Source organism: Zingiber officinale, chromosome 2B (genome assembly GCF_018446385.1).
Source record: "Zingiber officinale cultivar Zhangliang chromosome 2B, Zo_v1.1, whole genome shotgun sequence".
Taxonomy (NCBI): Eukaryota; Viridiplantae; Streptophyta; class Magnoliopsida; order Zingiberales; family Zingiberaceae; genus Zingiber; species Zingiber officinale.
The window spans coordinates 26,466,784-26,538,872 of NC_055989.1; the positions used below are offsets into that span (position 1 = coordinate 26,466,784).

Sequence of the window (72,089 nt, forward strand, 5' to 3'; positions counted from 1 at the left end):
ATCAACTTGACATAAAAAATGCATTCTTGAATGGTGAACTTAAAGAGGAAGTCTATATGAGTCAGCCCCTAGGATTTGAAAAAAAACTAGGAAATCAAACTGTTTGCAAACTCAACAAGTCTATCTATGGTTTGAAACAGTCTCCACGTGCTTGATTTGACATATTTTCTAAGGTTATCAAGAAACTTGGATATATACAGGGACAAGCTGATCATACGCTCTTTTTTAAACATTATGACGAAGGAAAAATCATTATTCTTATAGTGTATATTGATGATATCATAATTACGTGAAACGACAACAAGGAAATGAAGAATATTAAGATCATGATGGCAAAGGATTTTGAAGTTAAAGATCTCATAGAACAGAAATACTTTTTGGAAATGGAAATTGCTAGGAGCAAAAAAAGGTATATCTGTTTCTCAAAGAAAGCACATTTTAGATCTGTTAGAAGAAACCGGAATGCTGGGGTGCAAGCCAAGCAATACACCACTTGAGCAAGGAAATAAAGAAAGAATATTTAAGGGAGATTTAGTGGACAAAGAAAGGTATTGATGTCTTGTTGGGAAACTCATTTATCTCTCACACACTTATCTTGATATTGCTTTTCCTGTGAGTCTAGTAAGCCAATATATGCATTCACCATGTCGAGGTCATCTCAATGCACTCTATAGAATTCTGAGATATTTGAAACAAACTCCTTGGAGAGGGTTTTTTTTTGCAAAGACAGATGATCGAAGCATGAGTGCTTACACTGATGCTTGGGCTAGATCAATCAAAGATCAAAAGTCTACCTCCGGATATTGTACGTTAGTTTGGGAGAATTTAATAACATGGTGGAGCAAAAAACAGTCAGTTGTGGCAAGAAGCAGTGCAGAAGCAGAATATCGAGCTATGCTCATGGAGTGTGTGAACTAATTTAGATTAACAGAGTTATGAAAGAGCTGAAAATAATAAATCAACCATTAGAATAGCTCGTAATTCTATTCGTCATGATAAAACCAAACATGTTGAAGTTGATAGACATTTCATTAAGGAAAAATTGGAAGAAAGTAGTCTCAATGTTGAATACATCCATACTTCTCATCTGTTGGCTGACTTACTCACAAAAGGACTATCGGAACGAACCCCTGAATTTCTTATCAACAAGCTTGGCCTTATCAACATTTACTGTCAAGCTTGAGGGGGAGTGTAGATTTACTTAGTGAATTAATTATCATCAATTAAAATCAATTAGTATCAATCTATTTGATCTGATAGGATTTTAATTGATTGACAAAATATTTTAGTTTTGTATATTTTGTAGGATAATATGTCTTCCATGATTTGTTGGGATTGATAGACCCATTGTATCTATAAAAGTGTATTCTACTCTTTATTGAAATTAAAAAGAATTATTATTGGTCTCGAACTTTCTACAATATCGAAGATTGGTTAGGAAGTTGAATTACCTTATAATGACTCGTCCAGATATTGTATATTCGGTTAGTATTGTCAGTCAATTTATGTCATCTCTAACCGTTCATCATTAGTCAATTTATGTCATCTCTAACCGTTCATCATTAGGTACCGTTAAAGAAAATTTTGTGTTACATAAAGGGAGCACCCAGATGGGGTATAGTATATGCAAATCATGGGCACACTCATATTATCATGGGCACACTCATATTGAATGTTTTTCAGATGGAGATTAGGCATATTTAAAATGGATAGAAGATCTACTTCAGTTATTATATCTTTGTTGAAGGAAATTTAGTCTCATGGAAAAGTAAGAAGCAAAATGTTATGTCACAATCTAGTGCAAAGTCAAAATATAGAACTATGGCACAAACTGTACGAGATATCATGGATATATCAACTCTTAACTGAAGTAGAACTTAAAATTTCAATCTAGCAAACCTGTGGTGTGATAACCAAACTGCTCATCATCATATTGCATCGAATCCTGTGTTTCATGAACGAACTAAGCATATTGAAATTAATTGTCATTTTGTTTATGAGAAAATTCAACAAAACTTGATTTCTACAAGACATGTGAAGATCGGAGAACAACTAGGGGGCAAGTTGATTATTTATGTAACAAGTTGGGTTTGATTAATATCTATGCTCCAACTTGAGAAGAGTATTATCTGTATATATTAGTTAATATATATATGTTAATTAGCTAATTACCAATTAGCATAATTATAGTTTCCTAAGATTCCTATTTTGTATATAAATATGTCTCACTCTTAAAGATTATTTATTTTTATATCAAATAACAAGGCAAATATGAAAATTTTGGAGAAGTGAACTTTAGGCAAGTGGAAGTTCTAGTAGTGAGGTTGGGCAAGAGGAAGTCGTAAGGTTGGGCAATAGGTGAAGTAAGATATGAGGAGTCTTTAGGCAAAGAGAAGTTTTAGTACGTTAATCAATATACTAGGTATAGTTAAAGTCTTAACTCAATGAGTCAAGGTTGACTCATGGACGAATTAGTTAAATAATGTATTCATGATTTTATGAATAAAATGTTTCGTAGCTCAACTGGTCTTATAAGCTGGAGATCAAAAGTTTAAATCCCAAGTATGCAGAATATTTTTTTTAATGTTATAGGTGTTTCAACCTCAAGACCACCCTGCTTTGGTGGGAGCTAGAGATGTCAGACAGGTCGGACCACCAAAAAGCTTATCATCTGGCGAGCTGGGGCTGGCCTGGGCGGGTCAGGGTGGGCCTGGGCGGGCCGGCCAACCAGCAAAACAGTCTAACAGGTTGGGAAATCCTCAACCCAACCCAAGATGGGTTACAGGTTAGGTGGGCCCACGAGCCCATCAATAAATTAAAAAATATAGAAAATGTTGGAATTTTTAAGTTTGGGTTGCAGATTAGAGGGTTGGCCCACGAACCCATTAAATTTTCCACTTTAATTTTAAATTTGGATTTTTTTTTCTTCTCAGCCCGCTGGCCCACCTAAGCCCGCCTAAACCGCAACCAACACGAGTTAGCCGTTTAGACCCACTTTTAAATGGGTTGATAAAATCTCAATCCAACCCGCTTAAATTGTTTGGCCGAATTGACGGCTCTAACGAGAGCTTCGTGCACCGAGTTTCTATTTTTTAATGTTTTAAGCTCTATGAGTGATCATAAAACTTTCTAATCAACCAAAAAACACCAAAATTGGCAGAACAAGTCGAGATTCAGCCCAAGTGACCAAACAAACATACTAGGTGACCCCATGGACTTTTCAGTCGATTGAAAAACCTAGTTAGTAGCAGAAATAGTCCAAATCTAGATAAGTTGATCTCAACAAACTAGAAAGGGATTATAGTTGACCAAAAAACTTTTATAAAGTATTTTCGAGTAGAGCACTTCACATAACACAATATTCTCTACTATATCAAAAGCTCCTGTAGTTGTCTTGCTCACATGGTCCAGGAGGTTCAGGGACAAGTGTTGCGTGAATTTAGGACTTCTAGATAGAAGTCATCGTCTTAATAACATTTGTTCATTATATTGTTCTTTTTTTTATCTATTGTATTTGTTTATTGGTGCTAGACAAGACTTGTAAGGGGTTGCTCCATCTCTAAAGGATTTAAAAAAAAAATAAAGAAAAGTAGTGAACTCACGCAAAAAAGTAGGCTTTAGAGTATAAATATAGGGTTCCGAACTAAGTAAAAACTTAGTGTGTTTTCTTCTATGTTTGTTTGTTATAATTTATATATATTTGTTGCATACTAACAATTCAAGCAAGCACGTTCAACCAAGAGCGATTCACTCCCTTCTAGAGCACCCTATAGATCCTACATCTAAGATGGTTCATATGTATAGTTATGTAGGATCGATGACGTGCTAGGGGGGGGGGGTGAATAGCACTCATGCCTTTTTTATTCGTTTCGGAACACTCGATCGCGTAAGAGTTCGTGCAACAGAATAAAGAACAAGTAAAACAAACATCAAGTTGACACCTTTGATTTTACTTGATTCGGAGCAACAACTTCTACTCCAGGGCCCGTGATCGTTGATCGCTTACATTGGGCAATCCACTATCAATTCATAAAAATTTTACAGATATGCAAATACACATATTAAAAACAATGAAAAGAAACTGTGTTACCAACAATAAAAGAGTAACTAGAAGTTCGTCGATTGTTGAAGCAACAGTTGCACATTGTTGAAGCGCTTTGGTGCAGCGCACAGGAGCGTAAGTAGTTCTGAATTCAGTTGTCCTCGAAGTGCTGGCTGAGACCTCTTTTTATAGCCACCTCAGACCTGATCCAGATCCACTGATCTTAGGATCAAGTTTGATCCGACTCTAATCGGTCGACTGATCCCCGGATCGGTCGACCGATCCGACCCGAATCGACCCGGCTTCTCGTCCAGGTTCTGCTGCTCGGATAGGAGTCTTCGTTCGGTCGACCGATCCCGTTGTTCGATCAACCGATCCCCAACTTATCTGGTCCGATTATCTCGGCTCGACCACGTCAACGTCTATCCACTATTCGATCGACTGAACCTCAGGTTCGGTCGACTGATCGTTGGTCAAACCCGATCAGCTCGCTGGAAATATGATACTTTTGTTTGAGGGTTCGATCGACCGATCCGGACATTCGGTCGACCGATCAAGGTCAAATCTAACCCTGCAAAAAGCGTTAGTCTCCTACAAAACAGAGTTAGACAAATAGCAAATAAAACAATATGAAAGAATAACTTTTGACAGCCTCCGGACTATCCGGTTCTAACTTTCATATTTCTTCCGGGAACTCTAGGTCGAACCGACGCCTATGCCTACTGTTCCTCAATAGGGAATGCGTCCTCACCTACTTCTCTCAGGAGAAGTTACCTGTTGCCAAACCAGTCCTCCATACCAATTGGACTTTTGCTCAGTGCCCGAGACCTCAGGTCTTCATGCTAAACGTTCGCTCTACGACCCGTCCAGACTTTCACCTGATCCATGACCAGCATTTTTACCTAGAGTCCCCGACTCTAGGATTTCGCCCAAAGTGCTCAACTCGCCAAGACTTTCCACCTAGGGTTACCACCCCCTAAAACCTAGGGTTACCACCCCTAGGACATAGGGTTAGCTCCCTCTAGAGTTTTCCATCTGCCTAGTATCCAAAACTTTTGCCTAAGAACACTTAGGACTTTCCTGCAAGTTCCATCACACTTGTTAGATAACAAGACAGCTTAACTTTAAACTCTTTGTCATTATTAAAACACAGGTTCAATCGTCTAGTGCTTCCCGCACCAACAATCTCCCCCTATGGCAACACAATTCAAAGTTAAGTAAAACATAACAATATTTACTGTAATATAATGGAAAGGAATTTAAGCATTAGCATAAGAATTTAAGCATGAGCAGTACAATAATTTTGACATATTTAAAAAACTCCCCTTATGCTCATGTTTTATGTTTAACTCTTAACTTTAACTTTTCTCTCCCCCTTTGCCATATATCAAAAAAGGGTACTAAGTTAGAGAGAAAAAGAATCTTTAAATCTGAAAGGCTAGTTTTTTAATTTTTTATACTATCCTGAAGGGTAGCACTTACTTGGCTTAAAAATCATTTATCTTTTAAACAAAATAGCTAAATACCTTGCTTTGAAAAGGATGTATTTGAAAAATACTTAACTCAATACTTAGCTTTGAAAAGATTTTCTTAAGAAAACTTAGCTCAATACTTAGCTTTTAAAAGATTTTCTTTAAAAAAACTTAGCTCAATACTTAGTTTTTAAAAGAATTTTAACAAAAACTTAGTTAAGTACTTAGCTTTAAAATTTTTTATAAAAACTTAGTTAAGCACTTAGCTTAAAAAGATTTTGATAAAACTTAGTTAAAAAAAAACTTAGCTAAATTTAAGTTTTGAAAAGAATTCCTTATAATAATACTTAGCTAAAAATGATTTCTTTGAAAAATACTTAACTAAGTTAAAAACACTATATCAATTACTTTGCTTTTTGAAAAGATTTTTAAAGCACTTAGTTAAAAATACTTTTTCAAAAACTTAGGTTTCCAATTAGAAATATTTGAACTTTCTTTTTCAAATAAAGTTTTAAAGTTGTTTTTCAAAAATAGTTAAACTTTATTTTTCAAAAATAGTTAAGCCAAAAAAAATTGAACTTCGTTTTTGAAAAATACTTTGATTTGAAATCTTGAAAACGAATACTATTACTTCGAGAAAACATTTAAGAAAAATTAATGTCACTCCTCCTTTAAGAAAAATAGTTAAGAAATCTTAAACTTCCTTTTATTCCCCCTTAATTAATGCAAAAAAATGAATGCTTTAAGTTTTAGGGTCCTAGAGTCCAAATATGAGAGTTCAAAGTTAAAACACAAGTTTAAAGTAAAAGTAATTATTTAGTTTCCTAATTTTCCATCTCACTCATTCTATGTTATCAAGCATGTTCAACTTATGAGTTTGTGTGAGATGGGATTAAGTTAATTTTGAAGTTAATTTTATCTAGTACTTTGAAAAATATTTATGATATTGAAGAATATTTAAGTTTGAGTTTAAATTTGGATTTCAAAAATATCAAATTTTGAATTTAAATTTGGGTTCAAAATATTGAATTTTGAATTTCAAGTTTGAATTTAAATTTGGGTTTAAAATATTGAATTTTGAGTTTTAAGAATTAATTAGATTTGAACATTTGAGAATAATTAAAATTTTGAAGATTAATTAACATTTGAAAATAATTAAGATTTTAAAAATTAATTATGATTTGAAAATAGTTATAATTTTGAAATTAATTATGATTTAAAATTAATTATAGTTTTGAAATTAATTATGATTTAAAATTAATTAATTAGAATTACTTTTAATTGAATAGAGCTTAATTAATTTAAATTTGGTTAACTACTTTTTTATTTTAAACCTACGTTCATCTCACCCTTTTCTAGATTTTCAAATAAGAAACCTTAATAGTTTTATGAGATGGTTAATTTAATCTTCACTTCAGATTAAAATCTAAGGATTGATCTACATTTGAGTTAGACTAAGGTTTAACAGTTAGTTAAGTAAAAATTCAATAATTGACTTCCAGACTATGGCGAGGCACAAGGCCTTCTTGGATATTGGATCATCAACCACTTCTAAACAAAGTCTTTTAAAGAAATTAAATATTTAATTTCCTTTCTGAAAATCCTAAGTCTAACAAGTCAAGTGTGAATCAAGCCTAAGTCCTTATCTATCCTTTCTAGATTAAGCAATTAGTAATCATGAATGACATTTATCAATTAATTACTTATATGCATATTCATGGTAATTATGCATGGATCAAACAAATCAAGCATTTATTAGTTAAGTTAACAAGTTACAATTTTAAGTTAACTTTTATGTTGAATTTTGAGTTTATTGATTAATTTAGTGTTTATTTATTGGTTTTATAATTAAAAGACACTAATTATAACTTGGATTGTAGAGTTTAAGTTCACCTTAGACCTGTAATCCAAGTCTAGATTTTGCTATTTGGTTAAATTATTAATAATCTTTTCTAATTTATTAATTTTATCTTTTAAATTATTATTTTGTTTTTCTAATTTTCTAAGAGTTAATTTCTTATTTTTATTAAATAATTTTGAATGAACTTTATTCATTGCATTATTAGCATGCATGTGTTGCAAAAATTGGTTAGGGTACTGACATGTGTTGCAATCAGGATTAGTTAGGGTACTGACATGTGTTGCAAAAATTAGATTTTCATATAATGTAAATTTACTAACATTGATTTCTCCCCCTTGGATACTTGGATCTTCTTTCTGGACATTGACTTTTGTAGTGACTCCTCTATTTGCACTTCAAGCATTCAATGTGCTCCTTCCCTTTCCGAACTCTTATCATTGATTTCTCCGTCTTCTCCGATTGTGTCATCCGAATCTTACGTACAACACTGGTTTCTATGGTACCCTCTCTCTCTCTACACTTACAACAAGTTATGTGATATTCAACATTTGAATTTACAATTTTACCTTTTGGATCCATGATAGGATTCTCCCCCTTGACTATTGCTTCTCGAATTCAGACTCAGATTCAGCTATCTTTTCCTTGGCCATTAGTGCTATGAAATTGGTCTGATTCAATTCTTCGGAGTCTGGTTTGGAGGCTGACTCTGGGGATTCATATTCATATTCGAACTCAGGTTTTACTTGGTCTTCTGACTCTGACAGAATCTCATGAAGCTCAATCAATTTTTCCCAAAGCTCCTTACCACTATTGAACTTTCCAACTTGACCCAGCTCTTTATTTGTTAGTCCGCTTAGGAGAGCATATGTTGCTTTTGCATCGGCTTCGATCCTTCTCCTTGTTTGTGCATCCCACTTGTCGCAGGCAATGGGCACACCTTCTTCGGTGGGGAGTCTGAATATGGTCTGGATCATGGTCCATATCTCCGCCTGGGTCCTTAGTTGGTGTTTTATTTGATCTTTTCAGTATCCGAAATTCTTGCTGGACAGGAGTGGTGGGCGTATGGTGCTGTAGTCTTCTTGGTAAGCCATTTAAAAGAGCCCTTGCACAACAAAACAAAAAACTTGTCCAAGACTAGGTCTTGGCTTAGTAATGCGAGAGAGAAAATAAAAAAAAATATATATTTCACTAATTTTGAGAAAAAATAATAAAAAATTATTATTACAAATTTTGTTAAATGCGATATTTCGTCAACACTAACCAATGGTGAAAAAAATGAAAATGACCCCTTTTAAAAAAAAAAAATTGGAGGGAAAATGAAAGGCGTAAGAATATTTTTTACACAAAAACGATATATATTTTACTTTCAAAAGGATGCCCCCTACTCGATTGGTGATTTCACCAATTCAAAATGGCCTAGCTCTGATACCAATTATAGGATTGATGACGTGCTAGAGGGGGGTGAATAACACTCGTGGCTTTTCCACTCGTTTCGGAAAACTCGATCGCGTAAGAGTTCGTGCAGTGGAATAAAGAACAAGTAAAAAACACAAAGTTGACACCTTTGGTTTTACTTGGTTCGGAGCTTGTGACGACTCCTACTCCAAGGCCCGTGATCGTTGATCGCTTACATTGAGCAATCCACTATCAATTCGTAAAGGTTTTATAGATATGCAAGTACACGTATTAAAAACAATGAAAAGAAATTGTGTTACCAACTAACTAGAAGTTCGTCGATTGTTGGAGCAACAGGTTGCATGTTGTCGAAGCACTTTGGAGCATCACACAAGAGCGTAAGTAGTTCTGAATTCGGTTGTCCTCGAAGTGTTGGTTGAGACCCTTTTTATAGCCACCTCAGACCTGATCCAAATCCACTAATCTCGGGATCAGGTTTGACTCGACTCTGATCGGTCGACTAATCCCCGGATCGGTCGACCGATCCTGCCCAAATCGGCTCGGCTTCTCGTCCAAGTTCTGCTGCTCAGATAGAAGTCTTCGTTCGGTCGACCGATCCCGCCGTTCGATCGACCCCAACTTATCTGGTCCGATTAACTCGATTCGACCACATCAACGCCTATCCATTGTTCGGTCGACTGAACCCTAGGTACGGTCGACCAATCCCTTGGTTGAACCCGATCAGCACCCGATCAGCTCGCTAGAAATCTGATCCTTTTGTCTAAGGGTTCAGTCGACCGATCCAGACATTTGGTCCACCGATCAAGGCCGAATCTAACCCTGCAAAAAGTCTTAGCCTCCTGCAAAATAGAGTTAGACAAATAATAAATAAAGCAATATGAAAGAATAACTTTTGGCAACCTCCAGACTATCCGGTTCTGACTTTCGAATTTTCTCCGGAAACCCTAGGTTGAACCGACGTCTATTGTTTCCTCAACGAGGAACGCGTCCTCACCTACTCCTCTCAGGAGAAGTCAACGAGGAACACATCCTAGGGTTACCTCCCCCTAGGACCTAGGGTTACCTCCCCCTAGGATTTTTCATCTGCTTAGTATCCACTAGAACTTTTGCCTAAGAACACTTAGAACTTTCCTGCAAACTCCATCACACTTGTCAGATAGAAGATAACTTAACTTTGAACTCTTTGGCATTATCAAAACACGGGTTTGATCGTCTGGTGCTTCTCACACCAACAAGTTAGACTACTAATAAATACTCCAATATACAAAACTATGACAAATATGGACATTAAACGAGGAAGAGGAAGACTAAAAAAGATTTGATTAGCAACGATAAAATAATATAATTTATTTAAATATAAATAATAATAAAATAGGAGATAGAGTTCAATGATATAGGAGGATCTATATACCCAACCCCACCTAGTAGATAAGATTTAGTTGTTGTTGTGTATATATATATAATTTCTTAATGTGATCCTTGGCTTAGATTCAATAGGGATGTAAACGAGCCAAACCAAACCAATCTTAGTTGTGTTCAAGTTTGTTTATTTACTGATCGAGTTTGTTCAAGCTAGTTTATTAAAAACCTTTTCGAGCTCAAGCCGAACTCCAGCTTGTTCATGAACATTGTTCAATCTTTTAATCGAGCTCAACCTTCAATATTGTTAATTCTTATAATTTACATTAAATTTTTACCTATTCATGAAATTTATACTATTGTTTTATTTTTTTTTAACATATTATGAATGCTAGATTTGGAAAGATATGACGACTAGGATTTTACAAATGATCCTTATCAAGGGATGTTAAAGGCGTTTGGTTAGAATTTAATTAATCTGCAATCACACTCAATCTAGAGTGAAGAGAGTGACATAAGAGGAGCTAAGGAGTTCCAATAGTGCCAAGCCTGAGTGAAACTCTATGAGTAAATTAAGCATGTACACTTCATGGAGAACTTGGAATTTTCATAATATTTGCATTGAACCATATGGCACAATGCTTTTGAGTATGCTGGCATCTTAACATCAGACATACGTAGACATAGCTCTATCTCAGAAAAGGTGGAGAATTAATGATCATTCCTAATGAATTAAGTTTGGTGAAGAGGGATGCCTTCGAGCTGAGAATCAGAAGAGAAGTTAGCCCCATCCTCTCTCCCTAAAATGAGTATTCAAGGATGAATAGTTGATCTCCTGCCCATAAGAACAATGAAAGAAATGTGATTGTGACACTTAACACCATTTAAGAAGTAAGCAAAATTTTTGTCCCTTATCTTTAGCGCACTTGATTTTAGGATACTGATTCTAAAGCATCGCTTTAGCAACATAAATTTGATTCATCCCTGCTAGAAAAGTATGTCAATCTTGGCCAACTTCAAGGAGAGGAAAGCTTCGTTCCGGCAGACATAAGGTCATTCAAAAGAGGATTCCCATGGTCATATCAGTGACCGTAAGTCCGTGAAGTTGGATTCCCATAATTGCAAAGAATAAAGGAGCTGGATTTTCTTATCCAACCCAACGTGAGAAAATAAAACTCAAAGCAACCAAGCCCAAGTTTTCTAGGAATATTTTTCTTCAACCGAGATTGTGAGGCATATGGAAAAAGAAGCAAATGTCAATGATCTAAGAAAGATTTGAGATAGAGTGACTCCAACATGATTTAGATTAATCTAATCAAGCTATCACATTATTTAGATAAATCTGATGAAGCTATGCATGAGATAAGTTACTTGAGATAGAGTGATTATAGTTGAATTGACCGCCAGAAAGTGGGAGACCCATCTAAGAAGAAGAAGCGATCCTCTCCTACTGCCAATACACTAAGATTTCCTCCATCCGTAGAGTACAATGTAAAATCTCTAACAATGATCCCAGCATGACCTGTAGAATACCGAGAGAATACAATTAAATTAACTCCATCACCACAATGACTAGGTTCAAAGACATTTGTAATCAATACATAATAAAACTATCTCGAAGCAGTGGTCAAAAAGAACGACTCCCTGATGAACTTCCATAAGTTTCCAGTGAGAACCACAAAACCAATTTCGAAACCCTTAGGGGCACCCAAAGACTCTAATACAACCCACAAATAGCAGTCAGGAAAGACAATAAGCTAAGCCATTGCTTTGCCAATGATCATTTGCAGTCACTCTATCACGATGATGCTTCTTGATAAAATCCACAAGCAATTAACGAGAGAGACAACCAAACCCCACACCAATTAAAGAAGTCTACTTTGACAAGGCATGAAAAACTAGAGAAATTCTCACCTAGCTCAGGCTTTTGGAGCTTCAACGTTAGGAGCGATAAGCTAAGCCGTTGCTTTGCCATCTGCAGTGTCAAATTTGAGGACCAAGCAAAATGTTGTTCGCCTTATCGTGGGGCGAGGTTGAAGAACCCAAACCAACTACCATTTTTCCAGGAGCCCCCGTAACTTATAGAACTTTGTAGAGCATCCCTCAAGAGAGAGGATGGAACATTCAGAAATGACTCACTCTCTCCCATGCAACGACTAGAGCCAACATAAAGACCTCGTGGGTCATCTGAGATCATATGGGACGGAAATTACTACAATGAGGTCATCAGGTCGAAACTCAATGGCAGCGGGGGAATAAATCCCTTATCCCTGTATCTCACCCGGTCCGTCCCATATTAGTTCGGGTGCTACGATTTACCTCCCTCATAATGGTCGTGGGTCCGGTCGGTGGGGGCCCTGGGGGCGAGGACTTCATCTTTTTGCTGCAACTAGAGCCAACATAAAATCCAATGGATCATAGAATATTATAATTATGAAATAATAATAATAATAATAATAATAATAATAATAATTTTTAAATATTATACAAAAGATAAATACATTCGTCCTAGCGTCTCCGTTAAATTATACCAGGATCAATACAGAAGAAGGTATTCAAATATTATCATACGCTAGAGTGAGATTTATGAAGTACTGGGTCATTACCATCTATTTAATTGTGTTGTTAGTAGTTGGATTTTAACTAATTAGCAAAGATTAGTTGAGAACAAATTCTATTTATTATCCGCTAACTAATTATTTAATTTTGAAAAATAAGATGGCCCTCGACCATTTAGAAATTTTTGTGGCTCCTTGAAATTAATTCTATTTCACTTCAAATTAATTTTTCCAACTCTTTGTATAAATTAAATTATATTTATATAAATTCAAATTTAAATTTAACTAACTCTTAATCAATTTTTAATTTGGTTCTTAAATTTCAATTATGTAAATTGGTTCTTAATTTCATGATTACTCTATCTGATTTAATTGAATAAATTAATAGTTATTTATTCCAATTAGACTCTCCATCAACCAGAATGATTCTTTCTTAATTATCTATTAATTAGGATAATTAACTCTTAATTATTCACTAATCCTCTCTCAACCTATATGCATTACATGTCGAGAACCTTGTGTATTTGACTCTATAAACTTTTAAATATACTGGTAGTGTGTCTAGGTGATCAAATTCTTTGAATAATGAACAAAAATTTTCTTTTTGCAGTTTAGATATATAATTATTGATTGATCTCTAGCAAGGTGTCAAGACTATGCATTTCAGAATTGGTAGTTTTCACAAAAACCTTTTAACAACACAATTATCATATAAAATAGTCCTTTGATCATGTTATATCATGATGTCCGCTTAAGAGTTGGATTAGTGTTTGGTCTAGCTAGTAGGACATGTCTAAGTATTCATTTGATGCAATCATGGCCCACTAGAAGGATCATCAACTAGAGAACCCTTCTCAATTGATTTCCACAATGCAAAATATTAAAACTTGATCGAGATGATTATCTCATTGGTTTCGGATTCTCGCAGGATCAAGAAGAAGTCTACAAGAATCTTCTTCGTAGTTCCTCGCTCCAAACGTCCTCGGGATCCGATGGTGATGTCCCGTGAAAGAAGTCTTGTACTCGTATGATCAAGAGAGAAAAGAAGAAAAGTGAGAGTCTTGCTCTCCTCAAGAGAGAAAACTCTCTTCCTTTTATACACATGGGAGTGGTGTGGTTTGTCTCTTTCCAAATGTTACTTTGGCAACCTTTGGTCACAGGTTACTTTGACAACCTTTGGTGTGGGCAATGACCACCCATATTAACATATCCCACTTGCCCACATATGACACAATAAAAGGTCAGTTGCTCACTAAGAGCAATTCATCTCTCAACATTTGCTTCTCAATTTAACATACGGCGAATGGAGTGAGCGACCTTATAAGAGTCGGTACAACAAATGAGTAGTGATTTATTAAGTTATCACCAAAACTAATAGATCACAATACTCTAAAGGAATCCTATGGTACCCTAGATATCTTCAATATTCATCAATTTTGACATCTCGGATCTCTTAAAACTAGCGACGTCAAGACTCGAACGTTTTGTGCTCACGACTTTATCGCCACTAAGTCAACATAGTCCCTCGAGGTATGAGCCATAAAACACGGTGCAATATTTAGATGGCTTTCTTGAGTTCTCAAATTAATTCAATTAGTCTTGACCGCTTTCTTAGTCATGTCCCGCTGGACTGTATCAGCCATAGCCTTAAGTTGCATGCTAAAGTAGAGACATCAAGCTTCCTTTTTCTGACATAGATCTCAAGTCCTAAGGGTGCAGATAGATCAAAAAAATATGATCCAAGAGCTCACACAATGATGAATAGAGATCTCATTCATCATTCTCTTCAATGGTCGTTTTACGCACATGTGGTATGATCACATGCTACGGTGTTCTTCCATCATTATGGGCGTATCACTTACAACATAAAAAAACACCATACAGTTCTTAGTCTAGTCACTCCCACTGCGGCTAACCCGAGTCTCATAACGTCTTATCATGAAACTCGCAACTGGCTTAATAAAGGCTTCACGGAATTGATTCTCATATCCTATGATCGATCCAGAGAAATCTCATCTTAATTCAGTTTAAGGTGACAATAAAACAAAAATATCTTGATTTCTCTCATAGCACCATAGATATAAATTATCTCGCTCGCTCTCATAGCGCCATAGATAAAAAAAATTGTCTCATCTTGCTCACTTTCTTCGTGCTAAGGTGAATGACCTGTGTGAGGGGGGTCCATTCAGAGCCTAGTGACACTTTTCTAGATGTGTAAAGTATTCCAACCATAGACATGCATAAGGAAGAAAAACATTATTGCCTAATTGTTAATAAATATTGTGTTACAATTTACACAATCTCATATTTCTAATATGGGTTACAAATTCCTCCCTCGAGATTTGTTTAGTTAGTGGATCAGCCAACATATGACCTATTGAAATGTGTCGAAGAACCACCAACTCCTTTGCAACTAAATCCCGAATATAGTGATAATTAATATCAATGTGTTTGGTTCGTTCATGGTATTTAGGGTCCTTAGCATAGGCTAAGGTCGATGTGCTATCAACATACAGAATCATCACCTCCTTTGTCAATTGCGTCATGGACAATCACTGTAGGAAACTCTGCAACCAAACAACCTCTTGACATGTAGCACAACAAGCCACATATTCTGATTCCATGGTGGATAAAGCAATGCATGTTTGTTTCTTGCTACTCCAAGAAATGACTCCACCACCTAACATATATAAGCACATAACCTGAGGTGGATTTGCATTCATCTTTGTCACCAGCCTAATCAGCATCGATGTAACCTCTCAATCTTAAGCCACCTCCTTTGTAACATAAGACAAGATTTGAAGTACCACGAAAATATTGAAAAATCCTTTTAACTGCTTTCCAGTGAATGAGATCGGGATTACTTTGATAACGACTAACAAGACCCATCGCAAAACTAATGTCTAGCTGTGCATATAATATGACATACATTAGACTTCCAATTGCAACAGTATAGGACACTTTAGACATTTCATTCTTTTCTTATCAGTTTGAAAAAAGGAGGAGAAGAAAAATATAAGGTTGAGATCACAACTTGAGTCATGGGTGATTTAAGACAAAAGAGTAGTGGGCGAAGAGAATCTTTAAAATTGGTTTTTTATTCCCTAGTTGATATGAAATTCACAGTAAACAGGAGGCATATTTGTTTCTATCAACGTGTGTCCGAGTAAATTTCAATTGGTTGAGCAAGTGAAGTCCACAATTCTACCCCTTCCAACACATGAGCACAGAGGCACTAAAAAACTCATTAATCAATTTTTTGAATTTAAAATGTACTTGAGTGTTGATTTTCCCTTTCATCTTAAAGGTATTGACTTAATCCTTCAAAGATCCCTCTTAGAAAACTTGAGTTGCAGGGAGATGATCTTATGAAATTTGCTAAGCTATTTCTCTACAAGTCCTTATCAATCTTTGTACTTGCCCGGCCACCTTGCCATTAATTCTTAGTAGCAAGGGGCACAAAATTAAGGCAAATGTGGATTTTAAAACAGTAGTCATATGCTCATGGTTTTGCCATTTACAAATTTTTTATTACTTTTCATCTTTATTCCGTAGAACTTTGATTACTTTTTCTCGCCTAAGGGTTATGGGCTATAGTGCAGGATATTTAGTTATTATCTGTGATATTTATAGTTCAATTTTTAGTTATAATATATTTATAGAGATTTTTTTATGTGCCTAATGAAAAGATGTTAAAATTTTAAACTATCTATTATAAAAAAATTTAATTTATTCTAATAATTAATGAAAAATTTTTATATCGAATTGAGAATTCTAAATTTAATCTAACCTGATTAATAATTTTTTATTTTTTATACTTTATCTCTAAATGTGAAAACAAAATTAACACGTTGAGCTTTTTCTTGCACTACCGTCACAGTCTCAGTCATCATGGATTGTGTAAATTGCTTCTCGCACCCCCCTCTAACACACTCCTCTCTCCCGTCCCAACATACAATCTAACTACATTTACACTTACACCCTTTCATGCTTTTAATCTTTTTCTTTTTTTTTAATCGTTTTGTTTTTACCTCTAGCAAAAAGCACCTCTCCTGGCAGAAAGGGCGAGGGTCCGACGATCAAGATTGAACTGGGAACCACTTACTCGTGCTTAGGAGTGTGGCACCACTCCGTCTTGCGTCGCTTTTACCGACATCGAGTGGCTCATCGGCGATGCAGCCAAGAACCAGGTCGCCATGAACCCTACTAACACGGTTTTTGGTAAGTGGAAGATTTCCCTCGATCTTGTTCCGACGATTTTTTTCGCTCTCAATTTTGGATGAACGTAGTGCTTTAATCCTCGAATTTGAACAGTTTGCAAGATATGAATTTCTTCCGTTTTGGTTTTCCCCGATTGCTACTTGCCGAATCAGAACAAAATTTTATTCAAATATTAGCTTTCGGAATCGGATGCATTTTGTTCTTCAGATACACTTCTGATCTCTCTGTCTTCAGAATTGTTGTTCTCTTCAATGTGTTTAGTTTAGTACAAAATTTTATTCTGCATACCTTGGGCTTGTATTATCGATATGTTTTGGCTTGTAAGTGATTGAAAACATAATATTTTGATTCAGTTTTGTATCCTCAGATGCTAAACGCTTACCGTAATCCCTTTGTTTAAAGTGACATCAAGCTATGGCCATTCAAAGTGACAAGCCCATGATCGTCGTCCAGTACAAGGGTGAGGAGAAGCAGTTTGTCACCGAGGAGATCTCCTCCTTGGTGCTCACCAAGATGAAGGAGATTGCGGAAGCCTATTTCGGAACCACAGTGAAGAATGTTGTCATCACCGTCCCTGCCTATTTCAACGGTAGCAGGTAATCAAGGACGCCGGAGTTATTGCCGACCTCAACGTGATGTGAATCATTAACGAGCCCACGGCTGCGGCCATCGCCTATGGTCTCTACAAGAAGGGGAGCAGCTTCGGCGAGAAGAACGTGCTGATCTTTGATCTAGAGGCGGAACCTTTGATGTCTCTCTTCTCACCACCGAAGAGGGCATCTTTGAGGTGAAGGCGACCGCCGGCAACACGCACCTCGACGGTGAGGACTTAGACAACAGGATGATGAATCACTTCGTTCAAGAGAAAATATACGAAAGAAGGAAAATGTCAAGGGTATAAACATAAACTTTGAGATGGGGCCGAAAAGAGGATGTGCCAAAGGGGGTGCGAAAAGCACCTCTCTTATATCCTCCCCGCATTTGGGGGGCGATTTCCGACATGGCCCCGCCTCGTCATTGATTACCTTACCCTGTTCCCCTCCCCTCCCTTTAATAAATCTAGTACACTTGGAGTAGATGAAAATAGATCTAGCACATTTGGAGTAGACTGAGATGAGGGCGGAGATGACAAAGGGAGTAGAGTGGGGGCAATCTCAAATTTATATTCATTAATCTCAAATAGATTTTATTTTCCTCTAAAAAATCTATCTCTAATTTATGTAAATTTAAAATATTTTTTTCCCAATTCTTTATTTAATTTTAAATATTTTTTTTTACAAAAATTATAGGATTTTAAATTCTGTTTGTAATTCATATTTATTTTTAAAATTTTATTTATAATTTTGTCTTAAATTCATTTCAAATTCCTTATATATATATATATATTAAATATTATATTTTATTAAAATAAAATAGATTAATAATTCTCTAACAAATTCATTTCTAATTTACTTAAATATGAAAGAGATTATAATTCTGTCTCACAGATATATTTCTAAAGTGATCATATTTTCTTACCGTGTTAACTCAATATCCTCATATTTCTAAGGAATACAGTTTGCATTGGATAAGTTAGCTATGACGACTCGGTCTCAATCACTCATATCTTCTCTTATTCCACCTCAGTTGTCGATATTATCGTTGGCTTAGTCTTAGTGGTCGACATCATCTCAGACTTGGCCTCATCCACCGACATCATCCACGACTCGACCTCCATCACCGACCTCAGCTTAGATACAGCTTCAGTCTACCGAAAAACGTGGACAATGGCCACGAACATTCTAAGAGACGTGGGCAACGCTATGAACATGGACAAAGGTTGCAAATATTCGATTATGAACATGGATAATGGTTGCAAATATTATGGAGAACGTGTACATTTATAACCTTTTGAAAGGTCGCCCACTCCAACTACATCAGGCACGCACGAAAAAATAATAACCGGTAATTTCCCAACTATATAAGAATAACCGGTAATTTTTAAAAATGCAAATCCAATATCTGAGATGGTCCAAACGGAGCATGTAATGTTGTGATTACTTAAAAGGTGTACATCTTTTCCATGTTATTCTTTTGATTAATTTTTTTTTATTATTTCCTCTCTCATTTATATATGTCTCTTATCCTTTTTCTTACCTCTTAAATTATATTAAATATTCTATAGCAATATCACATGGCAGTATTAGTTTCAAAAGACTAGTATCATAATAATATTAATTTCTAGAGACAGGTACCATGACAATATTGGTTTGTTAAATTATGCATTTTTAAAAAAGATAAAACCTTCTTATCACCATTGTTAATTACTTTAAGCTAATATTTTTAGGCATATATAAATTTTGTAGAACTTGAGAACATATTGAAATGAATCTGATCAGAGTTTTCTAAGTCCATCAATGAATTTTTACCTAGAAAAATCAGAATTTAAAAAATTTACAATAAGATAAAAGCTTTGAGTGTGGAGAAAGTAGAGATGCAATGAAATCATGGTTCTGAGTCTTTTAAAAAAAGTTATAATTACATACCAAGTTGCACGGACATTGGTGCTAGTATTACCAAAACCAACACCAATTTGGTGCTAGTGTTATGAAACTAGAGATCCAAAGGTTCTCTCCTTTTTTGCTTCCCGACCTTCCTAGCTGTGCTTAAAATGATTTTAAAATTTTGAAACAATGTGGTGCTGATTTTAAAAGATCAACACCAATGTAGTGCCGATCATTGTAAACCAACATCAGGTTTATGAGAAAAACACAACATTATCATGCTAGTTTCATAATACTAGCACCACAGTCGTGCTGGTTTTGTAAAGTAACACCACAGTGGTGCTAATATTCCGATACCAACTTCAATATTTGTTCAACTTGACATGCAATCATAATTTTTTATAAGAGACTCAAAACCATGATTTCATAGCATCTCTACCTTCTCCACACTGAGAGCTTTCATCTCACTATAATTTTTTAGAATTCTCATTCCCTAGGTCAATTAATGAGTTTTGGTCAAAACTCATTGATAGACTTAGAGAGTTCCGATTAGACTCATTCCAAGTGCTTTAGTTTCTGAAGTTCCCCAGAATTTTTATATGCCCAAAAATATCAATTTGAAGTAATTAACAGTAGTGATCAGAAGATTTTCAAAGTTTATAATTTTAAGACAATTTGCACATACTTATAACTTATCTCGTAGAGATGTCATAATTATACATAGACATCATAAATATCTTCACTATATTACCTTCTTCCATTACCTGATATCTTTTCAAAAATTCAAATCCTCTAGGTCTATCAATGAATTTCGGTCAAAATCCATTAGTGGATCTAGATAACTCTAATTGAATCCATTCCAATTCCTATAGATTTCTATAATACTATGGAGTCCAATTATGTCCTTATTTATTATTATTTAAAATAATACATAGCTTAACATATCAATACTTCCGTGATGTAGATCTTTAAAAATTATCATCGCAGTGCTGGTGTAGATTTTAAGTCATAGTGCTGGTTTATGATTTTTTTAAATTAACATTATTGTCAGTATGCATGTATAGGAGAGAGAAATATTTAATATAATTTAAGAGGAAAAAAAGGAGGAGAGAAATAGGTAAATGAGAAAGAAAATAGATGAACAATATTAATTTTGTCATAGCGGTAAAATGAAAAAGATATATGCCTTTCAGATAATCACAACATTGGAGGTGTCTCTTGGCCATCTCAAATATTGAATATGCCTTTGAAAAATTTCTGAAGAATAAATATAGATTTTGATATTATTGTGCTGTTGCCCACAAGGAAAAACATATTATAAGTCTTATGTTTATATAATACTTTATGGAGAATCATATCCAAATCCATGATTCCATAATCTCCACGGTCTAAACTTTGCTTGTAACACTTTTTTATTAATTGTTCCAATTTTTTTTTCGTTAAAATGCATGCAGTCGGTGATGTCGTGGTTGAGCTTGGAAACGACAGCTTTGATACAAAAGTGAGAAATAAAAAAAAAAAAAACACAGGCATTAGGGTTCATAAAGTGGAGTTGTAAAACAAACTATCACTTTTTATATATGATCTAAATAAAATGGACGTAGTTTCAGATACATTAAGATCTAAACTAGGATCAGTTTCTAAGTTTTTTTTATGATGTGTTTTTGTTATATCATGAACAATGATATTAATTCTTTTGCTGCCATTAAAAATTAATATTAATGGATATCCATTAATCTAACTAGTCAATATATGTGTTTCTAGGATGATAATAATCTTCTGATAAGGAATTTAGAATTTTTTAATAATTAATATATTATAAAAATTATATAGATAAAATGATTATAATTCTCATGATAGTAAAAGGACATACATTAATCCCAAGCACGTAACATGACCGACCACACAATCATTTATAGAGAGGTAATCATAGATGATGGATCATTGTATATGGGAGGATAGGAATCTGGTAAATATTTCACTATTAGAAATTAACTTCTAGATCTTTTGATGATAACATCTCATACGAATGATTATCATTCTCATTATCTCAATGAATTAAGGGATCAATTACTATAAATTTTATTTATATCAACAGTCTTATAGGTACCTATATATGTTCAAAAGTCAAGATCAGACAACCCTAAGCTTGTCTAAAATATTTTTATAATATTATATTATGTCTATTGTGCTAACGCTATGATGTAGGAAAATAAAGTTGGAGTTAAGGCATTCCAGACACTCAAAAAGGATCCAGACGCTTGAAAATTAGGGCCACCAGCAAGGATCCAGGAACTCAGAATGGCCCGAATCTAGCCATGCAAGCAGTTGAGTTGGCACACCCTGGTTGGTTGGCACACGTCAGACTCTAGGTACCAAGAAGGGATCCAGGCTCCCGTAAATACATAGAAGCTGTTAGATCGTAGAGCTCGCTAGAGGGAGGAGGGGTGGTGAATAGCGATCGAAAATTCGTTATCGAGTTAGAGTAAGCAGCGAAAATACGAATGACAATGTTAACACAAATTATTTTTACTTGGTTCGGAGTCTTCGTTGACTCCTACTCCAAGGTTCGTACTCATCGAGTGCTTTCGTTCGACAATCACTAATAATTCGCAAGATGTTATAAATGTAAGTACAGGAATAATCAAAGCAATACCGATAACAGAGAAAAGAAAATCGAGCATAGGGTGTCGGAGAAGCTTTGTAGCGTCGCAGGAGCAAAACTCAATGGAGCAATCGTAGAGGCAGTTCTTGTTGTGATGCTCCATGGACGCCTTCTTTTATAGGCATGCTTTGGGCGCCCGGATCCCTTCCAGGCACCCGGACCGAGGTCTGGCCAATTAGCGTGCTTCAAATTTACTACGAGATAGATTTTGCCTTCCGGGCACCCAGACCACCATTCTCCAGAAGTTCCTTTTCTTGCAAGAAAATGTTAGTCCAAAGCAAAATAAAGATTAAACTACCCTACAAAACAAAAGTTAGCACAATTATAGTAAAGGAGTAGTAGTTAGATTCCGTCTCACTGAGATCATAATCTAGTCACGATCTCAACTTAGATTCTTAAAATGGTTCTAAGTTGGATCGACGCATACTGTTCCCTCGAAGGGGAATGCATCCTCACCAAGTCACTTCCCTCCAGTGATTTACCTTAACTTACCTGACAGACATTCGATCAGTCCGTCGACCTGTCTGGACCTGCCAGATATTAGGTTAGCTCGTCGACCTGTCTGAACTTCGTGCCAACTATCAGATTAGCCCGTCGACCAGTCTGGACTTCGTGCTAGCTATCAGGTCAGCCCGTCGACTTAGTTGATCTTCTCCTGCACATTTCATCAAAGTGTTAGATCAATGAAACTAACTTAACCTTATTTTGTTATTCATCAAAACAAGAGTTAGACCGTCAGTGCTAACCACACCAACAGAAGCAACTCGGATAGAGGATCACCGAGATACAGTCACGTCAACGATTGAGGCACTAGGAGGTGGATAATCACCAACTTAGTTGGATTGGATTAGGTTAACCCCAGGCACCCTGAAGGGATCAAAACACCTGGAAAGAGCTATGAAAAGAGGGTTCAACTAGCACATCAAACATTACTTTTCTTATGACTTTCATACTCGTATACTATTCTGAATCTCGCTCTATGACGCTAAAGCGTTGCTTTTATAATCAACGCTCAAATTACTACCTACTTGTTGTTGGTATCTTTTATATACATGTACTTTGTATTCAATTCATTTGTATTCTATTTGTGCTATTAGTAAATTACCTAACAAATGCACTTAACGAGTATGTGCCTTGAACTAGTAGTTAACGGGCTGTGAACCAAGTAAAAAATAAAGCTTGTAGCATTGTGTTTATTTCCTTTTCTTTTTCGCTATGTTATCTCTCGAAGTTTTCAGAAAAAGTGAAAAAACAATTTGCTCTATTTACCCCCTCTAGCGCTTTCTTTAATCCTACATTTGGTATCAAGCAGGGTCTCTCTAAATTGGTACAACTACCTTTTTAAGCATTATTTTTTTTATTTTTATTTTTCACTGTCAATCTGATTCAGTGCAATCACCCCTTTTGATAAATCCTCTTTATCGCTCATGGTTTTATTTCTCAAAAATGATACAATACCCTCGAGTTTATTTTTTTTTTTTTACATTATTATTTTCCTGTAATAATAATCCAAGATCAAGTCTTGATACATTCTATTTTTTTTTTCTTTTGTGCAAGATTTATTCGAAATGACCCATAAAAAAGGCTACAGTATTCCTCATCCACCTCTCTTTTCTGGTGAGGACTTCGGATATTGGAAGGGTCAGATAAAATAGTACTTCAAAACTCAAATATAGATGTTGATCGTGATCTAGACTGGATTTACACTCCCCACTGAAAATGGATTACTCATCCCCTGCGATAAATGGGAAGCACTAACAAAGAAGATGATTAAAGCCGATGTTAAGGCAACTCAAACTCTACAATGTGACCTAACCAAAGAGGAGCTGAACTGAGTTAGACCCTTCAATAGTGCCAAAGAAATATGGAACAAGGTAATAGAGATACACAAAGGCACTTACGACACCAAAGTAAGTAAGCATGATTTAATACTTAATAAATTGTATAACATAAAATTGCAGGAAGGAGAATAAGCAAATCAACTCTATGCTCGCATCCAAGATCTTCTCAATAGTCTTCACTCAATCGGTCTGCAAGTGGAAAATAGAGATATAATCAGGTATACACTAAAAGCTTTTTCGAGGAATATTTTATGGGCATCTATGGTAGATGCTTAGAATATCTACATCAATTTCCCTATTACTATATCTAAAATTTAAGATAAATAACTCAATTTATTAAATTTAGACAATCACTTTTCATTACACACTACATCAACTACCCTAAAATTTTCATTATCTTTAATTTTTTATTATTTTCTTCTCTTTCTTTTATTTTTTTAGTATTATATTTATAGAATGAGTGGAAAGAGAGAGATGAAAAAGAATGAGTGGAAGGAGAGAGATTGAACAAAATATTATTTTACTTTTAGGGTAGATGCTTCATTCCCTAAATTTCGAGAATTACTATTCATTAAATCTAAATTTAGAGAATAGATAGGATAGTTGATTCAAAGATTTTTTAACTACCCTATCCAAAATTTAGGATAAAATCTTTGGATTGAGTAGCTGATATGGATGCTCTTACAATATTTTCAAGGATCATTCTTCTCTTGGGTTAGATAAATTATTTTTCAAATTTGAATTGGATGAATAGATTAATGCATGTCTTGTAGAGAAAGAGTTTGCTTTGCTTACAGGGAAAATCAAAATAAAAGAGTTGAAATGCAAGCTACGACTCAAGCCCGAATCATCCGAAGTTGAGTTTGATTCCGAAGATGATGAAGAAATCACCGTCGAACTAGTTAACGTAATTAAGAAATTATACAAGAAAAAGAAAGGCTTCTCCAAACATGAAATCAAAAAGGTGATCAAATTGAAGGGCACTCAATCTGAACTAGGCTAGACTTTGAAGAGCAAGTTTGAGGTAACGTGCTACGGATACAACCAAAAAGGATACTTCAAGTCAGAGTGTCCAAATCTAAAAGAAGCTAAGAAGTAAAGGAGAAAGAAGGTGCTACAAACAACATGGGATGAATCTTTGTCAGAAGACTCAGATGAAGAAGAACAAGCCCAAGCAAGTTTCCTCTCACTACTGGCATAGGAACAAGTAATTGACAATGAGTTCGAAAATCGAATCGGAGGCCAAGTCTGAGAGAAACCACATATCCATATCCATTTCTGAAAGACCAAATACTACTGTAAGTTCTGTTTTAGTAGATAAGTTGTATAATTTAATTTCGTACTTAACTCGTAAGTTAGCTAAATCTAACATACGGGTCAAGTCACTCTAAAAGAAGGTAAAAGCCCTTAGGAGGAAAGTAACCCAAGTCCCTTGACTGGACCTGTTCAAAGTGAAACTTTAACTCAAATCCAGCAACTTGAAGATTAAAATTTTACTTTGAAAGATCAAGTCAAAGAACTTGGGAAATCATTGGAATAGTTCATTGTGCATTCTAAGTATCTTGATATGATACTTGGAAAACAAAGGACTATATTCAATCAATTCAGACTAGGATACAAGGCTAACACTCGATTTAAATCTTGTCAATTTTAAATTTAAATTGAAACAAAGTCTAAGTATGAGTCCCTAAAACAAGCTCGATTAATCAAGTTGGATCAAACCACTAATGGATACCTAATGTTGTAGTCACATCTGTCATGTGCGCAAATCAAATTAACAATTTATAATCAATCGAAACTCCTTAACCTACACTAAGATAGTATAGTAGAGGGCCCGGATCATCTCTCTCGCAGAACCAGTGGTAGGATGTTTACTTTTTGGCAAAATCGAACAGAGAGGTTTTGTTTGCAGTTGTTCTCTAAACCTAATACAACAGATGAAATTCTAACTAACTAGCAATGATGAACCCATAGCGCAATGTCACTCTACAATACAAGCATCACCTTCTACAGAATAAAACATCCATAAATAAACTAACCAACAATTCTATCTAACTATTGAAGATAAGCCTATACTGCATTGCCATACTGTGACACAAGAACGCCCCTCAATAGGCATAATATAAAAACATAAAAAATAACATAAACATGCATAAATGAAGAGCAGTATTCAAACTAATGCAATTGAACTAAACAAACTTAAATAACAATAAACAAAACCTAACTATACACTATCAAGAATGCCCCTCATAATGTCAAGCATAAGGCATGACACATCTAATGCACTATCTTGATGCTTCTTATAAGCATCCTTATCAACATGAGTAGTAGTCGTGGCGGGTGGTTCAGGAATGGATTACTTTAGAACGTATAGTTTTCTTTCATACTTAAGAACAATCCTTAAGTTTCTATATCATTCTAGGAAATTAGCTCCATTGAGTTTGTCCTTGTCAAGGACAGATCACAAAGAGAGAGAGTATTCGACATATCTGATACCAATGGTGATCTATAATATAAAATGCAGAAATAAGTATCATATTTAAATTACTTAATTAGACCTTTAATTAAATGAATCTCTCACTGAATTGTAAATCTTAGTAGGAGCAAGTCATGGATGTGGACAACCATAGTTTACGCATACTACTAGCTCCATACCCAAAAGCAATGTCATTCAAGTGAAACAAGATCCATATTATATCTTATCTTAAGTTAGTTTTGGCTAATCTCTCAAGACTTGTATAATTTAGGTAAGCAACTTTTACCAATTACATCATATGAAACTCTTGTATAGTTGGGTGAATATGACTATTTGTTCGTTTGCCCATCATATGAGATATGCTTTTAAGTTCTCAATCCAATTGAGATAATTAAGTTAAGTCACACTCAACGTTCAATATTCAGACATCATAATTATCCTATTGCAATCTACCAAGATAAATCGAGTCACTTTTCTTTTACAAATCTGGCTACAATTAATCGAGCTAGTAGTGAGTACCAAACTTTGGTAGACATATTAAATTGACTTAATTATATTCTATGCCTCTAAGTTCTCAATCCAATTGAGGTAACTTAGTTAAGTCTCACCAAAAGTTTAATAGTCGGACATCACAATTGTCCTATCGTATTCTACCCAGATAAATCGAGTCACTTTGCTTTGGCAAACCTAACTACCATTGATCAAGCTAGTAGTGAGTACCAAACTTTGATTGACAAATGAAAATGACTTAATTATGATAAAACTAAAGCATACATCACATACAAGCATGACATACATCACATATATGCATAATAAGAAACATGACATGGTTATGACTTGTATACTACGATATTCTCAAGCCAATGAGAAGATTCATAGGTCAACTTAGAGAATTGTATTTTCTCCAAGTGCTTCCTTGGTTGACGTGTGTTGTTGGCCTTCTCCTTTTTCCATCACCGTCCAGTAGACCAACAATCTTCTTAATTGTACATTACAAAACAAGAAACCATGAGTTACATTCGAGGGTAGTCTAATTTTATAACTGAAAATATAAAATGGTGAAAGACATGACATGCAGATCGTATTATAAATTACAACATTCACACACACAATCATCCAATTACATTTGGGTAAGGGGTCATAACCATGCACCATGACATACAACATTTGTAATATATCTATGACATAAATTTTATTATGATACTGAACATGATTTATGAGCCGCAACCCTATGGCGGTCTCGAAGTAAAATTATTTTATCAACTCATTGAATGAGTTGCTGCCCTTAGTTCATTAAGATGAACTTGAGACCCTCGTAGCTACTGTTTGGAGCCTAAAGGTGTTGTTGTCCACGGATTAATCAGCAAAGGTTGTTGACCACAGATTAATTGCTGGTCGTTAACTTAGTCCACAGATCAAGTTGTTGTTTCATGTCTCAATCAGTAATCGTTGCTGATTGGAGCAAAAACATCAATTGTTGTCCACATTTGGAGCATACGTCCAACAACATAAGTTGTTGTTCACGCCCATACAATCATGCATATCATAATAAACACATGTTCTAATCTATATCACATATAAAATATAACTACAACGAAGTATACGTATATGCAAGTGACTCTGATACTACTATAGGAATCTTTTGCAAAAAATAACACATAACACGGCGGAAAAAGGATCCCTCCAGAGATCCTTGTGAATACAGTATACTCATTCTTGCTACTCTATCAGCTAGAATAGTTACCTTTATTGCGTGACCGGTGCTCCCGACAGTAACTTTGATTCAAATGTAGATCTCAGTGCGATCAGAATGTCCGCGCATCTACGGTATCAACATGAACACGTTCCACGTTCGTCGCACGAACACAGCTTCGGATAAGACCATGTTCATGGTGCTAGCCACAAGAGAGGTTTAGCCAAGGCAAGAAGAAGAGGAGGAGGAAGAAGATCAAGAGTCTCATTAATCAAATGCAATGCCCTAAAAATCTTTTATATGCATCCAATGAAAACCAAGGGTTTTTACTCTTTAATCTTCCTCTTCAATGTCAAATTAATCTCCATTAATTATTTTTAATGGATTAGATTTTAGCATATTGGATTAACTATTAATCTAATAAGTCAATCCATATCCATTAACCCATTAAGTCTAATCATCTTATAATTGACTTTTAAAACTAATACTAACAATTAGTTCATAATTAATAATCACCAAAGCAATTAATGGCAAAGTCTATCACCAAAATTGTACTAGTGAATGCTCACAAACTATTTCTCTTATCATTGCACATCCTTGAATTACTTGGTATGCACCACATGCATCATTTAATAATCCCTTTATTTGTTATAATGTCATCTAATAAGACACAAATTATTCATTAATCATGTAGGTCATCTAATATGAAATTATAGAGTAATATGAAATCCATGGGCGTGTTGTAGCTTCAATAAGGATAACTTGAGGATAGTAATATTGGATCGCATGAGATAAATGATATTACCTTTTACTCTAATAATAAATAAGATCATGTGGCAAATTAAAGGTTATTTGGGTCATCTTAGGCTAGGTGTGCTATCCACGCTAATTTTAATAGTTTGAAAATAGTTTGTCATACATATATCAAAAAAAATTAAAGGAGAGGGCAAGGGATGTTAAAGAAAAACAATTATTTAGGAGATACCGATTCATTTCAATTATATTGCTCTCCGAATTCTTATAATGTACCATATATATGGTATATTAATTAATACCCTTATTTAGAGTTAGTCAATGTATAAAAGTAAAAAAAAATTATATATATATATATATATATATAAAATTTGTTAACACATATCAAATGGCAAACAAGAGGTTAACCAAAAACATAACTTAATAAACTATAAGCATTACTGGTCGATTAATCTAAAACAACTATAGCTGACCTGCATTAGGATTCAATGTATACAAACATTGACTAAAAATCAAAGTGTACAGATAATATTTTACAGCTAAAATTATGACTTCTTTTAGCGACAAACAAACAATATTTCTAATCAAACTCTTCAGTAAAAAAGGAAAAAAAAAGTCTGATCTCTTAAATCAAGAAGAGAATTCTATTATCTATTATTATTATTTTTTGAAGTTCTTTATAGAAGCTAGATTCCTACTACTACTACTACAGTACAACTTATAAAAAAATATGAATAAATTATTGTAATATGCAAGAGGCAATCATGCATCTATCTATTGCTAAGAAGATAATAATCCACCTCTAGCCTCTACCTTGTTAAATGCTATAGCAAATGACCAACCAAATCACAGTAAACAACACACCAAAGCAATCGAGGTGCTTAATGTTTAAGCCAACTGGAATATATATCAAACTATACACAATGATCATTGTCAACTTTGTTACATATATTTATAGTTTAATCGACAGATATAATGTGCTGTTGAGTTGAGCAACGGCCATTAATTGATCTTCTTCCACCTTCAAATGCCTAATTGCTAATTATATGTATATATTCTCAATTGCATGTGGCCTAAATTATCGCCAATTACATACATTTATTACACACACAATCATTATATAGCAACAAGTTAAAGCTCACCGGCGTCTTCTTTATTCAATTTGTGGTCTTTTTTCTTTACCTTGGCCGGCGGCTCAGAATGACAGCGGCCTCGGATGAGCCCAGGCTAGGCCGTCGGGGTCGTTTAAATACGGCGCCGGCAAGTTGTACATGCTCAACAAAGACGGATCTGCTGATAATCCGCCACTGCCGACTCTGGCGATAGGCAACAAGCCCTCATCCTCTTCCTCCAGCGGCAACCTCTCGTAGATGGCGTTGGAGAAGGTGGCTGCAACCACTATGACGGGTCCCACAGCGACGAGTGCCCCCACGACGATTCCCCCAACCACCTGTCCCTGGCCGCTGGCCAGGTACACGGTGAGGCCGGTGGATCCGGGCGGCGCCGCTCCGGGCAGGAACGTGCCAGCAAGCGACAGGATCTCGAAGCGGCCCTGAAGGGCGACGACGGCGGATCCTGGGGCTGCTGGCTGCCTGAGGGTGACGTTGGCGACGGCGCCGGAGCCGCTTAGGACGTTGATGCCGCACTGGCGACGGCGGGCGAAATGGGCGATGCACTCCGAGACGTCAGCGCCGGAGGCGACCTCCATGACGTGGCTACGGAGTGCGCTGGGGCTGTCTCGGGTGATGAAGATGGGCGGCTTGGGCTTGTTCTTGGAACCCGGAGGGCGCCCGCGGGGGCGACGGGGGCCAGCCTCCACAGCGCCCTCCTTGGGGTCGTCCTCAGCCTCATCTGATTCCTTGGAAGCGAGCATCTCGTCGTCGTCTACGGCATCGCCCTCGTCCAGCTTCCTGCAGGGGTGACCAGCGACGGCTAAGGAAGCGGCCATCGGTTGCCCCGGCCTTGGAAGGCTCAGATGACCCGCCCACCATGGATTAGCCAGCTTGTATCTCCGCTAGTTCACCTCAATGAATCTTTTTCCTCTTGGATTCCTTCCTTCTTGATTACAAACTAATGGAGGATGCCATGATTCACAACTTCATATGAGGCACCGTAATAGAATGAATGAATGAATGAAAGAAAGAAAGAAAGAAAGAAAGATGTTGACAATTAGGAAGGAGAGTGTTTTGTCTTAGTCCACACCGATGGAAGAATAATAAGGCAAGTGGGCATTAAAAATTATGAGCACTTGGCAGTCACTAATCATGTTGAGAAAGAGAGGAGGTAAGCCAGTTTCTTAATGTAATTACTGAAATATGTTGGGAAAAGTCGACATTGTGCAGTGCAGTGGCTTGTTGGCTTGAGGTGTGGAAACTGAGATCACAGTGATATATTAAAGTAAAGGAGAGGTGAAATTGTCGATCTAGAATCTTTTGCTGGGTCAAGGTAGATTAGGGTCTATTAATAAATTAAGAAGAGGCTCTAGGGCTGGGTTCCCGAGGAGGAGAGAACGTGTCGATCGATTGATAATCTATGTATATCAATAATCGAGCACTGCTTGTGGCTTCTAGAAACGAATTTATGGATGAGCACTTAAGTTAGATTTTGACAATTTTATTATAATATAAGGAAATAATTTTTGATGAGTATGTTATTAAATAATAAATTTATCCTTTAATAATTTGACGATAAGCTATGATTTATCTTTTTAAACATAATCTGAGAATGAATTGTAAGAGACATTTAGAGTCAGTCCCGATCCTTTGACTCAAAAGGTATGGGGCGAAAAAATAAAATAAGGTCCAAAATAAATTTTTAATAATATACAATTCATCTACAAAGATTTCTTCTAGTATTTTTATTGCAAAATCGTTTATAATATTTTCAGTTTCAATATTTTTCAAAATATCTTTCTCAATACATAAAATTATCAATCTATTTATTTTTTCTTGCGACATTGACGATCTCATATATGTTTTTATTAATTTTAATTTTAAAAAACTCCTTTCAACGGTAACAGACATAGTCAACAAGATTCTATAAGTAATTGTAACATTTGAAAAACAATTTATACTTTGAACAAATTCAAGAATATCAATTGTAGACATTATTACATTTAGTAAACTCATTTGTAATATTTTTTAATTCGGTAAATAAATCATCTAACGTAACATCTGATGAATTGTTATGAATTAGAGTAGATTTTAGATTGACATAACATTTTCGCAATTCATCATTGTCCAAAGTTCTTAATATTTTTGAATTAAATAAAAAACCAAATATATTTTCAAAAGTTTTCATTTGCTCAAATTTACATTTTAAAGAAGCAATCGTCATGTCCACAACAACAATAAAATAATCAATTCTAAAGGACTTTGATAGTGAAATTTCATTGTCCTCTCTTTCATTAAATTATTTTTTCCTAAAAATATGATGCTTTGTTATAAATATTGGTTCTATGTTCATATATGATCTAAGACTTTTAGTAATAGTTAAACTTGAAATAAAATCATCATTTCCTATACTTTTCAAAAAATAAGATTATACCTTCCAATTATTTCATGATAACCTCAAATCCCTAATTTTTCATTTGTTTACCACTTTGCAAATTGCAACTTAAAAGGATAAAAGGAAAAGATAATATCAAAAGGTTCTGAAATATGAATTTGGGTCCAACTATCCAAGGCACCAACTACATGCATATAATACATAATATCAAAAAAAAAATTGGGCCCTAATCGGTGAACAAACTATAAAAAATATCTGGAGTGAGTGTAATCATCTTTGATTGTAATGAAAACTAAATTTAAATCATGAAATCGATTTTTAATATGTGAAATATAATAGGGATCGCCTGATCTTTTTATTCAAAGTAAAAGGGCCACTATAGGGTAAAATCTTCCATAAACGTACCTTCCAAATTGCATGGGGCCGTCTTAAAAACTTGGAATTTGATGATTATCATATTTTTCCGGCAATTAGAAATTGAGTTTAAGGTTTATCTTTAATAAATAGGTCATTATCTTTAAAAGAAATTGTGAAGAACATATTTTCTTTTGCTTGCTGAACTGAAGAAAAAAAAAAGCTGGTACATTATTGTACGTTATTGTATAGAACTAGCGTGAGACTCTTACGCTGAGCTATTTACGTGAATCATTCCTCGAATTTCCTAATAAAAAAAATACTCTCCTGAAAGGTATAGAAATGTCGTACAAATATAATTCTCTTTTAAAAAAAATAGAATGAAGTCCAGAGGAATTATAATTAAAAAATAATCTAGTAGAAGAACATTGAGATTGAAAGTACCATTTTAAAATTAATGTAACATGTAAAAAAAAATTAATAAGGTAATATCGAGTCTGAGATAACTAATTTGATCTTATAAAATTTTTTCATCAATCATCAAGATAAATCGAAAAGTAATTACAATAGACGAACCCAAAAGCACGTCCTTTAATTGTAAGTCTCATTTAGAAAAAAAAATTCCCTATAGATAGATCATAATTGAAAATTACATCATGAATGTCTGGAAGATAACTGAGCCCTTACATCTGCACTATAGCCGGGGCAACAACGTGCACACAAAAAAGAATAGTAAATGTGATTAATACATGAATTTAAATGATAGACTTAGGATATTCAATATAATAAATAGGTAATTATCAAAGTATAGAAACATAAAGTTAAAAAAATAATTTATTACTTCACCACAAAATAACAAAGCCTTTATCTAATCTAAATTAGTCCCCAGGACATAGCACAGCTGGAGGTGCATGATTTCGTGACTGAAAGGTCCAGGGTTCGATCCTCGGGGTGTCATTGGCTGAGGTTAACGTCCTGGCTATGTACTTTCAACTGTGTACCTGCATTTACCTCCCTCCATATCCATGGGACCGGCTCTAGGGGGGCCGCTGATGTGGCGGTTCCACATTTTCTTTATCTAATCTAAACCAGTTTGAAATTGAACCGTTTAAAAAGTAACAAGGCTCTTTTACTTCATCGATTTCGTAAAATTATCGAAGTAACTAATCATATATAACTTCATAGGTTATATTAATTGATAAAATAAATTATTTATACTACTTCACCATTTTGTTTATTGTGGTCCAATAAATATTTACTTTAATTTCACCACTATTTAAATCTATCGATATGTTTATATTGTATAACTACACTATTTATTTGTAGTATAAAAGTCAATGATGATATTTTACTACAATACAATTTTAATTTAACAAAATAATTTATACAAAAGACTTTATAATTTTAAACTGTGATGAAGTAAATATTTTCTTTAACTTCATCACTATTTAAATTTATCGAAGTGAATTATATTACTCTACCACTTTTTTTTGTAATGTTGAAGTAATTGACCATATTTTATTGCAACTCAATTATAATTGAATAAAATATTTTTCACCACTAAAATAGAATAAATATGCCATAAATATCTATCATAATCTAAAAGTGTATTCACAAAAGATATGTTTAATGAACTTCACTCAAAAGTATATCCACAAATCTCTAAATATAACTCAAAAATTATATCACAACCTATATGACCCTTAGAAACCCATATACAAGTAGATGAATTCACTCCTTTCATTTGTTACTTTATCATATTGAAATTACTTGTAATACTGGTTCTTGATTGATGCTACAAACTGAAACATTAACATAAATTTGAAATAAATAATATAAATATAATATATTTACACCAACATAAAATTTTAAAAAACTTCAAACATTATTTCTGTTAATATTTAGTAGCATCATGGAAAAAAAAAACTACAAATGAAATAAAATACATGTAAATATGTGTCCATAGGTAAAATAGAACTATATTATCATCAACAAAGATAAAATACAACTATATTATCATACAAAGTTTTTGTGTAGCTTTCACAATATTGAAACTTTAGAATTTAGTTAGCTATTTATTCATCAAAATAAGAATTGTTTGGCTTCTTTTTATTTTGTGGGTGACCCGATTTGCAAATTTTGTTTGGCATCTTTTTCATTTCGTGGCTTATTCCCTTTTGCAAATTTTCGGAATGCTACATACATGTTGTTAGGAGTTGAGCTAAACGGTGAACAACAACAAAAATTTCTGTGCACCTTACTATACTCCAATCATCACCCTCCCCTCGTAACATCTAGTTTTTGTGCTTATACTATAGGAAATAACAAAATGTCAATGTGGATAACTAAATGCTTTATCATTCCTGCTTCACTAGAAACAATTATTTGCGTATTGTGTAGCTTGTCTCATAAGTAAGAACAAGAGAAAGAACTTATAGAATCCAAAAGGCTTTCCTATCTGATTGTACTAGTAGCAATGACCCATTTTTGAGGCAAAAGGCGGGCAGAACCTACCAACTACTAATGAAGTCCAGCAATTTCCTTTGCTGTATTGGTTAAAGTGTGATGCAAGCTCAACCATAATCAAATTTTGTAACGGGGAATTTTATCAACAAGGAAAAGATTCAAAACACTACAGTGATAGATAAAAAAGACACTCATATATAACCAACTAAACCGACCACCCACAATTGAATCATCAGGCCATTTATTTGAAGAGAAATTCATTGTAAATATAGAAGATTCTTAGAAAAAGTGCCCGTCATGCTGACATCCTCCTCTTGAGAATCTTATGGTGGAAGAGTATCCCAAATTCATTCAACTTTGACAACACGATGCCTGCAGTTATTCATAAATGATATTACCTGTTGTCAAAGTGCACCTTTAAATCTACACTAACAAACTTGCAAAAGCTCATGTATATTAATTAGCCTCAATATTACTAACCCATCTTGATCCCCTATTAGGATACGGAATCGCCTTTGTCCTTCTTCTACCTTCATACAGAAATGTGCATCATATTCAGTTAATATATATCACGGCTACTAACCATACATTCAAATACAAGTCCAATTGAAATTCCAATAAAAGATACAACTAGTAGAAGCAGCACAATGAACAAAACCAACCAGTTACAATAAAAAAACATAAGTATATGCAATAATAAGTTGTGAGAGAACAGTTACCTAAAGTTTATCCTGCCATTAATCAATGATGATAGTTTTAAATATCTCAAAATTTTATCTTTGTTTACCCTCCGAACCTCATTCAATAAATAATTCAATTTGTCTAACTATTGGAGTAAAGCGGTCAAATATCGCCAGCTCCCTACTAGATACAGGCAAGTAAATCATGAGGGACATTTTTACCCTAGCACCAATTTGTCTAACTATGAAGTGTAAGATCCTTCTTTGAACAAATACTCAAAGCCATATGTTCTCTCATAATCATCATCATCATGAGTACATTTAACCTTCCACAATACATCTTTATCCTAGTGCTCCTAGTGACTTCACATCCATCTTGATATCAACCAAAATATAGATAATGTATATATATTTTTGGCAAGTTTTTGTTATTTAATTAAGATGACATGAGAAATTAAACCCTAAATGGCATTTGTAAGTAGGATGACTAAGAGAATTACTATAGTAAGCTAACTACTGGTTATACTCTTGAACCTTCTGTTGGGATTTGTTAAAACTTTCACAAAGTCAGTTCCCATGTCTAATTAATCCTTTTACACTACTTGGCAAACTATCACTATAAGTTCTTACCAAATTATGAAAGTTTTCCAATGCTTGTAACTATACTATCCTGGTCCATGATCCTACAGGATCTACTGGTAACAACTTTAATTTTACTGAAATAGGACAAATGAAAAGCAAAGAAACTAGGACATTGAGAAAAGGAGACAACTATGAGTTTATACTTCTAGCTCTAGAACAATCACTATCCTAATCAAATATATAGTAACATGGTAAAACTGTCAACCTAACCTGATTGAATCTAATAAAAATGATTGCTTATTTGTGGATGAGGACTCATAGCAGGCCTCTACTAGTTGGATAAAGGTTTGGTTGTTGTTGCCAGTTGTGGATAATGAGAGTTTCAATGAGACACAGGTCAGTATGAAAGAAATGAGCAGAAAAGTTCAAGAATCTAATTGCCATAAATAGTGTGATATATATTGCAAATTTGCAAGTGGTTGAACAAGAATAGCCCATTCATCAAACCAAAATGCATGAAACAAAGTTTTAGTGCACAATATCTAAAAAGAAGAAAAACAGAGAAATAAGGCCAACAGAAAACCCTGCAGTAAGAAAGTCAAGTAGAGCAGCACCAGTCTAAATTAATCATTCTGATGGCAATACAAATATTATCAACTAACATTGCTAAAATAAGGTAATCACAGTAGCATCAAGCAAGTGAGAATATTTGTTCTGAAGTGATGAATGATCGCTGTGAGAATATGGCAATTGTATATATCCCACACCTAGTACAACCATCATATATCATTTTCGTTACATTTCTGTACAAGAAAATATTGGCATCCCTATGCTTCTCTTATTTTCAACTATGTATTTGACAAATTCTATATTACAGGTCCAACTTAAAAACAATGTACATGATGTGGTTGGAAACACAGTTCAAAATTTCGTTCCGTGCCGGGCGGAACGGGCGAAACTTACCATTCCACCCGCGCACCGAAACCGGCATCAAACTAGCGACGATTTCGTCGCATGCGTCATGAGCTAATAGGAATCGCGCACGCTAGAAGGAAGCACGCTTGTCGTCGCCAGTGTTGCCAAATGCTTCCGGTGCCGGCGGAAGCGTTGTAGGACGCCCGAAGCGTCACGGGTGCCAAAGACGTTGTGACATGATGTTTCTGGCGGCGCCGAAAGTGTCGCAGGACGCTTCCGGCGCCGCGCTTTTGGCGCAGTCGGAAGCGTTGTCGGACACCTTCGGTGCTGCTGGAGGTGTCGTCGGACGCCTCCGACGCCGTCAGAGATGTCTGCTGGCATCGGCGGCATCGCGGGAGCGCCGGCGGCCCCGAGCGTTGTGGGCGGGCGTGGGGTGGCTATGCAAAATTAATATTTTAAATAAATCAAACAATTCCTACTTGTTTGTGATATTTTAAAAGGCTTTCGTAAACCCTAATTAAATTATCTCAATAAAATATAAAAAATTTATTTAAAATTTTAAAAAAATTACTAAATTTTATTAAATAATATTCCGAATTGTTTTTACTGTTTTAAAAATTCTAAAAAATTAAAAATTTTATAAAAATTCTAATAAATCAAATTTATATTCTTTTATATATATATATATATTTAATTATTTTATATTTTTTCCTGTTTTAATGTTTTATCGATATTCTAATTTTTTTTAGTATTTTAAATATATATTATTTAAATTATTAATTAAGTAAATAAATTTATATATATAATAGTATTTTGTATTAATTTATATAATTATGTAATTATGATTATTTAATCGGGATATTCGAAAACTATAAAGGTTATCTAAGTAAAATATTACAACCATTGCTCACTTCTTTTAGTAAGATAACATATTATGATATTATGATTTATCAATTTTAATTAAGTTATTTATAGATCAATTGTTTTTTAAAAAAAAAACTATATTTGATTATTTTTTATAAAAATATTAAGTTATTTAATAATGAAAACTTATATAAAATTAATATATAACTTATTTTTATATTATACATAATAAATATATTTATCTAATAATTATTATATATAAATATAAGAATACAGAAACCGTATAGACACGGCACGATACGATACTGAAATCGTATCGTTCCGATCTAGAACCGAAATCTCGGCACGGATCAAAATTTTAAACCTTGTTGGAAATAACAATCTCGAAGTCAATCTCACATTATAACTTGTAATAACATATTTCCAGAAACAACGCCCATCCAGTTAACCTATATTGGTAGCTACTCAATTCCTCACCTTGACCTACATTGGTCAATATTCAAATCCACACCGAAAGAGGTTCAAGGTGTAGAGACATTCAAATAGAAGTTTCCAAATCTGAAAAAGGGTACAAGGCTACAAACAAATATTCATTCAATAGACTGAGATTAGAGACTATAAAAAGAACTGTCAAAAGAATAAATTTAGAAGTGTTAATGATAAAGAAAAAAAAATATGAGATGCAAAAATCTTCGGATCACATGGTATAACCACTAAGATAAGAATATCTTTTAAGTCCTTCCACTTCTAGAGAAAAAAAAAATCACAATAGAATAAAAAACTTTCAAAATTATTTGTGCACAAATATAGAAAAAAGAAGATATTGAAAATTAACAAGAAGAAGATATCTACAACAAATTGCAAAAATCTTGAAGATTAACAAAAGAATTGAAATAAACAAGAAGAAGAAAAAAATACAATAGGAACCTGTGAGAAAGATGATCTTACCGTCGAGTCGAGGAGAAAATAAAACCCTAGCGCTGCCGAGTCGCCGAAAAAGAAGGAAACCCTCTAGCACTGTCGCGTCGCCGAAGAAGAAAGCAACCCAAGCGCTTCGCGTCGCCGAAGAGATAAGGAGTTGGAGACGAAGGAAAAAAAGAAAGTGGTGAAGTGAGGAAGAGAGGGTTTTTAGTAAAACTAGGGATGGGGTGAAAAAAATATTATCCGATTCAACTTATCTTTTAAACCGTACATTTAAAATTCAGTTTTTTATTGAATCATGTATTTAAATTTATAAAATATTCATTTTATATAGTAAAATTTCAAAATGACTAAATATATTTTTAATTTTATTCTTATCAATCACATGATATTTTAAAATAATCGGATCGATTTGATTTTATATCGAAACGTTTGATTTTTAATCAAATGAACTGATTTACTTTATTTTTTTAAAATCAAAATTAATTTTAGATTAAATTGGTTGATAGATCAGATAATCTTAGATTTATATTAAACAAGTTTTTATATGTTCGTCTATCTCTCTTGATTATATCCATGTCCTTAAACATCAATTTAACATTTTATACATCAGCCGTTTTTACCCAAAATTAACTGATGGATCAAACAACCTCAGATTGATAAGAAACAAGTTCTTATATGTTGGTCTACCTCTCCTGATTATATTCATGCTCTCGAATATCAATTTAACCTAATATATTGAGAGTAATGATTTTTAAATATGAATTAAATTTTTTAAATATATTCAAATTTAAAAAATTATTGTTCTCAATATATTGGGTCAAATTGAAGTTTGAGGACATGGATATAATTAGGAGAGGTAAATGGACATATAGGAAATAGTTTCATGTCAATCCGAGATCATTTGGTCTATCAGCCGATTTTGGGCAAAGACGATTGATGGATCAAACGACCTCGGATTGACATGAAACTAGTTCCTATGTGTTCGTCTATCTCTTCTGATTATATCCATACTCTCAAACTTTAATTTGACACAATATATTGAGAGCAATGAATTTTTGAACATGAATTAAAATTTTCAAATATATTCATGTTTAAAAAATCATTGTTCTCAATATATTGGGTCAAATTGAAATTTGAGAGTATGGATATAACCAAGAGAGTTAGACGAACACATAGGAACTAGTTTTATGTTAATTTGAGATCATTTGGTCTATTAATCGATTTTAGGCAAAAACGGCTGCTAGACAAACGACCTCAGATTGACATAAAACTAGTTCCTATGTGTTCGATTTGTTATCCTGATTATATCTATGCTCTCAAACTTCGATTTGATCCAATATATTGAGAATAATAATTTTTTAAATATGAATTAAAATTTTCAAACATATTCGTGTTCAAAAAATTATTGCTCTCAATATATTGGGTCAAATTAATGTTTGAGGGCATGGATATAATCAGGAGAGGTAGACGAACATATAAGAACTTGTTTCATGTATCCGAAGTCATTTGGCCCATTAGCCGATTTTGAACACGAATTAAATGTTTTAAATATTTTTGAGTTTAAAAATTATTGCTCTCAATATATTGGGTTAAATTGACATTGAGGGTATGGATGTAATTAGGAGAACTAGTCGAACACATAGAATCTAGTTTTATGTCAATCCGAGGTAATTTGGTCCAACAACTGATTTTGGGCAAAAATGGCTAATGGATCAAACGACGTAGGATTGACATGAAACTAGTTTCTATGTGTCTGTCTACCTCGCCTGATTATATCCATGCCCTCAAACCTTAATTTAACCCAATATATTGAGAAAAATAATTTTTTGAATACGAAAATATTTAAAACTAGTTCTTGCGTTTGGCCCATCAGCCGATTTTGAACATGAATTAAATCTTTTAAATATTTTTGAGTTTAAAAATCATTGTTCTCAATATATTGGGTCAAATTGAAGTTTGAGGGTATGGATATAATTACGATAACTAGTCGAATACAGAGAAACTAGTTTCATGTTAATTCTAGGTCGTTTGATCCATCAGTCATTTTTACCCAAAATCGGTTGATAGACCAAATGACCTCAGATTGATATAAAACTAGTTCCTATGTATTTATCTACCTCTCCTGATTATATCCATTCCCTCAAACTTTAATTTGGCCCAATATATTAAAAATAATGATTTTTTAAACATAAATATATTTGAAAATTTTAATTCATGTTCAAAAAATCATTGCTCTCAATATATTAGGTTAAATTAATATTTGAGAGCATGGATTTAATCAGGAGAGGTAGACGAATATATAAGAACATGTTTCATGTCAATCTGAGGTCATTTGATTTATCAACCAATTTTGGATAAAAGCAGCTGATATACCAAATGTCAAATTGATATTTGAGGCCATGAATATAATCAAGAGAGATAGACGAACACATAGGAACTAATTTCATATAAATTTGAGGTCGTTTGGTCTATCAACCAATTTAATCTAAAATTAATTTTAATTTTAAAAAAATAAAAAATAATAAAGCAAATTAGTTCGACTAATGTGATTAAAAATTGAATGTTTCGATACAAAATCAAATTGATTCGACTATTCCAAAATATCTGTCGACTGATAAGGATAAAATCAAAAATAGGTACGTGATTTGATCATTTTAAAACTTCTCTATGTGAAATTGGTATTTTGCAAACTTAAGTACGTGGTTCAGTAAAATGTTGTTTAAAATTAGAAGTGAAGATTGTATTTTTTTAATTTATAAGGTTTAAAATAATATTTATTGTGCTAGTTTTATAACCGAATTTAGTTATCATATATTACTTTATACTTAAGAATAATCACCATATCAATAAAATTCTACTGTGTAATAATCATTTGTTTGAAGTACCTTTGCTTGTTATATATAGAGTGAATTTGACGTTGGATAAAATAATAATTATTTTATAAACTCGTTTTCTTAGAGGAATTATAGAGAAAGACGTAGAGAATTATGTAAATGAAGAGAAGTCACCTCTAGGTTTAAATAAAAAAAGTTGTATTTACCAAATTGAAAAAAATCCTTAATATTAACTAAATAATTATTTAAATAGACTCAAAACCCTAAGATGTAAAAAAAAAATTCTAACATAAAGAAAAAAATCTTAACAAAATGAAAAATCTTAACAAAAAATCATAACAGAAAGAAAAAGAATCTTCGAAGTCTTCCAAAATACTTTAAATGATATTTTTTAGGGCCTAAACTAGGTCGTTATAGCCTCTAAAAGCTCAGATTCTCCTACATTAGTTGCCCCAGATTTAAAAGAACTCATCCTCAAATTTAGAGTAGTACCATCAGAATCCACAAAACAAGGATATAAGTGCTTTTCGTTAAAGACATTAAATGTCTTCAAGTGACTAGGAATGTATAACCTGTAAGCATTATCATTGGTCTTCTATATCTCGCAAGATCTAATCTTCTATCCTTTAAGTTTATAATACTCACCAATAGGGAAACGATAACGAGTTAATACCACTTAAACAAAATTGCCAACATCTAAAGTACCTGACTATAATTATCAATCCGAGTCTTGTACTTAGTATTGTTCTCATAAATAGCATGTTTCATATGCTCATGAATTCCTCGAAGATGCTCTATCATCTTATCTACTTTAGGACTAAATCATCCTATAAGTGGGATAGGGGCTAAGTCTAATACTCCAGATAGATTCTGCCCATAGACAATTTCAAAAGAACTTAAATTTATGATTTTGTTTCTTGATATATTATAGGCAAATGCTACTTGGGGTAATGCCATATCCTAATATTTTAGCTTAGCTCCTACCAAACACCTCAAAAGATTGCCTAAACTCTAATTCACCACCTCGGTCTGATCATTTATCTAGGTTGGTAAGTGCTACTAAAGTTTAACTATGTTTTTAATTTTTTCCATAAGCTCTTCTCATAACTACAAGTGTAATAAAATATCAAATCCATAGGGATCGTTGATTGAACACTAGTTGAGTTTGCAAAGTAAGTTATCTAGACAATCAAAGGTTGTGTGAAAGTATGTACGTACAAGAGAGAGAGAGAGAGATGGATTGCTTTGGGGAAAGCGATTCTAGAATTTTGGATTCACTACGATACTTGTTGACATCCTAAGAATTGCTTATCTTCCTATATCTATGTATGTTCTTATGTAGATGCAATCCTAAGACTAAACTAGGATATCTACCTGTATTCAATGTCTCCTCATAAGAAGACCCCCAAGTGTCTGCTTAAAGGACTATCCCTATCATGAAGGCTCCACGGATCATTAATGTTAGGACACTTTATTTGAACTCGTCGTCACCTTTATATCTGTGCTTTTAGGGCTCTAATCAATTGGGTCAGCTCCCAATTAATTTCCATGTCAGATCCTGTTGATCCCAGCTGTCCAAACCTCACAACCTGCTCAATGGTCATATCCCAATCGATTGACCAATTGATTGGGAGCTTTTGGATCGATCGACTAATCGATCCAGAATGCTTCTGTACTGTTACAGAAGTCCTCGGAATCAATTGACCAATCAATTCTAGATTTCCTTGCATTACTGTGAGAAATTGAACCCCTAATCGATCGGTTGATCGATTCAGTGCATCACTGATCGATTGGGAATGCTTTTGTGCTTGTGAGAATGAATCCCAATCGATTGACTGATTGATTGGGATACCTTTGCTCACGGGACTATCCCAATCGATCGATTGATTGATCAAGCTCTGGTTTAATCGGTCGATCTATCGATTAACCAATCCTAACTTACTAAACTCAAGTTACTAAACTCAAGTCTAGGATTCCCTTGCCTAATATCTAGTCAACTGTGACTTGTTGGGACTTTCTTATGCCTAACATCCGGTTAATCTTAATCTGTTAGGACTTTATCACCAAGTGTTCGGTCAATCCTTTAACCCATTTGGACTTTTCTCCTCGTGCTAAGTGTTTGGTCAACCTTGAACCACTTGAACTTACTGTCTCATGTCAAGTGTCTGATCCTCCATGACCCACTTTAGTTTTCAAACATCAGATATCCGGTCAACCTTGACCCATCTAGATTTTCACATGCCTAGCTTCACTCATCAGAACTTGCTTTCTATTTAGCTTCACTTACTAGGGATTTCCACCTTGCTTCACTCACCAGGATTTTCCTTCTGCCTAGCTTCACTCACTAGGACTTTCACTTGGCTTCACTCACTAGGATTTTCCTTCTGCCTAGCTTCACTCATTAGGATTTTTCACCTGGCTATACTCACCAGGATTTTCCTTCTACCTAACTTCACTCACTAGGTCTTTAACCTGGTTTCACTCACTAGGATTTTCCTCACCAAGTGTCCAATCAACACTGAGCCACTTAGAATTCCATCTTCTGCCAATCTTTCCATTGTGCTTGCCCTTGCCTAACCTCCAGTTAGGACTTCCTAGTCAAGTACCCAGTCAACCTTGATCTACTTGACTCTTCTTCACATTAAACTGGTCAACCTTGACCAATCTCTCCAAATGGACAATTGCACCTGTAATATCCATATATTGTCAAACTTCAAAACTCAAACATCCAAACTCAAACTTGAGCCAACTCAAGCTTAGTCAACCTTGACTTAGGTGAAATTACACCAACATTTTATTGGTGTAGTTTATACTAACGGTCTAACTCAAATTTTGATGAATGACAAGTAAGTTGAGTTAGGTTTTGTTATAATCTAACCACTTGATTAAGTGTACAAGAGAAGTCCAGATAGGTCGATGGACTGACTAGATATCTGACAGGAAATCCATCTAGGTCAACAAGTTGACCGGATAGTTGGTACGAAGTCCAGATAGGTCAACGTGCTGACTAGATATCTGGCGAAAAGTCTAGCTAGGTCAACGGGTTGATCAAATAGCTAGCATGAAGTCCAGATAAGTTGACGGGTTGATCGAATGTCTGGTAAATTGGTAAGTTAAGGTAAGTCACTGGAGGAGGGTGACCTTGTGAGGACGCGTCCCGATTGAGGGACAGTAGGAATCGGTCCAGTTTAGGTCCATTTAAGATCCCTAAATTGAGACCTTGACTAGTTTCTGGTCTTGGGAGGATAGGAACTAATTACTACTCTTTATTATTAATTATTATTGTCTTAATACTTATGTTGCAGGTTATTTGGATTAACATTGTTTTACAAGACAAACGAGAAAATTTGCCTTCAGATGAATAGTATCCAAAGGCGTCTTCAAGCAGTGAAGGCGCCTTCGTACTGTTTATAGAAGGTACCTTCCACATGATAAATTTGGACGTAATCTCAGATAAGTGTCGGGCCGCTCAAGATCAAATTTACCAGGTTGAAGGTGTAGGACCGTTGGGCCGGCTAGAAGGGGGGTTGAATAGCCCTGCAGAAATCAAAACACAAACCAACCCTTCTCGAACTCTTAAACTGACACTTGTAAAATAATTAAAGCAATAAACTAAGATCAGAACAGAAAACGAGGCACCAGGTTTTGACTTGGTTACAACCGGGGAGGTTGTTAATCCAAGAAAGATGATCGCACTAGAATTTCTCCTTCAGGCGGAGAAGCCTCTTACAAAGTTGAAGCGCACAATAGAAGCTAACTACAGAAAGCGTACAAGTGTTTGAAAGAAAAGCGTGAGTTCTGAATTGATGAAAAGCTTCTGGACCAAGGCTATATTTATAGCCTTGGTCGGGGCGCCTGGAAGGGTTCCGGGCACCCTGTGGGGGATAAATTTTATCCCCTAACGGTCGGATCGAGTCAAAACTCGATCTTGTTGAAAAGTCGATTCCGGGCGTCCCGGTCGGTTCCGGGCGCCCGGAGCCCTAAGGTCAACATAAGTTGACTTTTCGACTCCGGTTCAACTCGTCTCAGTTCGGCTCGTCTTGGTCCGGGTCTGTTCGCTCCGGCTCCGCTATCTTGGGTGATCTCGGCCTTCCGGAATAGGGCTCACCCGAACCCATCTTCCGGTCTTCTCGAGCGTGCTTCCCTCCGGCTTCTCGTCCCTCGGAATTGCCGCGTGTCCCTTCTCGTCCACCAGCGTACTCATCCGCAGACTTCGTCCCTTAATCGCACCCCGTGCCGACCTTCGCGCTAGCTGCGTCTCTTGCTCCCCGAGCAATCTTCCACTCCGGCTTTCGTACCTCGGAACCACCGCGCGCACTTCCTTCTCGTCCGCCGGTGTACTCTTCCGCAGCACCTCGTCCCTCGGACGCACAGCGTGCCGTCCTTCTCGCTAGCTGCGTCTTCCGCTCGAGTACCTGTGCTCCTAAGCTCCTGCACACTTAGACACAAGGTTAGAAACAACGCAGGACCTAACTCAACTTGTTGATCACACCAAAACAACCTTGGGGTTCCAACAATCTCCCCCTTTTTGGTGTGATCAACCCAAGTTAAGATAGGGTAAAATAGATTTTAAATAAACTTAAGTAACTTAACTTAAGTTACAATTTAAGTACAAAAAGATAGAAAAAAAATTAAATCTGTCTACCTCCCCCTAGACTTATACTTTCCCTTCTCCCCCTTTGATCACAAAAAATGGGGTACCAAGAAAAACAATCTAAGGATTAAAGAAAAAATATTTAAAATAAATTCATGAAAATAATTTTAAGTTTTTGCAAGAATTATTTTGAAAAATATTTCTAACTTAAAAAAATTTCTAAGTAATTTGAGCATAAATTTATAATTTCAGAAAAGCTTTTAACTTAAGAAGGAATGATTTTTGAGAATTTTTAAGCACATTTTTTTTTAAAACAAATGACTAAGTAAAAAAAATTCTAAGTAAATTTCTAAATTGAAATAAAATGTTTTGAATAACCCTTTTTAAAGCACTAATTAATTCTTGTATTAATGCTTTATTAGTAAGTTAATTAAACATTTATTTCAATATTTTGGCTTCCAGGTCGTGGCGAGGCACTAGGCCTTCTTGGTTATTGGAGCAACAACCACTTCCTTGACAAAACCTCATAAAGAAATTCTTTGTTTAATTTTCTCACTGAAAAGTGCTAATTTTAATTATAAAATTTAGATTAAGCAAGATTTAGGAACCCAATAAAGGTTCCAGCCTACTGGATTAATTAAAAATTTCTTAGGGACATATTTTCTAGAGATATTCTTAATTTGTCCCGGGTGATATCTATAATACCAATTTAAATTTTTTATGTTTCTAGAATTAGATGAACAAGCATAATTTTTCAAATTATCTACTTGAATTTTCAAATCATTATTGTCAAGTTTCAATTTTTCATTTTCCAAATTTGATTTATCTAATTCTTTTAGAGGACAGGATTTAGCTAAAATTATTTTTAAATTTTTTATTTCTCTTTCTAATTTACAGCAGTCTTTAGTTAATAACTTAACAAATTTATAAAGTTTATCCGGAGGAAGAGAACGTACCTGACTTACCTTGTCGAGTTCGTTGTCCGTATCTCCCCCTGAACTGCTGCTTTCTTCTGACGAAGCTCCCCCTTCATCGATGCTCTCGATGCTCATTTCGGAAGAGGTCGACTCGCAGTCTTCGTCTTGATGACTTGCCATTAGAGCAAGTCCGGAGAATGCCTCAACTTCCGACTCCGACGACGTATCGTCCCACGTCGCCTTTAGGGCTTTTCGCTTCTGGATAGGCTTCTTACCCTTCTCCTTGTCCTTGTTCTTCAGCTTGGGGCAGTTGTCCTTGACGTGCCCTTCTTCGTCGCAGTGGTAGCAGCGGATCGTTCTTCTCTTCTTTCCCTGCGGATGGTTAGTAGATCTGGATTTACAAAGTTTCTTGAATCTTCTTACCATCATTACCATTTCCTCGTCATCGAGAGAGGATTCAGATTCTGGTTCGTCTCTCGAGACTTTGAGGGCGACGTTGTTTTTAGGCTCCTTCATTCCTGCACATCTTGACTCGTGCACTTCAAATGTTGAAAAGAATTCTTCTAATGAAGTCTTTTCTAAATCTTTAGAAATGTAAAATGCATCTACTAGTGATGCCCATTTTGAATTTCTAGGGAAGGAATTTAAAGCGTACCTGAGCGAATCTCGGTTACTTACCTCTTCTCCGAGATTCATGAGTCCGGTGATGATTTCTTTTATTCTAGAGTGCAGATGTACGACTGTCTCGTCTTCCCCAAGTCGCAGGCTGGTGAGCTAATTGCGAAGCAGATCTCGTCTAGCGAGCTTGGCTTCGGACGTACCTTCATGCAGCTCGAGGAACTTCTCCCAAAGTTCCTTTGCGGAGTTATATTTACCGATTCTGTTGACTTCTTGAGGCGGAAGGACACTTAGCAGATGGTACTCTGCTTTGCCGTTCGCCACGAAGTCGGCCTGCTCCTTTTTTGTCTATTTATCTATTTCCTTGTCCTCTGGAGCTTCAAAGCCAAATTTCATTGTTAAAAATAATTCAATATCTGTAGTAAGAAATACCTGCATCAGTTTTTTCCAGGTAGCGAAGTCCCCTTCATATTTCGGTGGGTGGATGCTTGGTCCGGCCATCGCGTTGCTTCGTTCGGCGGTTAGTCCTCCTGAAGCGTCTCGGCTCTGATACCACTTGTAGGATCGTTGTGCCGGTTAGAAGGGGGGTTGAATAGCCCTGTAGAAATCAAAACACAAACCAACCCTTCTCGAACTCTTAAACTGACACTTGTAAAATAATTAAAACAATAAACTAAGATCAGAACAGAAAACGAGGCACCAGGTTTTGACTTGGTTACAACCGGGGAGGTTGTTAATCCAAGAAAGATGATCGCACTAGAATTTCTCCTTCAGGCGGAGAAGCCTCTTACAAAGTTGAAGCGCACAATAGAAGCTAACTACAGAAAGCGTACAAGTGTTTGAAAGAAAAGCGTGAGTTCTGAATTGATGAAAAGCTTCTGGACCAAGGCTATATTTATAGCCTTGGTCGGGGCGCTTGGAAGGGTTCCGGGCACCCTAGGGGGGATAAATTTTATCTCCCAACGGTCAGATCGAGTCAAAACTCGATCCTGTTGAAAAGTCGATTCCGGGCGCCCGGAAGGGTTCCGGGCGCCCCGGTCGGTTCCGGGTGCCCGGAATGGTTCCGGGCGCCTGGAGCCCTAAGGTCAACATAAGTTGACTTTTCGACTCCGGTTCAACTCATCTCAGTTCGGCTCGTCTTGGTCCGGGTCTGTTCGCTCCGGCTCCGCTAGCTTGGGTGATCTCGGCCTTCCGGAATAGGGCTCACCCGAACCCATCTTCCGGTCTTCTCGAGCGTGCTTCCCTCCGGCTTCTCGTCCCTCGGAATTGCCGCGTGTTTCTTCTCGTCCACCAGGGTACTCATCCGCAGACTTCGTCCCTCGGTCGCACCCCGTGACGACCTTCGCGCTAGCTGCGTCTCTTGCTCCCCGAGCAATCTTCCGCTCCAGCTTTCGTACCTCGGAACCACCGCGCGCACTTCCTTCTCATCCGCCGGTGTACTCTTCCGCAGCACCTCGTCCCTCGGACGCACAGCGTGCCGTCCTTCTCGCTAGCTGCGTCTTCCGCTCGAGTACCTGTGCTCCTAAGCTCCTGCACACTTAGACACAAGGTTAGAAACTGTAGGACCGATGCGGCCGGGTAGAAGGGGGGGGTTGAATAGCCCTGAAAAATCAAACACAACCCTTTCTCGTACGATTAAGCTAACACATAAAAAATAGATTAAACAGAAAATAAAGCATAAAAACGAGGCACCGAATTTGACTTGGTTACAACCGGGGAGGTTGTTAATCCAAGGATGAAGATCGCACTAAGAGCTCCTTCAGGCGGAGAAGCCTCGTTTACAGCAGTGTAAGCATAGAAAGACAGAAGCTAATCTAAACAATGGAAGCACACAAGTGTTGTTTACAATTTCTGAACTGATGAAGAGCTTCTGGACCAAGGCTATATTTATAGCCTTGGTCGGGGCGCCTGGAAGGGTTCCGGGCGCCCTGGGGGGGATAAAGTTTTATCCCCCAACGTTCAGATCGCGTAAATCGCGATCTTGGTCAAAATCAGGGTCCGGGCGCCCGGAAGCATTCCGGGCGCCCCGGAGCAAAAAGTCAACTGCGGTTGACTTTTTGTCCGGGACCACTTCTCCGTTAAGTCCCCGTTTCGGTCCGGGTCTTCTGCTCCGGATCCGCTTGATTGGGTGATCTCTGACATCCGGAATAGGGCTCACCCGAACCCATCTTCCGGTCTTCTCGAGCGTGCTTCCCTCCGGCTTCTCGTCCCTTGGAATTGCCGCGTGTCCCTTCTCGTCCACCAGCGTACTCATCCGCAGACTTCGTCCCTTGATCGCACCCCGTGCCGACCTTCGCGCTAGCTGCATCTCTTGCTCCCCGAGCAATCTTCCGCTCCGGCTTTCGTACCTCGGAACCATCGCGCGCACTTCCTTCTCGTCCGCCGGTGTACTCTTCCGCAGCGCCTCGTCCCTCGGACGCACCGCGTGCCGTCCTTCTCGCTAGCTGCGTCTTCCGCTCGAGTACCTGTGCTCCTAAGCTCCTGCACACTTAGACACAAGGTTAGAAAACAACAGAACCTAACTTAACTTGTTGATCACACCAAAACCAACCTTGGGGTTCCAACAATCTCCCCCTTTTTGGTGTGATCAACCCAAGTTAAGCTAGGGTTAACTAGACAAAAAATAAACTAACTAAATTTACAATTTAGTGCACAAAGATAGAAGAAAAAAAATAGTTTTAGGCTACCTCCCCCTAGACTTATACTTATCCTTCTCCCCCTTTGATCACAAAAAAATGGGGTTAAAAAAAAATCTAAGGGTTAAAGACTTAGAAAATTTTGAAAAGCTACCTTAAAAAAAAATTCTAAGTCAAAAGATTCTAAGTTAGAAAAAGAATTTTGCAATCAATAAAAGCAGAAAAAACTCTAAGTAAAATTTTAACTTAGGAAAAAATAATTTTTGAAAAGTTTTCTAAACACTCTAAGTAAAAATTATTTTTGAAAATAGAATTTTAAAAAAATAATTATAAAAAAAATTTATGTCAAAATTTTGAAACATGTTTGAATAACTTTTTAAAGCATTAAATAATTCTAGTATTAATGCTTTATTAATTAAACATTTATTTCAATATTTGGCTTCCAGGCAGTGGTGAGGCACTAGACCTTCTTGGTTATTGGAGCAACAACCACTTTCTAGTCAAAGCCCATAAAGGAATTTTTGTTTAATTTTCTCACTTAAGGCGTTAACTTTGATTTTAAAATTTACACTAAGCAAGATTTAGGAACCCAATAAAGGTTCCAACCTACTGGATTAACTAAAAATTTCTTAGGGACATATTTTCTAGAGATATTTTTAATTTGTCCTTGGTGATATCTATAATACCAATTCAAATTATTGAACCTTCTAAAATTGGTTTTAGATGAGCAAGCAGAGTTTTTCAAGTTTTCTACTTGAATTTTTAAATTTTGAATTTCTAATTTTAATTTTTCATTTTCTAAATTTGATTTATCTAGCATTTCTAACGGACAAGATGTAGCTAATATTGCTTTTAAATCTTTATTTTCATTTTCTAATTTGCAGCAATCTTTTGTTAAAATTTTAATGAATTTAAACATTTTATTAGGAGGAAGAGATCGTACCTCACTTACCTTGTCGATCTCGTTGTCGGTTTCTCCCCCTGAACTGCTGCTCTCTTCAGACGTGGCTCCCCCTTCATTGATGCTTTCGATGCTCATTTCGGAAGAGCTTGATTCGCAGTCGTCGTCTTGATGACTCGCCATTAACGCGAGCCCGGAGAACTCCTCGACTTCTGATTCCGACGACGTATCGTCCCACGTCGCTTTTAGAGCCTTGCGCTTTTGGATAGGCTTCTTACCCTTGTCCTTCCCGTTGTTCTTCAGTTTAGGGCAATTGTCCTTGACGTGCCCTTCTTCATCGCAATGGTAGCAGCGGATGGTTCTTTTCTTTCTTCCCTGCGGATGGTTAGATTTCCTAGATTTACAAATATTTTTAAATCGTCTTACCATCATTACCATTTCCTCGTCGTCGAGAGAAGATTCTGACTCAGGTTCATCTCTCGAAGCTTTAAGGGCGACATTATTCTTGGGCTCCTTCGGACCTGCACATCTTGACTCATGCACTTCAAAAGTTGAAAAGAATTCGTCTAATGAAATTTTTTCTAGATCTTTTGAAATGTAAAACATCTACTAGTGAAGCCCATTTTGAGTTTCTAGGAAAGGAATTTAGGGCATACCTTAGCGAATCTCGGTTACTTACCTCTTCTCCGAGATTCGTAAGTCTGGTGATGAGTTCCTGAATCCTCGAGTGTAGATGTGCAATTGTTTCACCTTCTTCAAATCGGAGGTTTGTAAGCTGGTTACGAAGTAAATCCCGTCTTGCAAGTTTGGCTTCGGATGTTCCTTCGTGTAACTCAAGGAATTTCTCCCAAAGCTCCTTTGCCGAGTTGTAGGTACCGACTCGATTGACTTCTTGTGTTGGAAGTACACTTAGCAGATGAAATTCTGCTTTCTTGTTTGCCACGTGGTCAGCCTGCTCCTTCTTTGACCATTGATTTCTTGCTTTTCCCTCTGTTGCTTCATAGCCAAATTCCATTGTTAGTAATAAATCATAATCTGTTTCAAGAAATACCTCCATTCGCTTTTCCAGCTACTTAATTCAATTTTGGTGCGTGGATGTTGGATCCGGCCATCTTGTTGCTTCGTTCGGCGGTTAGTCCTCCTGAAGCGCCTCGGCTCTGATACCACTTGTAGGACCGATGCGGCCGGGTAGAAGGGGGGGTTGAATAGCCCTGAAAAATCAAACACAACCCTTTCTCGTACGATTAAGCTAACACATAAAAAATAGATTAAACAGAAAATAAAGCATAAAAACGAGGCACCGAATTTGACTTGGTTACAACCGGGGAGGTTGTTAATCCAAGGATGAAGATCGCACTAAGAGCTCCTTCAGGCGGAGAAGCAGTGTAAGCACAGAAAGACAGAAGCTAATCTAAACAGTGGAAGCACACAAGTGTTGTTTACAATTTCTGAACTGATGAAGAGCTTCTGGACCAAGGCTATATTTATAGCCTTGGTCGGGGCGCCTGGAAGGGTTCCGGGCGCCCTGGGGGGGATAAAGTTTTATCCCCCAACGTTCAGATCGCGTAAATCACGATCTTGGTCAAAATCAGGGTCTGGGCGCCCGGAAGCATTCCGGGCGCCCCGGAGCAAAAAGTCAACTACGGTTGACTTTTTGTCCGGGACCACTTCTCCGTTAAGTCCCCGTTTCGGTCCGGGTCTTCTGCTCCGGATCCGCTTGATTGGGTGATCTTTGACATCCGGAATAGGGCTCACCCGAACCCATCTTCCGGTCTTCTCGAGCGTGCTTCCCTCCGGCTTCTCGTCCCTCGGAATTGCCGCGTGTCCCTTCTCGTCCACCAGCGTACTCATCCGCAGACTTCGTCCCTTGATCGCACCCCGTGCCGACCTTCGCGCTAGCTGCGTCTCTTTCTCCCCGAGCAATCTTCCGCTCCGGCTTTCGTACCTCGGAACCATCGCGCGCACTTCCTTCTCGTCCGCCGGTGTACTCTTCCGCAGCGCCTCGTCCCTCGGACGCACTGCGTGCCGTCCTTCTCGCTAGCTGCGTCTTCCGCTCAAGTACCTGTGCTCCTAAGCTTCTGCACACTTAGACACAAGGTTAGAAAACAACAGAACCTAACTTAACTTGTTGATCACACCAAAACCAACCTTGGGGTTCCAAAAGAAACAACGCAGGACCTAACTCAACTTGTTGATCACACCAAAACAACCTTGGGGTTCCAATAGAAGGTGCCTTTAATAGCTATGGAAGGCACCTTCCAAGCTCTATTTAAGGCAGTCTTGAGAAGGCTTTGATAGAACACTGATATACGAGCTACTTCACATCCATTTGAGCTTCCAACTACTCCAAGATTTTGCTACGACTCTGCTACAAAGCTACTACGCCCGATAACTATTCTGAGGACTTCCGATCATGGCCAATAGACTAACAATGACACACAAGCACTCCCATTTCGATCCTTAAGTGTCGGTAACAAATTTTGTTTGTGTACTTAATTTTTGCAAAAGAACAAGTGTCGTGTGTTGCACTTGTTCTAATTCTTTTTGTACTCGATTCCATCTTTTAGAGGTACTGGAAGAGGTTTTTAGTGGATTACCCATCGGTAGGTCTGCGAGATCTGGGTCTTGGAGTAGGAGTCACCGAATGCTCCGAACCAAGTAAACTGACTGTGTTTTCTTATGGTTTTTGCTTTCTATTGCTTATTTACTTTTTGCTGTGTTCACACTCGTGATTTTAAAAACAAGAAAATAAGTTTTTGAAAACCACGTGATTCATCCCCCTCTCACATGCGTATCGATCCAACACATTTAAGACTAGAATTCCTCCTCACTCAAGACCATGAATTGGAATAAACTCCCTTTAATCCCTAAGAATGATAGCACTCATGCTTAATCCACCTAGATTCAAGATGATAACACTAGAAAGGCCACTTAAAAGGACTACCCTTGTCACATAGGGCTCCACGGTCACAATCTAGGTTATTCCCTCTACAAAACGATAAATTCACCACATCCTAAACATTCAATATTCACAAAACAGAGAAGAACATAGAACATACATGTCATGCAATAGAAAAGAGGAAATTACTCAGAACAAAATATTAACAATCACATTGTAGTTAATTCCTATATCTTAGAATTTAGAGATCTATTCCATAGCAAAGGAAATGAACCCAAGAGATAAAGAAAATAGCAATTTATAACTCAATACATGAAATAGGGAGAAGAGAGTACTTATCAATATAAGGCTAGTGTCTTTGGATGGATTCCTCACTCCGAAGGTGGAATGATCATCTTGATGGATAAAAATGGTTGCTCTAGGATTTCATCTAGAAGGAGAAAGCCAAGGAGAAAACCCTCTCCAAGAAAGGGATGGAGCCTCCGATCCAAGATTATCCAACTAAAGCTTTCCTTGACCCTTTTATATCTCTCCCAAACTGCCCATTTTTACTAGATTTACAAGGCTCTACCAAAATGTGGTTTTCGCTCCTTAGACATGATTTTCTTAGGTTAGATATTGAAGGAACTTGTATATCTTGAGATTAGCTACATTTTGATAGGTCATATGACTTGTAACTCTAACTGAGCCAAAAGCTATGCTCATCTAAAATTTGGTCTACTGCTCGAGTCAGATTGACATGCCCATGCCAGGGATGCATGACCATGTTAGCCAAATTTGCTGGAAATGCTGGTTTCTATGGAGAATGGTATGCCCATGGAAGGAACTATAGATCCCTTTTTCACTCCTTTCTGTGTCTTGATTTATCCGAGGGAACACACCCACGTTATGGGACACAACCAGAGCTTACTCTTTGTTCCAACTCCATGTTCCAAGGGTTTTATGCTCCAATTCTACTCCATTTTCATGTCCTATCAATGAAAATAAGCAAAGAGGAGTTCTCTAAACTAAAAGAGTAAAAGTAATGAAATTCATTAGAAATAGGGCGTGCGAATGCAAATCATGCTCATGAAATGCAACAAGATATATGCTAAATGATGCTTAAAAATAAATATAATCTATACACATTACACCCCAGACTTAAACTTTTGCTTGTCATCAAGAAAAATCTACAATTTAGATTCATGTGTGTAAATGATATATCCTATCGTGTAGTTCACCAATGAGCAAGATTACAAATTATTTGATTGTGACTTAAGTAGAAGTTTTTCATGTTCAGTGCAATGAGTGGCTTAACATTTTCAAGTATCAATTTCCAAGCCTAATCAAATCGTCATCTAATTGTGTTCCTCAGACTTCCGGTGTTAGTTACTTATCTGCCACTTGCAAAGTTCTTCCCTCTCAAAGTCTACAAAATATCTCAAATGGATACTTGGTATTAATAGAAGCATAATAATTATTTTCCCAATAACATAACTTGGTCTCAAAGGGGTAACTTGTTAGTTTTTGCTCATGACAACTATTTTTTTATCTCATGTTCTTTCTTATTTTTTACTAAGTGCTTGCAAATTGCAACACTTGAACAAACTCTTTCTCTCTCTCTTTTTTTCTCTAGGATTTTAATTTTTTTTTCAAATGAGTCGATATAATTCGAGTTTAACTAGTAACTAAAATATATTTGAGAGGTCACCTAAGAAAAATAATACTAGTTTGATTTTATAAATTATGACTATTTACAGAAGTATCTACCATCAAAGTAAGTATGATACAATGAGATCCTAAAATTAGGCCAATACTCAAACTTTTCTGATAAAACCATTTTTCAATTAATGACACTATAGATATGAAAAAAAAAGATCCATACTAGCATAGTATAACAACAATATAAATAACTAAAATTAGCATGCTAGAACCTTATTATGAGTAATAAACAAATAATGATATGATATATGTGTTGGTTGCTACACCTGGATTCCGTTCTATTCCCCTATTGTTAACGTTCCGCAAGTATATGGATACGTCATTAGTAATAAAGAAAGATATCGTATCCACAGGGACTGGTATAAGCACTAAAGATATCTCAACACGAATTAGCTAAACAACTAATCAATTGATTTATGAAAACTAGTGCAACTATGAAAAGTAAAGAATAGAGATAAAAGAATAGAAACAAGAATAAGGGCTATGATAAAGGATGTTCTAGGAGTTTCGGTTTCTCTGTAATGTTATTCAATGTAGGTGATCTATCAAATCATATTCCTCAATTGTCCATCATTTGTAGAAGGTTGTCGGTTCTCTCTTGCAATAGACAAACGACCTAGGACTAAAATCTATACTTAAATGTGATCAATTAGGAATGATTCTTATGTTGTCCTTACACGAGCTTACTTGTCACGTGCGTCCCTCGAAATGTAACGACCCAAAATTCCTCATTACGAGTCCTAATAGAACGTAAAAATATTTAAAAATGCTTTAGAAAAATTCTAGAGATTTTTAGAAATTTTTAGAGTATTTTTATACAATTTTTGGAGGTCGTTTGGTATTTTTACTAAACGAAAGAAGTTTCGACAAAAATAATGTCCAATCCAAGGCAAGATTCGAACCGGAGACCTCCGGCCAAGCCAACTCTTAAAGCGAATTCGGCTGACCAAGTGTACCAACGGGCGTTGCTGATTAAAGAAGGAGCAAAAATCTATTTAAGCAGTAGTTGAGGAATAGGAAATAAATTAAAATAAAAAGGGGCGGCTGAGGAATCGAACCTGATACCTCTGACCCGGTCAAGATTTAGCAAAGCGCGGCTGACCAAGTGTCCCAGCGAGCGTTGCTGATTAAAAGGAGAACAAAATTTATTTAAGCAGTAGTTAGGGAAATAGAAAATAAATGGGGATAAAAGGTTCGGATGAGGAATCGAACCCGCGACCTCTGACCCGGTCAAAACACGACTAGCCAAGTGTCCAAGCAGCCGTTGATGATTAAAGGAGGAGTGAAAATTATTTAAGTGGTAGTTAATAAACAGAAAATAAATTGGAATAAAAGGGTTGCGGCTGAGATTCGAACCCGCGACCTCCGACCCGAACCGAACCTTAAACGAATCCAGCTGACCAAGCGCCCAAGCGGGCAGTTCTGCTTAGAAAAGGTAGCAAAATTTATTTAAGAAGTTAACATAAATATTAAGTTATAAAAAGGGATAAGTTGATGCTCTGTTTTCCCGTGACCTAAACCATTCTCTCCTTCTCTTCTGCGTGCGACGGCGGAGCTCGGGCAGAAAACAAAAGGGAATTAGGGCATCATCTCCGGCGACCGGCCAAGGTCCTAGAAGCCCTTCTTGTTCGGCTGTGAGTCCAAGAAGCAAGGTAAGTGCTTCCTCACCTGCAGTAGAGTAGTTTCGGATTCATGTGTTCTTGATTTCTGACGTATGCCGCAAAGATTGATGATTTTGAAGATTTCCTGCCGTGAGTTTCATAAAGAAGATGAGAAGAGGTTTTAATTAATTTGAATATGTGGTTTAGTTTATTCCTTATTGTTTGATTGGTGCTGCTGCCATGAAACTACATTTAGTTCATTTAGATTTGGAAAGGAGTAAATTGTTTTGTTATGCAGTGAGCATGAAACAGATATCATATTGATTAATTTATGGGAAGAGAATGCATAAATTTAAGGGAATATTAGATTCATAAAAGATGATGATCAAATGTTGATGACGTAAATTAAGGATGGAAACTTTACTTTCAGATTTTTGATGGTTTAGCATTGGAAGATCCAATTAGATCTCTAGTAGCGTAATTAGATTTACAGATTTTAATTAAGCTTATAGTGCAGATTTTAATTAAGCTTATAATGCAGATTTTTATGTAAGCTTATAGTGCAGATTTTAATTAAGCTTATAGTACAGATTTTTAATTAAGTTTATAGTACAGATTTTTGGTGGAATTTATAGTGCAGATTTTAATTAAGCCTATAGTGCAGATTTTAATTAAGCTTATAGTGCAGATTTTTATGTAAGATTATAGTGCAGATTTTTAATTAAGTTTATAGTGCAGATTTTTGGTGGAATTTATAGTGCAGATTTTAATTAAGCTTATAGTGCAGATTTTAATTAAGCTTATAGTGCAGATTTTTATGTAAGCTTATAGTGCAGATTTTAATTAAGCTTAGAGTGCAGATTTTAAGTAAGTTTATAGTGCAGATTTTTGGTGGAACTTGTAGTGCAGATATTTGGTGGAATTTATAGTGAAGATTTTTGGTGGAACTTGTAGTGCAGATTTTTGGTGGAACTTGTAGTGCAGATTTTTGGTGAAACTTATAGTGCAGTTTTTTTTAAAAAAAAGATTATAGTGTAGTTTGGTTAAGTATTATAGTGCAGAATTTATATTTGCATAGTATGCAGAAATAGTGTAGCATAGAATGCAGAATCTTGATTAGTATAGTATGCAGAATTTTGATTAGCATAGTATGTAGATTTTTGTTTATGCATTTCAAAGTTAGAATTTGTTTAAACATTTCAGTTTTTAAAGAAGCATTCTTTTATTAGAGGTATTAACAAGTATAAGAAAGATAAAGAAAAGAAAGAAAAAGGCCAAGGCCTTAAGTAGATCCCAAAGTCAAGACTTTAGGGATTTTGGCACATAAGGTGCTCGTTAAAATGCCAAGGCATTTAAAGAAGAAGTAATTAAGATAAATCAGCTTATGAATCAGTATTTTACTTTTATCAGTGACACTGTGCTGGACTCTTAGTTGTCCCTGGGTTGGGCTCCCATAGTTGTCTCTAGGTTTAGATAACGTAGTAAATCCTACTAGATTCGGGACTAGATACCTCGGGTCTAGTTAGGGATGCGCACATAGCAAGTACAGTTGCCGGGCCCATCAGCAGCATGATTATTATTTTTATCTATTATGAAAATAGTTTTCAAAACTTCACAAATTAGTTACGTGAATATAGTTCAGATTTAGCATTAGCCTAGCATCAGTTTAGCTCAGCTTATGTATCAGTTCAGTTAAACTTATTATTCTGAAGTATAAAAGTATAAGTTTTGAACAAGTGAAATAAGTTTGACATGTTTAGCATTTCAGCATGTCTTGTTTCTTTTGCTATTAGATGATCATTCAGTTTCTAGATTTCTTTCAGCTTACATGCATACTCGAGTTTTGTGAGTTAGATAGCGCTTACTAAGCAATTTTGCTTATAGTTGCATTTCCTCTTACTGCAGATAAAGGAAAGGAAAAGTTATAGCAAAGGAAGGCGACAAGGAGGTGCGGATGGATGTGTGATGCCTGGACTATAGAAGCCTTGGGATTTAGCATAAGAATTTATTAAGATTATGTTGTATTTAGACTATTGGAATTATTCATTCATGTTGATGATATTATTCATAGAATGATTTTATGTGTTTAGATGAGTCATTTTAGTCTTCCGCTACTAGTTAATTGTATGTTTTGACTTCTCCGAGAGTTTTAGGAATTACTATCAACATGTGAACAAGGTTAGTTAAGATAAGTTAGTAGTCCAGTAGCGCTCCGCCCTCGTAGACTAGTAGTAAGGAGGGTGGGGTGTTTACAAGTTGGTATCAGAGCAGTTCCTATTCTCCAGCATCACACATCAGCACCAACCTTGCCGTCTTCAAGTAAGAAAGTATTTAATTTTTTTTTAGTATGCTTTTCTTCTTCTCTACAGTAAAGAGAAATTTTTAGAAGAATTTGTTTATATGTTCTTAAGCTAGATAAAAGTTCTTGATTGTCTTTCTATGTTTTTTTAATATGTCTAGAGAGTATAGAGACAATTTTAGATTTTCTCTCTCTACATAATTAGATGTTAAGAAGAAAGACGGGTTTATGCGGATGTGCATAGATTTTAGAGCGCTGAGCAAAGTAACGGTTAAGGACAAGTACCCTCTTTCTAGAATAGATGATCTATTAAAAGGGGGCAACAATGCTCTCTAAAATAGATCTGCGTTCTAGGAACCATCAGTTGAAAGTAAAAGGAAGTGATACACCCAGAACAGTTCCCAGGGCCAGATATGGACACTACGAATTCATAGTCATGCCATTTGGTGTGACTAATGCACCTACGATCTCCAGGGACTTTATAACAAGTCTTCCAAGGACCACTAATGGGTACAATGAGATATAAGTGATAATGGACAGAGAAGTTAAGAAACTAAGGAATAAAGAAGTACCACTAGTAAAGGTCATTTGGCATCAGAAACGTGAGGAGACTACGTGGGAGCGTGAGGACAGTATAAGACAGAGATATCCAGAATTATTCTAAGTTCGAGGACGAACTTTTTATAAGATATGGGGAATTGTAACGATCCAAAATTCCTCTTTATGAGTCCTAATAGTACATAAAAATATTTAGAAATTCTTTAGAAAAATTCTAGAGATTTTTAGAAATTTTAGAGTATTTTTATGTAATTTTTGGAGGTCGTTTGGTATTTTTACTAAACGAAAGAAGTTTCGACAAAAATAATGTCCAAGCCAAGATTCGAACCGGAGACCTCTGGCTGAGCCAACTCTTAAAACGAATCCGGCAGACCAAGTGTACCAGCGGGCGTTGCTGATTAAAGAAGGAGCAAAAATCTATTTAAGCAGTAGTTGAGGAATAGGAAATAAATTGAAATAAAAAGGGGCGGCTGAGGAATCGAACCCGATACCTTTGACCCGGTTAAGATTTAGCAAAGCGCGGCTGACCAAGTGTCCCTGATTAAAACGAGAACAAAATTTATTTAAGCAGTAGTTAGGGAAATAGAAAATAAATGGGGATAAAAGGTTCGGATGAGGAATCGAACCCGCGACCTCTGACCCGGTCAAAACGCAGCTAGCCAAGTGTTCAAGCGGCCGTTGTTGATTAAAGGAGTGAAAATTATTTAAGTGGTAGTTAATAAACAAAAAATAAATTGGAATAAAAGGGTTGCGGCCGAGATTCGAACCCGCGACCTCCGACCTGAACCAAAGCTTAAACGAATCCGGCTGACCAAGCGCCCAAGCGGGCGGTCCTGTTTAGAAAAGGTAGCAAAATTTATTTAAGAAGTTAATAGAAATATTAAGTTATAAAAAGGGATAAGTTGATGCTTTGTTTTCCTGTGACCTAAACCATTCTCTCCTTCTCTTCTGTGTGCGACGGCGGAGCTCGGGCAGAAAACAAAAGGGAGTTAGGGCATCATCTCCGGCGGCCGGCCAAGGTCCTAGAAGCCCTTCTTGTTCGGTTGTGAGTCCAAGAAGCAAGGTAAGTGCTTCCTCACCTGTAGTAGAGTAGTTTCGGATTCATGTGTTCTTGATTTCTGACGCATGCCGCAAAGATTGATGATTTTTAAGATTTCCTGCCGTGAGTTTCATAAAGAAGATGAGAAGAGGTTTTAATTAATTTGAATATGTGGTTTAGTTTATTTCTTATTGTTTGATTGGTGCTGCTGCCATGAAACTAAATTTAGTTCATTTAGATTTGGAAAGGAGTAAATTGTTTTGTTATGCAGTGAGCATGAGACTGATATCATATTGATTAATTTATGGGAAGAGAATGCATAAATTTAAGGGAATATTAGATTCAGAAAAGATGATGATCAAATGTTGATGACATAAATTAAGGATGGAAACTTTACTTTCAGATTTTTGATGGTTTAGCATTGGAAGATCCAATTAGATCTCTAGTAGCTTAATTAGATTTGCAGATTTTAATTAAGCTTATAGTACAGATTTTAATTAAGCTTATAGTGCAAATTTTAATTAAGCTTATAATGCAGATTTTTATGTAAGCTTATAGTACATATTTTAATTAAGCTTATAGTGCAGATTTTTAATTAAGTTTATAGTGCAGATTTTTGGTGGAATTTATAGTGCAGATTTTAATTAAGCCTATAGTACAGATTTTAATTAATCTTATAGTGCAGATTTTAATGTAAGCTTATAGTGCAGATTTTTAATTAAGTTTATAGTGCAGATTTTTGGTGGAATTTATAGTGCAGATTTTAATTAAGCTTATAGTGCAGATTTTTATGTAAGCTTATAGTGCAGATTTTAATTAAGCTTATAGTGTAGATTTTAAGTAAGTTTATAGTGCAGATTTTTGGTGGAACTTGTAGTGCAGATTTTTGGTGGAATTTATAGTGAAGATTTTTGGTGGAACTTGTAGTGCAGATTTTTGGTGGAACTTATAGTGCAGTTTTAAAAAAAAAAGATTATAGTGCAGTTTGATTAAGTATTATAGTGCAGAATTTATGTTTGCATAGTATGCAGAAATAGTGTAGCATAGAATGCAGAATCTTGATTAGTATAGTATGCAGAATTTTGATTAGCATAGTATGCAGATTTTTGTTTATGCATTTCAAAGTTAGAATTTGTTTAAACATTTCAATTTTTAAAGAAGCATTCTTTTATTAGAGGTATTAACAAGTATAAGAAAGATAAAGAAAAGAAAGAAAAAGGCCAAGGCCTTAAGTAGATCCCAAAGTCAAGACTTTAGAGATTTTGGCACACAAGGTGCTCGTTAAAATGCCAAGGCATTTAAAGAAGAAGTTATTAAGATAAATAATCTTATGAATAAGTATTTTACTTTTATCTGTGGCACTGTGCTGGACTCTTAGTTGTCCTTGGGTTTGACTCCCATAGTCGTCCCTAGGTTTAGATAACCTAGTAAACCCTACTAGATTCGGGACTAGATACCTCGAGTCTAGTTAGGGATGCGCGCATAGCAAGTACAGTTGTCGGGCCCATCAGCAGCATGATTATTATTTTTATCTATTATGAAAATAATTTTCAAAACTTCACAAATCAGTTACGTGAATATAGTTCAGATTTAGCATTAGCCTAGCATCAGTTTAGCTCAACTTATGTATCAGTTCAGTTAAACTTATTATTCTGAAGTATAAAAGTATAAGTTTTGAACAAGTGAAATAAGTTTGACATATTTAGCATTTCAGCATGTCTTGTTTCTTTTACTATTAGATGAGCATTCAGTTTCTAGATTTTTTTCATCTTACATGCATACTCAAGTTTTGTGAGTTAGATTGCGCTTACTAAGCAATTTTGCTTATAGTTGCATTTCCTCTTACTGCAGATAAAGGAAAGGAAAAGTTATAGCAAAGGAAGGCGACAAAGATGTGCGGATGGATGTGTGATGCCTGGACTATAGAAGCCTTGGGATTTAGCATAAGAATTTATTAAGATTATGTTGTATTTAGACTATTGGAATTATTCATTCATGTTGATGATATTATTCATAAAATGATTTTATGTGATTAGATGAGTCATTTTAGTCTTCCGCTGCTAGTTAATTGTATGTTTTGAGTTCTCCGAGAGTTTTAGGAATTACTATCAACATGTGAACAATGTTAGTTAAGATAAGTTAGTAGTCCAGTAGCGCTCCACGCTCACAGACCAGTAGTGGGGAGGGTGGGGTGCTACACGAAAAATCAACATAGAAATTCATTACTTCTCAACCTCATCAAGATATGAAAGATTAATGCACCCAATCTATCATACCCCCTTGAATGCCCTTATTTCACCCTCAAGATCATCCCTCAATCGTCCTTACACAGGCTTGTCTGTCACGAACGTCCCTCGGATAATCGAGTGAGGAATTACCTCTACAAGATCCACAAGATACCTAAACATTTAATCAAGTATGGTAATTAAGCTCAATCACAACAATTCACACAAGATCAAATAGATACAAACAGGGAAAAATCATAGAAATAGGAAATTAGCAAATCTACAAGAGTTTACATCAAATTCACATTACAAATACTTCATCCTAGAACAAAGAGATCTAATCCATGGAACGAGAAAAGAAACTCGAAGACAAAAAGATCTCAAGCATCTTGATCCCAAAACCCAAGAAGAGAAGGGAAGAAAAGCTTATCTATGATGAAGAACTATTTTCGGATCCAATCCTCATTCCCCGGAGTTGATTCGTTGAAGATCCACCCTTAGATCACTGGAAAATCCCTCCAAGAAGGTGGAGGAACACCCAAATCTTGATTTCTCACAAAGGGAGAACTCTCCCTTTCAAATGAGGAATAAATTCCCTTATATAGAGCTGGGGTTTGGGTGCCACTTGGCCTCGAGACACGGCCGTGTGAAGCTCACACGACCTGGTCCATTCCCTTCACTGCCCAGGTGACACGGCCGTGTGATGTTCACACAACCATGGCATGCTCTGCCACTACCCCCTTGCACGGCCGTGTAGATCTACACGACCTACTCTGCCTCTGGCTCTGGAACTCCTGCACGGCCATGTCTGAGACATGACCAGGGCTTTCTTGGCTTCTGGAAATGTTGCGCGGCCATGTGACACACACGACCATGCACTGCTTTGGCTCTGGAAGGCTTGCATGACCATGTGATACTCACACGGCCTGGACACTCCTTCATTCTGCCAGTGCTGCAGGGGTGAGGATCACCACACGACTTAGGCAACTCCCCATGACAGGGTCGTGTGGCACTTAGGGATGGTACCTTCCTCCTTCGTTCAAATGTAGATTTTGCCTCAAGCATCAATTCTTCTCCAAAATCTACTCCTGCGTATAGGAAATGCACAAAAGCAGATCTCCGAACAGAAAGAGTAAATATGCTAAAAGCAAAACTAGAAGTACAAAAATGCATACATAAAGCATGCGCAAAATATGTGAATGTGCGTCAAAACAAACTAAACAAGTGTATACAATCTACACACATCACCTATACAAAAATTTTGTACAAGCACAGAACCTTTACTAGCTACTTATGTGCTCTACTGAAGTTAAACTTGGATTGCAAACGATACATAACATTATTAATCCAAGTTGCTCTTCAGAAGTTAAATTTGGATTGGAAATGATATTTAACATTTTTACTCCAAGTTTAACCGATGTGATCTTCCTAAGTTAAACCATATTACAGAAGTTGATTAAATATTTATTTCAAAGATCGGCTTCCAGGTTAAACATGGCGAGGCACTAGGCCTTCTTGGGTATGAGATCATCCACCACTTCCTAGATAAAACCTTTCAAAGAAATCGGATATTTAACTTCTTACAGTAAACTAGGTTTAACTACATAGACCACAATAGAAGCACAATATTGAAACATGAAATCGAAACACAAAACCGATAACAAAAATGATAACCTAAAATCAATAGCCTCTTGTGTTTGATTTTTCAAGATCTATACAAAAAGATGAACTAGTCATGATGCGGAAACAAATAACTAGTTATACCTTTTTGTAACTTATAGACCTCTTGGTCTTCTGCTGTATTCCTCTCTTTCTCTTGGACGTCGTGTGGGCGACGATCTTCCAAGATGAAATCCACCCAAGCTTCTTCCTTTGATTCCAAGATTCAGCCACCAACTAACCTTCAAGGGATACTAGACAAGAGAGCTTCCTTCTCTTCTTCTTCTCCTTCAAGCAACCTGCCACCAAGAGAAAGCAATGCTTCATGCCGCCAGCCTCTAAGAGAGAAAATAAAAGGAGAAGAGAAAAGGAAAAGGGCCGGCCACCAATAGATTGGAAGAGAAGAATAGAAGATGTGTTATCTCATGAGGCCCCCCCTCCATCTCTTTTATAATCCTTGGTCTTGGCAAAAAAGGAAAGTTTTAAACATAATTAAAACTTCATTATATTCCTTGCCAATGACTAAAAAGGAAAGTTTTAAAACCAAAAATTAAAACTTCCTTTAATGCTTGTCATGGCCGGCCCTACACATGTGCTCCAAACAAGGAAAGTTTTAAACATAAAATTAAAACTTCCTTATTTGTTTCCGGTAAGATTTTTTTTTTTAAAAAAATTCTCTTTTAAATCCCTTGTTGGTTATAAAAGAAAAATTTTATAAATTAAAATATCTCTTTTAAAACATGTGGATGGTTACAAAAAAGGAAAGTTTTATCAAAAAATAATTTTTTTTAACTACAAATAAGGAAAGATATCAAACCTCTCTCTTACTCCTTTGTAGAAAGCTATAAAAGGAAAGATTTTAAAATTTAAAAACTCTCTTTTAAAACCATGGCTTCCACAAAAGGAAAGATTTTAAAATTTAAAATACCCTTTTATATTTTATGTGGCCGGCCACCTAGCTTGGGCTCCAAGCTTGGCCGGTCACAACTTGGCTCCAATCTTTGGCTTGGTCGGCCCTAGCTTGGGCTCCAAGCTTGGCTAGGCCAGCCACATCAAGATGGGTAAGAAGCTGGGCTTTAAGTGGATATAAGGCTTTATAAATAAGAGGCTACAACAGGGACCGAGAGGAGGAATTGATTTTGGCCTCCCGATGAACTTGAGCTTCCCATGTTCGCCCTGAACACCCAACTCAAGTTCATCAATAATAACTCATACCACTAAAGAGTTATTATTGCACTAACGCACCAATCCCATATTACAATATGGGCTCCTTCTTATCATGAGTGCATTAATCTCTCTATGTTTAAGATATCGAATGCTCACCAATTAATTGAGTTACTGACAACTCAGTTAATTAATATCTAGCTCCAAGAGTAGTACCACTCAACCTTATTGTCATGTCGGACTAAGTCCACTTGCAGGGTTTACATGACAATCCTTATGAGCTCCTCAAGGGGACATCACCAACCTAGATTACTAGGACACAGTTTCATTCTATAATCAACAACACACTATATAAATAATATCACTTCCCAACTTATCGGGTCTATTGATTTAACGAACTAAATCTCACCCTTTGATAAATTAAAGAAATAAATATTAAGTATACGTGCTTGTTATTATATCATGATTAAGAGTACGCACTTCCATAATAACAGAGATCCTGTTCCTTTTTACAGTCAGTATAAAAAGAAATTACCTCAAATGATCCTGCTCAATACACTCATAGTGTACTAGTGTAATTTTATAGTCAAGATAAACTAATATCAAATTACACTACAACCACTCCAATGGTTTGCCCCATTCCATCTTGGTTGTGAGCTACTATTTATAATTTATAAGAAACTGATAACATGATCTTCTGTGTGACACCACACACCATGTTATCTTTAATATAAATTAAATGAACGACTACACTTAGCATAAATGTAGATATTTGACCAATGTGATTCTTATTTTAAAATAAATATTTAAAAAAAAAAGCTAGACTTTTAGTATACATTCTAACAATCTCTCACTTATACTAAATGACTATGCTGCCATAAATGCTGCCATACATCTGATTCCCATCCTCTCAACATGTTGATCAAAAGCTTTCGCCGGAAGGGCCTTTGTGAAAGGATCTGCCAGGTTATCTGCTGATGCAATCTTGGTGACAACAATTTCTCCTAGCTTTACGATGTCTCGTATCAGATGGTACTTGCGCTCAATGTGTTTTCTTGCCTTATGGGCTTGTGGTTCCTTTAAGTTTGCTACTGCACCACTATTATCATAATAAATTATGATGATTTTAGGCAAACCAGGAATCACATCTAAGTCCATCAATAAGTTTTGTGAGCCATACAGCTTCTATGACTGCCTCAGAGGCTGTCACATACTCAGCTTCTATGGTGGAGTCCGAAAAAGCATCTACACTTAACACTTCTCCATAGTTATGACTTCACCTTCTAAAGTAAACACAAAAACCCTGAGGTTGACTTACTATTGTCACTATCAGATTGGAAGTCTGAATCCGTATAACCCACAGGGAGCAAATCATCTGCCTGGTAAACCAACATATAATCTCTATGCTTTACGGCAGTCCAATGTCCCTGTCCTGGATTACTTTGATATCTACTAACTATGCCCATGGTAAAACAGATATCTGGTCTCGTGCATAACATTGCATACATTAGGCTTCCTACAGCTGAAGCATAAGGAACTGCCTTCATTTCCTCTATCTCTTTTGATGTCTTAGGAGACATCTCTTTAGATAAAGATACTCCATGCTGAAAAGGTAGAAAACTTTTCTTGGAGTTTTGCATGCTAAAATGAGCTAGGATAGTATCGATATATGAAGCTTGGGATAAACACAACATTCTTTTCTTGCGATCCCTTATTACTTTGATCCTAAGAATATGTCCGCATTCTTCTAAGTCCTTTATATCGAATTTCTTGGACAACCATACCCTTACTTCTGACAACACTTTGACATTGTTGCCAATTAACAAAATGTCATCTACGTATAGTACAAGAAATACCACCATGTTTCCATCACGCTCCTTGTATACACAAGACTCATCCGGACACTGAATGAATCCATAAGACTGGATAACTTCATTAAACCGGATGTTTCCAAGATCTCGAAGCTTGCTTCAGTCCATAGACCAATTGGGCTTACATACAAGATGTTCTTTGCCTTTCGCAATGAATCCCTCTGGTTGCTTCATATGGATGTTTTCTTCAAGACTTCCATTAAGGAAAGCTGTCTTGACATCCATTTGCTAAATCTCATAATCCATATGAGCAGCAATAGATAAAAGAATCCAGATAGACTTAAGCATGGTTACCGGTGAAAAGGTTTTCTCATAATTGATTCCCTCTTTCTGAGTATACCCTTTCGCAACAAGCCTTGCTTTGAAAGTTTCCACCTTCCCATCTGCCCCTCATTTTTATTTTGTAGACCCATTTACACCCAATGTCTTTTACACCATTTGGTGGTTTTACAAGCTCCTAGACATAATTAGAATACATAGATTCTATTTCAGAGTTCATTGCACTTTGCCAAGATGCTGCATCTTTATCTTGGAGTGCCTCATCATATGTCTGGGGATCAGGTTCATGTTCACCAAGGATCAAGTCCAAAGACTCTCCCAAAACATGAATCTTTCAGGTTGCCTAACAACCCTCCCACTATGATGAGGCACTGTTGGTAATTGCGCATCATTTATGACACGTGTTGCAGTTTCTTGTGGTATCTCATCTTGTACAGTTGGTACTAAATTAGACGTGTTTTCTCTAATTTTCTCAAGAATAATTTTACTCATGGGCTTGTGGTTCATTACATAGTCTTCTTCTAAAAATCGGGTATTGGTGCTAACAATGACCTTCTGATCTTTAAGACTATAAAATAAACCACCTTTCGTTCCTTTAGGATAACCCACAAACAAGCAAACTTCTATACGTGATTCCAACTTATCAGTGTCTCCCTTCATCACATATGCTGGAGTACCCCAAATCCTAATATGCTTCAGACTAGACTTATGCCCATTCCACAATTCTATGGGAGTAGAGGGTACTGACTTAGAAGGTACTATATTCAAAATGTACATTGCTGTTTCCAGAGTATATCCCTAAAATAAATTTGGTAATTCTGAATAACTGTTGACATTATTAAGGAATATTCTGATTTGATTTGACAACATTAAAGAATATTCCGATCTGATTTGATTTGATAATTAAGAGAGATTGACATAGAAGGAAAGGAATTAAATCTGTGATTAATAGAGATTAACACAGAAGGAAAGGAATTAAATATGTGATTAATAGATATTGACACAGAAAGAAAGGAATTAAATATGTAATTAAGAGAGATTTTTATTTTCCTTTTGTTTGTAATCTTTCTTTCTAATGTCTCTTTCATCCTCCTATTTAAGTTGGACTTCTTGTAAATTATAAAATAATGAAAAAGATTTAAGTTCTTTTTCTCTTCGTCCAATTCCACATGGTATCAGAGCAATAGGATGTAAGGATGAATTTCAAGGCAGCCATGGTTGGCTCTAGTCCAACATCTTCGGATGTTGGGAGTGAGATGATGCCTTTGGAGGCAAAAGCCCAAGCAAATGCTCAACCGATGGCGGGTTTTCTTCCTGACAACTCTACTGGATCTCTCCAGATTACTCTTCATAAATTGAATGGAAAAAATTATCTTGACTGGTCTCAGACAGTACGATTGGCAATAGACAGCAAAGGAAAACTTAGGTATCTCAATGGTGAAATCAAACCTCCAACCACAAAGGATCCAAGATTCAAGCAGTGGCGGTCTCAAAATTCTATGGCCACTGCTTGGTTAATAAACTCTATGGATCCTGTGATTGGAAAGCCATTTATATTTCTACCCACAACTCGAGATGTGTGGGAAGCTGTTAGAGAAACATATTCAGATTTGGACAATCATTCTCAATTGTTCGAATTAAACACTCGACAGTGGAAAATGGAGCAAGGAGATCGTGAGATAACAACTTATTATAATGAAATGATGATTGTTTGGCAGGAGTTGGATTTGTTTGAAGAAGAAGATTGGGAAAATCCAAATGATAGTGCTCGCTATAAAAAAAAAATAGAAAGAGGTCGGGTATTTGTGTTCCTGGCTGGTTTGAACAAGCAACTCGATGAGGTTCGAAGGCGTATTCTGGGACGAAAGCCTTTACCTCCTCTAAGAGAATTTTTCTCAGAAGTACGTAGGGAAGAAGCAAGATGATATGTGATGTTAAAAAATATTCCTGAAGCAAAACCAAAAATGGAAGGGGCCGCTCTTGCAGTTCGTGGTGCAGAAAAGCAAAGACCTTGGTGTGACTATTGCAGAAAACTGTGGCACACACGTGAAAACTGCTGGAAGTTGCATGGAAAACTAGCATATGGAAAGAAGAAACAGGGTAGTGATAACAAGTTAGGGGGAGCACATGAAAGTCGTGCCCTTCATGTGAACCATTCTGATCCAAAGCAGCAATCTTCCTCAGAATCTTTTCCCTTCACTAAGGAACAAATGGAGCACTTACAAAAACTATTTCAGTCCCAATCCTTAGGATATTCTTATCCTTCATGTGCCCTTGCTGATTCAGGTATTGTTCCCATCGGTACCCTTGCATGTACCAAATCTAATGGCTTCTGGATCTTAGATTCAGGTGCTACTGATCATATGACTAGTATTTCACAATATTTCTCTTCTTATACACCAAGTGCAGGGAATCAAAAAATCAAAATTGCAGATGGTTCTTTTGCTACTGTTGCAGGAAAAGGACTAGTACCTATTTCTCAATCTATAACATTGAAAGATGTTCTACATGTTCCCACCCTTTCCTACAATCTTCTATCCATCAATAAATTCACCCATGATCATAATTGTAGAGCTAATTTTTATTTCTCGCATTGTGAATTTCAGGATTTAACCTCGGGGAAGATGATTGAGGATGCTAAACAGGATGGTGGGCTTTACCTCTTTAATGAAGGGTCAGACTATAAAACTTGTTTCAACTCTACTTCTGTTCCAAATAATAGTGAAATTTTGTTATGACATTATAGATTGGGTCATCCTAGTTTTCAATATTTAAAGTTGTTGGTTCCCAAGCTGTTTATTAATAAAGAGCAGTCAGTTTTTCAATGTGAATTTTCTGAATTACCAAAACATCATCGATCTGTTTTTCAACCTCAACCATACAAAAAATTGACACCTTTTACTATGATTCATAGTGATATTTGGGGTCCTTCTAGGGTTACCACTCTTTCTGGGAAACGATGGTACATTACTTTCATTGACGATCATACTACGGTCACATGAGTTTTTTTGCTAAAAGAAAAATCTGAGGCTGCAATGATGTTTAAAATTTTTTATAACATGGTTCAAACTCAATTTCAGACTCAGATTAAAATTTTTCGAAGTGATAATGGAATGGAATTCTTTAACAATATGTTGGGAAGTTTTTTTGATGAGAAAGGAA

General features: G+C 36.0%; 1 protein-coding gene and 1 long non-coding RNA gene across 2 annotated transcripts; both read right to left on the reverse strand.

Annotated features, from left to right (window-relative positions):
- Positions 1-29,721: 29,721 nt before the first annotated feature.
- On the reverse strand, positions 29,722-31,036 carry LOC122045516 (AT-hook motif nuclear-localized protein 20-like). Its single transcript, XM_042605761.1, has one exon. It carries the CDS (start codon positions 30,786-30,788, stop codon positions 30,036-30,038), a length of 753 nt encoding a protein of 250 aa, XP_042461695.1. The 5' UTR covers positions 30,789-31,036; the 3' UTR covers positions 29,722-30,035.
- A 4,253-nt stretch (positions 31,037-35,289) lies between these two features.
- On the reverse strand, positions 35,290-39,340 carry LOC122049046. The gene is made up of 3 exons (XR_006130792.1): positions 39,157-39,340; positions 35,648-35,697; positions 35,290-35,539 (listed from the first exon to the last, which is right to left on the reverse strand). It is a non-coding gene; the product is annotated as an uncharacterized LOC122049046 (long non-coding RNA).
- Between the last annotated feature and the right edge of the window lie 32,749 nt (positions 39,341-72,089).

What these genes read in the sequence shown, in the direction of transcription:
- LOC122045516 (XM_042605761.1), bottom strand. Translation starts at nt 30,788, where the DNA reads ATGGCCGCTTCCTTAGCCGTCGCTGGTCACCCCTGCAGGAAGCTGGAC.